Raw genomic sequence first — 72,089 nt, forward strand, 5'->3', positions numbered from 1 at the left:
AATCATGAGAATTTTTAGAATAGCTACCGTAACACGGTTAGGAATTTTAGAAGGTGAGAAAATCAGCAATACCCTCGCGTGGACTGGATCCCCGATTTTCTGATTGCAAGCCGAAGATGTTTTCCTCTTAACACCAGGAATGCTTGAGGTAAAGAGGAAGAAAGAACTTTGTCGCAAAAACACAGAAGATGCACTGTCGTGGGGACATGAATACACTATTGTACTAAATAGTGGTAGTACTGGGAAATGTATTCTGAATCTGAGAAGCAACACTCTGGATATTTTACACAGAATCAAAGCAGTTTTAACTCGAATAAAAGTATACAGTGCAATTGCGGTTTGAGTATCAGTATCAGCAGTTAGTTATTTTTTATGCAAAATACAATGTTGCTCTTTATCTTTGCGAAAAATACAAGGCTACTTATTGAAATGCCTTAAGCGATATAAATATTGGCATTTTACCGGAAAATAACAGCGATCACATTAAAAAACAGTTGTCTTTTTTAGAGATCAGTTTATTCGCTTGAAAAGTACTGTCTGGTTTGTGTTCGACTATGTATAAATGTTACTGATGACTCTAAATATAATTATTAGTCTCCATTAAAAGAAATCTGCATTGGAAAAAAAATTAACATTTCATAAAACTTTCTCTCATATATAAAACAAATCGGATGTGTACACCACATGACTTCCTTGTTCAGAATATTAAATTATACGCATTTTTTCTTGCATTTTATTTAAACTTATTAGATTCAATTAAACCTACTTCCACGACAGCGCATAAACCACAATAGAATAAATGCATTCTTTAAAATTCACTTTGTTTACCATAGCCACACTCTGGCGCTAGGTTTACTTAACAGTAATATATTTCGTTCATATTATAACTCAGAGTGCACAAAATGTATATCATTTAAAGAATTATCTAATCGTTGCCACATGTTCTATTCAAATACTATAATAAAGCTAGAACGATATATAAAAGAAATTAAGCAAACAAAACAAAAAAGAAACAGTTCTTCACAGACGATTGAGTATTTCTCATTTAATTAATTCAGTTATCACTTCGCGAGAAGGCAAAAATACATAAAAACTCAAAATATCTATATTAAAAATTACGAAGTAAATCTCAAACGCTTATTTCCTCGAAAAAATTCCAGAAAGCATTAAGCATGATTTAATAGGCAATAATAAATGAATGCATTATCTTTGTTGTTGCGAAGCTAAGCTTCTCTAGATTGGCAACAAATCCACTAGTCTCCTGTTTCAAATGTAAACATCAATGGCCGCCATTAAAAACAGGCTTAGCGGCAATTAAACAACTTTAAAATTACTGATAATTCTAAAAATATTGCACACAGATTTACTAAAGGCATAAAATCCTTAACCGGAAGATAAAAACAATATAATTGAATCATTTTTAAAGAAAAAAATGTACAATTTACAAACATATAAGAGTAAAGAAACTGAGATCACTGAGCCGGGTAATAGAGTGGATATATATATAAATATATTTATATACGTTTGGTGCGGCCGATTGCAACGAAAATACGAGGTGCACATCTACATGTTATAGGAGTCCTATATACAAAATTTCAACGTTCTGAGGCTACTCGTTTTTGAGTTATGCGAGATACGTACGTACGCACGTACGTACATACGTTCGTACAGACGCCACGAAAGATTCTCTTCAGAATTTATTTTAAAGCAGTTTTATAATTTTTTTGAAGGAAAAGAGTATTTTATTCTGTCCTTACGTACAGATATGACGCAAAAACATCGTTAAATTGCATTCGATAGCGGTCAAAATGGGTATTTTCGTTGAAATATGCTGCCTGAAACCTTTCACGATTACAATACTTCCTTTTTACTTCGTACAGGGAAGTAAAAAGAAAGGAAGAAAAGAATAAAGATGAATGATAAAAGAATTGAGAACACTGTAAAGCGCCAGCGGTGTAGAGGCGTCAAAAACTAAAATATCCAAAATACGATATACATTCTTCTTTAATTGCAATATAAATTTGTTTTATAAAATTTCATACAGAATAAAAGCATGCTACATGTTTATATAAAGCCACGTGAAAACACTGGTGACTTTTAGAATTACAAAATTTTTTTAAAAAATAAAATTCATAAAAATTCAAAATTAATTACTACTTTATATCCCAAGGTATGGTTGCTAATTGTACATTACGTATATCTTTCTAAAATGCAAGAAACAAGAATATGCATTATGAATTCCTGTTTAATTTCATCCGTGAACTTTTTAAAAACATTTAACGCAGAATAAAAGCGTTTTAAGTATGATACTATTTCAAGATTCATTAGGGATTTTTCAGTTACAAATCTTTTTTCTTCCTACAATAAAATATTAAAAGCTGAAAGTTAATTATGAATTTGTATCCGGAATTCTGCACCACACGGTTGCACACCATGTACTTCTTCTGCAACCGTGGGTAAAACGAGGATTTGAGAAAGTTAAGGAATTTAACTTTAAAATACGCAGTAATTTATGGTAATTGTTTCAAATGCACACTTTGATCACAGTAAGTCGTAAAAAAAGTGGTAAAATATTTAGAAAGCTGTAATGCCTTTAAAACACAAAGGAATGTAACAAAACGTATCTTCATGTTATCTTCCTCGTCATCTTTGGTGGTGTCATAATTGTAAGAATAATTTGAGACGCTGGTGGTTGTTCTAGTTTCTGCTCGACACAGAAGAGTACTAAAATGTTCATAAAGTTATAGTACACTGTAAAAAGTGTTTTTAAATATTTTCCTCGTCATTCTCTGGTATTGGTGTTGTTTCGTCCAATCCTTTGGAAGTAGTAGAAGTTTCAAAGACATTGCTAATAGTTGTTATTTCTGTTCTACTTAAGGTAGTAGGTGTTGAGTATGTATTGAAATCATTGGTTGTAGTATCTTCTTTGGCTGATGTCATAACGGTTGTTTGTTGGGTGTCCAATGACGTTTTGTCTTCAGAATCGTCATTCTTTTGAAACGTAATTTCCGTAGTTGTCGTCGAATTATTTTCATTTCCTTCATTAGTGTCCATGGGATCTTCCGTTGTTGAATCTATTCAGAAAACAGAGCCTATGTTAGTAACATTAGTAGATCAATTACAGGATTTAAAAAAATCTTAGTAACTGAGAGTGACTTGAATAAAATTTAAAGTTAACTAGGTGAAGTTTAACTGCAGCTAGTAACTTTATTTTCTTGCAATAAAGATGGTTCTTCTAAATTACATTTTTGATTATTGTTTCAATTTCCCGTTAAAATTAATTTATTAGACTAAAAAGAAAAATCAAGTTAAGCTACAGCTTGTTTTCGTTACTAAACATTTGAAATTCAGTGCACAAAACTTAGAAGATGAAAAGTAAATACTTAAATTTTCATGCGTTAGTAGTTTTAATTATTATGTTTTAGAACGTTATGTAAGTACGGTTACATATAAGCATCCGCTAATTGTTGTTGTACAGTTTCAAAATCCTTCCAAAATGTTTCATAATCCCGTTATCTTTCCTAGAAACAACAAAACTGGCAGCAGAATGCCTCGAAATGCTCCTCAAATGCTACACCTCAGCAAGTCGAGGTCCTCTAACTATCAATCTGTCCTTAACGTAAAACTCTTGGAATAAAATTTAAGCGAATTTACTTGTTACTGTAAAGAGTTTCTTAATAGTTCACTGGTAATCATTAACTAAGAAAAATCTCAAAATGGCACATAGTAAGGTATAAAATAGCATGAAAAGAAATTTCCAGACAGTTATGGTGTTATATAAATTAGAATATGTATAAAAAGAACAAATTGGATGTGTCAGTTTGGTACAGGAGAGCCGTCTTCAATATGGAGTAAGATCTTCCTTAGAAGAAATGCACACATACTGCGATGTACGATGCTGTCAATTATGCAGTCCATCAGTTCCGTGGGAAGTGAAAGCCATTGCTCTTGCAAAGAAGTTGCAAGCTGGCAACGGTCTGAAGAGGAGGATTGAGAGCAGTTATACATCTTCCTAAGGGATCCCAGACATGGTCGATAGTATTCAGATTCGATGATCGTGCTGGCCACTCCTTGCGCTGCATTCTTTGTTGCTGAAGATAATCATCCACGATGCACTCTGCAGTCTAGCACTGTCGTTCTGTAGCAGGAAATTACATATTGCCTCGACATATGGGCACACATGAGGATCGAAGATGTCATCTCTATAGTCCTGAACATTCATGGTTCCACGTAGAAAGGCATGGAGGTCTGTAACTCCACCCAAAGAATACTACCCCAACCGCAGACACTGCTTCCTACGTATGCATCTCTTTCACGGATGTTTGATGGACGATACGGGTTCCAGGTTCTTTCCAAATCAAATAACGTCTACTGTCGGTTTGGAGGCTAAACCTGGACTCATCCGTAGCCCTCCATTGACTAGCCGTTTAGTGGGAATGTTGACGTGTCCACCTCAAATGTTCCCTTCTAAGAGGTGGCGTGAATGGTATGCAAATGGCTGGTCGCCTCGCGTACAGACCGCCTTCTTGAAGCCTTCTAGGCACGATTGACGTTGACGCTAACTTCCCAGTGGATGAAGCAAAGGAGTTTCTGAGTTGATGTGCTATTCCTTCGTGCGCATAGAAACAAATATCGTCGTCGGCGCTCGCAGTAGTAGTTGGCGATCCTTGGCAGAATCGCCTGGATGCCAAATCTGTGGTTAGAAATTGTTTCCAAAGTTCACTAATTTAAGGGGACTCATACACCTTAAAACCCATAAGATGTTCGAATAGGTGACTGTTGCAAGAATTGGAATAACTTATTTATTTTAAAAGCAATTACTACCAACTTTTTAAAGCTGACTACATAATGTAGCTGCTTTCTGAAATAGTAATCAGAAAGTTTTTGTTGCCACAAATATTTTTATAATTTAATCCGCTTTGTGACAACATTTTTCGTCATGTTTCCAACTTGCGCGCACAGTTTAAAACATTCTGTTTCATAATTTAATTCCATATTCAATATATAGCTTTTATAACATTTGGAAACTACTGTGAACCTAAAATTCTAAAAATTTCATGTTCAATTTTTATTTTATTTTGAGTCGAGTTTATAAAATGTATTTTATTAACAAAATTTGTAATGTTTTCGTCCATAAAATTTTTCAGTATTAAAATATTTATCAGATTGTTGGTTCAGTTCGAAAATAGTGCCCATATAAAGAATTCCATCCAATTTCAAGTATGTACCATTAGCCATTTTTCAAATATCATGGGCGAAAGGTGGAAACATGACGAAATATTTTGTCACAAAGAGGATTAAATTACAAAAATATTTGTGGCAACATAAACTTTCTGGTTACTAGTTTCTAAAGCAGCTATATTATGTAGTCAGCTTTAGAAAAGTTGGAAGTAATTGCTTTAAAAAAATAAAATATCCCAATTCTTGCAACAGTCACATATTCGAAGATCATGAGGGGTTTAAGGTGTATGAGTCCCTTAAGAACTGCAGTTTTACTCAGCAGCTCTCATTTAACAACATATTCAAATTTTATACAGATTGGCTTATTTTTGATTGAGTTATCGCTGTTTTTGTGACCTTATCTTCATTTTTGGAAACCAGTGTATTAGGGTTTTTGAAACCTTGTAGGATTCTCTACATACCTTAAGTTACAGTTGAATGTGAAGAATCTTATGGACTAGTAAGTGAATAATGGCTTGAGTTCGTGAGACAGTAAATAAATTTGGAAAGGGTTAAAAGACCCTTTATTATTCAAATAAAATTTAACAGAACACCTTCTTGGGGTTTTACAATAAAGCCGACACTCAGGCTTGAAGTTGAGAGACTAAGAATTAAACTAGACCAGTCTTAACTAAAGAGATATAGCCGAAGCTATTAAGATTCTAACGGAGTTGTCTCCTTAACGCTAAATGACTGCGAAGCTATCAAGGGCCCAAAGTACGGCCTAGAGTAATAATAGCTTACGAGAGAGTAGCCTAAAAAGGCGGACGTGTGCTACCCAGAATACCTGGTATCTCTCTCACTAAGACCTAAGAACTTTCCGGTTAAATACCGCTCTTCCTCATTATGTATTCAGACGTGATTCTAAAACTACGTTCCGGGCGGAAGTGGTAAGTTGAAATTAAGAAGCGATAGGAAAGGAAGTTTAACTCAAAATTTAACTGTTAATAAAATTAACAAAATTCTTACAACGTTTTTTAGAAAATCTATTATGAATTTCTGTATATATTCACAAGATGGCTAACTTCGCAATTGAATGAATTCTGTAATAAAAAGTAGTACTAGTATTCCTCATTCCAGTATTCAACTTTTAATGCTCATTTATGTAACTTTAAGATTTTTTCTTTTTACTCGAGCATTGGTTGTTGAAAATAAATAGCATATCTAAATATCCTTTCACTGTGATTAGCCTTACATCTTTCTAATACATAAAATTTCAGATCACAACCCCTTTGAGACTTCCTGTTGTGTTATTTATTCGTCAACGAGTCTATTTATCATAGATATAATTTTGATATATGTATATTTTTAGTGAGTAATTTCAATTTACGGCACGTCTGCAACCATCTCACGAACAACTTCGTTTGGGATATTTAAAACATATGCAGTCTTATTAAGTAAATTAAATAAAAAAAAATAAATAAAATCCGAAAGGCCTTCAGATTTTACATTACGAACAAAGGCGCGTTTTTTAACGTTTTGTGTGCTACGTTTATTTATTAAATGTCATGTTCTTCGCACTTAAACCATAAAATTCAATTCAACAGCAATATCGCATGAGCGTAGAATTTCCGATATACAATCTCGCGCACTGAAGGTAATTTTTTTTTTTTTTTTTTTTTTTTTTTACAGTGTTGCCATTGCTCGCTTTGAAATCGTCGAGTTTCTTAATCAAAAATTCGTTAATGTTTTACAAAATATGAAAAGGATAATAAAACAAATTTCAAATTCCAAATTTGAGCTACTAGTTGCCCCTGTTCTGTGGAAGATTACGTTATTCAAAATTGTGTCGCTCTAGGTACCGCTGTTTTATCACAGTGCGAGAAACTTACCTACATTCATGCAGATTCTTCAATATTTAATTTTTTTAAATATAACACAGGGCTCTAATATTTGGTGGCAACAGTTTGAAAAGTGAACAGACATTTACAGTGAATCGACGCAAAATACCAAATCGAAATTAATAGTTCTTCTGGGCAAATTGCCCCTTTGGATTAATGAATTTATTTATTTGCACATTATTATTTCGCAAGTACAAATTATAATTTTTTTTTTTTTTTTTTTCAAAATCAAAATATCTGACTGGTCTTTTCCAAGGTATAAAACGAAGAGTTATTCTTACTTTGGAAGCATTCCTCCACGTGTACGCAGGAACGACTGTCACTCATAACATAATTTGGAGGACAGAAGCATCCGGGATAGCACTGTCCATCTTCCTGACAATCTGGATCTCCATAATTGCGACAAGTGGTATTGCACTTAGGAACACATTCTTGATAGATTTCTTCACCCACACACATAACTAAAAAACAGAGCAATAGGTATATATTTCTAATATAAGAAATTGTAGAAAGCTCGCCTAAAAGTTACCAGGAGCTGTGGCTCCAAGAAAAGTTCAACACATTTTAAAAAAACAATGTCATTGAAGGGTGAGAAATTATGCTACACGAGAAAATAAACACAGTAAAATACTAAGCGCTGGAAACTAGTAATGGCAAAAGATACAGTAAAGTACCTATCGATGTGACACTTGAAAAGTTAAAACATATGAAAATCAAACGATGGAACAAGTTAAAACATAAAACAAACAAAATCAGATAAAAAAAGATAAAAATATAAAGTGGAAAATGGTAAATTAGCTGAATTCGAAGTCCAATCTGGCTTTTCAAGGGAAATTTCTAATTGAACGTCGAATCAAGCTAACTCCATTACGGGTTTCGCCGAAACAGACAATTGAAACTTTTTGGCTACAAAATTTTTAATTAGACAAAGTGTCTTAGAAAATTTATTAGTCTCAATTCTCTGTTACAATTTCCCGACGCGTCCGCACAAAATGACACATTAAGGTGTTAAAATATGTAAAAACTATTCCGATTACATCAAAAATCAAGATAAAAATAAAAATAAAATTAAATAGCAGTCTGCTATTAGTCCTAAATATACAACAACTTACGGACTGGACCTGCATTTCTAATATAAGAAAGATAGTATTCAACCACAAATCAAACGACCGTGGCTAGTATAATTTAAGTACGCTTCAATTTAGAACATGAACTTTCTGTTACACTTTATTGAACAGGTTGTAGAGATATTAGGTATTTTTACTTCCTTGTACGAAGTAAAAAGGAAGTATTGTAATCGCGAAAAGGTACAGGCAGCATATTTCAACGAAAATATCCCTTTTGACAGCTATCGAATGCAATTTAACGATGTTTTTGCGTGATATCTGTACGTAAGGACAGAATAAAAGAATCTTTCCCTTCAAAAAAATTATGAAACTGCTTTAAAATGAATTCTGAAGAGAATATTTCGTGGCATCTGTACGAACGTATGTACGTACGTACGTATCTCGCATAACTCAAAAACGAGTAGCCTCAGAACGTTGAAATTTTGTATATAGGACTACTATAACATCTAGATGTGCATCTCGTATTTGGGTTGCAATCGGCCGCACCAAACGTATTTTATATATATATATCCACTTTGTTACTCGGCACAGTGATCTCAGTTTCTTTACTCTTATATGCTTGTAAATTGTACATTTTTTGCTTTAAAAATAATTGAATTATGTTGTTTTTATCTTCCGGTTAAAGTTTTTATGCCTTTCGTAATTCTGGAAGCAATATTTGTACAATTATCAACAATTTAAAAGCTGTTTAAGTGCGGTTAAATTTTAAATAACATGGCGGACATATTTGTTTACATTTGAAACAGCAGAATTGTAGATTTGCTGCCAATCTACAGAGACTAAGCTTCGCAACAACAAAAATAACGCCTTCATTTATTATTGCGAATTAAATCATACTTAATCCTTTCTGTAATTTTTTTCGAGGAAATAAGTGTTTAAGATTTACTTAATTTTTAATAATTAGTAATTTAATTTTTGATAATTAGTAATTTTTAATACAGATATTTTGAGCTTTTATGTATTTTTGTCTTGCCGCGAAGTGAAAACTGAATTAATTGAATGAGAAATACTCAATCGTCCGTGAAAAACTGTTTTTTTTTTTTTTTCGTGATTTCTTTTTTTACATCGTTCTAGCTTTATTATAGTATTTGAAAAGAACATGTGGCAACGATTAGATAATTCTTTAAATGATATACATTTTGTGCATTCTGAGTTATAATATGAACGAAATATAATACTGTTAAGTGAACCTAGCGCCAGAGTGTCGCTATGTTAAACAAATAGAGTGAATTTTAAAGAATGCCTTTATTCTATTGTGGTTAATGCGCTGTCGGCGAAGTAGATTTAATTTAATCCAATAAGTTTAAAATTTATGCAAGAAACAAATGCGTATAATTTAATATTCCGTACAAGGAAGTCATGTGGTGTACACATCAGATTTTTATAAAGCAGGAGACGTGAAAAATGAGCAACGCCCTCGCCGGGACTCGAACCACGGACCTCTCGAATTCCCGTCGAGCGTGCTGACCACTACACCACGAAAGCATGCTAAGAAGGGAGAAATATCTTATATACCTCACCTTTTAAAGGGCAACTGGGGTTTTAGGGAACTCAATCGCCAAATCCTAGTGGTGAAGAATCATCATTCACCACCTTTTATTCTGGCGCCACTGTAGAGATATTATGTATTCTTGATAGCAGGAAATATGAAAAATGAACGGCACCTTCGCCGGGATTCGGGCCTCTCGAATATGCACCTAGCTTACTGACCACTACACCACAAATTCATGCTAAGAAGGGAGAAGAAATACTTTAAGGTGTCTTAATTACTTTATAAGGTATAATCAATATTACTCTAAATTGTCTTCCTGATAATCCGGATCGCCATTATCGCTAATTATAAGAATTAATCCAATAATCTACGCCCACTAGGCCTTGAACATCGTGGATGCCACAGGAATTATCGTAACAGCATTCCCACTGGACACCCTTTGTCCTTAAAGTCCTTAAAGTCAAACTTGGAAAGCTGGTTTGTACTTCATTCCGATGCAAGTCTATTTTCTGGACGAATTAAAATGTTACGCTGTTTACTTTTGACAACTGTCTTCGGCCCACAAAATGGGGTATTGTCACTGTAGAGCGATTAAAAGTTTTAAGCAACCAAACTAAAATAATTTCCGTTTTTTTTGTTTTTTTTGTTTTTTTTTTTTGTTTTGTTTTGTTTTGTTGCTAAAAACAACAGAAATATTAAGACGAACATTGATGATGTCCTGGTGATTGGGAATGATATCTGGTTTATGTTTCTGTGACAGGTTTGGCCAACTTATGCAAAGATCGCTGCATGAAATTAAATTCTTTGGTCGTTAAAAGTGCCTTCGTACACGATATAAATATCATACCCGGGCCTTAAATAGGAGTGGATTGCGCGGGAATGGTACTACAGTCAAAAGTCGTTAATCCGGACTCATCGGGACTTCGGCGATTCCGGATTATAGATCATCAGTTTCAATCTCGTAAGATGACATGCAGAAATTCTAAAATTAAAAATATGAAACCGTAATTTATGAAATAAAGAACAATTATGATCTAAAGGGTATCAAAATTTACAAAAAAAAAAAAAAAAAAAGCTTAATATTTATTTGTTTACTTTATTAAACCTTTCAATGTAAGTTGTTTAAGTTGCTTCGTTTTATGTGATAATACTTTCTCTTTAATTCTATAAACAGACATAATTTCTTGTTTAGTTACGAAGTTCCGCTGTTCAAGTCCCGTAATTGCTCTGCCGAGAATACCGACTAACTTGTCAATCGAAATTTTTTCGTTTTCACTAACCTCTCTGTCACCTTCTTCATGTCTTTATCCATTTTTTGCAGCAATTCCACTTTTTGTTTGATGGACATCGAAACATACTTTCGTTTTGTAGATCATTTGGGAGCTCCAGCATCGAAAATTCTATTTGATATAATCGAAAGTTCAAGTTTACTTTTATAGTATTGCTCTTACAGTCTGCAAAAAATAATAAGCCGGATCCAATTCGAAAATTAAGGAACAACACAATCATCAACATTAACTGAAATAGATAATTAGATAATTTTAGCTTATTCCGTCCGTTATACATAAAACGCGCACGCGAAAACGTATTCTGCACTTGCGCACACGCATATGCGCAGACGTAAAAGGTCTTACGTGCACGCGTAATCGCCTATCCGCATGTGTCAACGCGGCGCATGCGCAGAAAGTTTTTAGCTTTGAAGTCCGGATTATAGATCATTCCGAATTATGGGCGTCCGAATTAACGACTTTTGACTGTATTTGCAATCACTATAGAGTGTTGCAATATCTCTGGAGGAGAAATTCAAAGCATTGAATACTATACCGTAAATAGTATTAACTGAGGGAAAAAAGAATTGCAGATCTAGCGAAATGAATAAAATTTCGCTTTTGACACGATCATTGAATGCTCGATATTCTTAACGGTGCGTAATTCACTTTTAACGTATAAACTTAATTTGTATATTTATTGTTAAAAATATAAAAACCATTAACTATTTTGCTATGAAAATGCCTGTTGAAAAGTGCTTCGATTAGTTATTTGAGGAAATAAAGTATCGGAGGACCTTTTACGACTGTCCTTAGTTTTAACCCTTTGACTACTAATTCTTAAAAAATTACCCCGTTTTCTAACCAAGTGAACAAATTTGCCATAAAAAAGTTTAATTTAGCCTTTGGGATTTTTTTGGCAAACAATTTTCAAGGCAAAGGCTAGAACACATATGTCCCAGCCGTAGTTAATGGTGGGATACGTATGTCCCACACGTAGCGATTGCCTTACATAAGCACACCTATTATTCTGGAAAAATTCCAGAATAATAGGTGTGTAAGTCCGATAAACGTTAGTAAAATTTATTCTTATCACAAGAAATATAACAAAACGCTGGATGTTTCCTCGAAGATATTCGTACAGTATCGCAATATCACGCAATATTATCAGTAGACAGTAATATTTTAATCTACTGAAACATTAAATAGAACACAATTCAAAGCGCAGAGAAAGCTAACCCGATTAAAATTTACAGCAGCTGAATAAACAACAACAGCTCACTAAAAACAACAACTCAGCTGAGATGTTCTGTCTCTGGCTTTTATAGCTTTTTAAATCGGCCGCACGAGAGAGTTCTAGCAATTTCTCGAAAGCGAAAAGCGTAGAATTAAGGTTGCAGTTAACACTGTAGTCAATTACATTTATTCAAATTAAATATCCATTACGGAGATAAACTTTTATTAAATGTTAAATGCACGTGCTCTTGTATTTTTGCTTTTCTGGCGTAGTTTTCTTTTAAAATTCATCACGCGCTGCATTTAACGAGCAAATAAAACAATTTTAATTACAATTCTACTAATAATAGTTAACTACACTCATGTCCATAACTTAAGGATAATTCGGAGTCACGCGGAAATCGATCTATAAAATAAATATATGACCTGTAAAATCACTACACACATCTTCAAGAATCATATGCAAATTTCAGGAAGTAACCAGATGACACCGATGGTACGTCACAATGACGAGAGTGTAAGACAATGATATATAAGGAATACAGGCAAAGAGTGTATTGCGTTAAGGCATATCTTTATTCCTTCGATCATGTTATATAATTGGTTTATGTACGCACTTACTCTTCAACTTCGGCCTGCAGAGCAGGTGGTGTTCCCTTCGGACTCATTAGACTTTACTAACCTGCGAACTGTCACTGCTAAATTTTTTGACACTATTAGAACTTTTCATGTGTTCGAAAATCGGAAAATTACCACCCCGGGCTAGCGATCACACGCGGGAACCCTATTGCGAACGTTTCGAGTTTGCCTGAGCCGTGGTTAAACCTCCGCCTTCGCACATTGGAAAGAAGAACGCATCGCTTAAAGTGACACTGGCCGACAATTTGCTATCTGCCAGTCGCTGGTGCTGCCCGTCGCAGTGGGACATTACCCAGCGAGTCCGAGACGCTACCCCCCCCGGACTACTAGAGTCACACCGCTCTAGGATGGTACAGGGTAAAGCATTCTTTGCGTATCCCAACATTTGGCAACTCATATTTCTTTGTTTCTCTCTGTTCATTTGTGTTTAACCAATGGCAAGCCATCAGCTGACTTCGTCTTGAAGTCGAAAGTGACGGTCACCTTATTATGAAGACACGTAACAGGTAGGCCACCTTTGCCTTCTATCAATGGACGGACAGTTACAACGATGCCTTCTGCGAGATTCGAACTCGGGCCATTTGCTGTCGCAGTCGGCTGTCCTAACGACTATACCGTCTGGGTGGCTATTTTCTAAATATTGGAAGATGATCACCAACATTCGGGAGATTCTAAGTACTTTTTAACGCAGCAGTAATTTTTAGTGAGTAACAGCAGTAATTTTTAGTGAGTAACAGCAGTAATTGTTAGTGAGTAACAGCAGAATTTTTAGTGAGTAACAGCAGTAAATTTAGTGGCACATACACTGGTGTGCAAAAATTAAGGACGAAGTCGAAATATTAGCATATCAGCTGAACGAAGAGGCAGAGCGGACAGAAAGACCAATCAGGAGGTTAAGTAAGGTGATGTACGGTAGCACATGCGCAGATATGCAGGTAGACGTAATGGGGGAGTGTCTGAGTAGTATAAAGCATGTTGTCGGTGTAAGATCAGTATTTCTGGCAAAGAGATCGCACGCCGTATAGCAGTTAAAATCACACCGAGTTGCTGCCTCAGCGAGAAATGGCGAATAATCAATCTGTTAGACGACATCTGGATGCTTTTACACGAGGTCGAATCATTGGGAAGTTGGAGGAAGGCCGCAGTGTGACAAGTGTGACTGCAGAGTTCGGAATTGCTCACAGCATCGTTTCATGACTTTCGAGACAATTTCAAACTACAGGAACAGCTATCCGGGGGTTTAGTAGTGGTCGTTCACGAGGAACCACACCCGCAGATGACCGGTACATTGCCTTACAGGCCAGAAGAAACAGGCGGCAGACAGCGGGAGAAATCGCTAGACACACGACACAGGCGACTGGACGACCGATATCGCGTTTTACCGTGGCCAGACGACTGCACGGTGGTGGTCTGGTCTGTTTGCACGACGCCCTGTACGGTGTGTACCTCTAACGCCTGCCCATCGGAGAAGGCGTTCTCTGTGGTGCCGGGAACACCGGAATTGGAGAGACAATGAATGGGGACGAGTACTCTTTACAGACGAGAGCAGATTCAGTCTGAGTAGCGATTCTCATCGCATACTCACCTGGAGAGAGCGGGGAAGCCGCAATCATCCCTCGAACATCATTGAAAGAGACAGGTATGGAGGTGGCGGTGTTCTCGTTAGGGGAGGCATCATGCTTGGTAGTCGTACAGACCTTCACATCTTCGACGCAGGTTCAGTCAACGGGACCCGTTATTGTAACGAGATTCTTCTTCCATATGTGCGTCTTTTTAGAGGCGTTATGGGTCCGCAGTTCCTTTTCATGGACGACAATGCACCATGTCATCGCACAGTAGCTGCCAAACAGCTCTTAGAGAGTGAGCATATTGAACGTATGGATTGGCCGGCACGATCTCCGGATCTCAATCCCACCGAGCATGTATGGGATTTTCTAGGCAGACGCTTGGCAGCTCGTACCTTACCACCAGTAACGATTCCGGAGCTTCGATTGGCGCTGCAAGACGAATGGGCAGCAATGCCTCAACAACTCATTGACATCCTCATTCTCAGCATGGGCAGACGCTGTGAAACCTGCCTAGCAGTCAGGGGAGATCATATCCCCTATTAAAGACCGGATGTTTCTTGCTGGACACCCATCACAGGGATGTTTCGGCCTTCAGTCGCATTGCGCTCCATGCTACTTTTTCAACAAAGCTTCTTTTTATCCTTTTGATTTCTCTTTTAGTAAGTGTTGCTTACATTACTCATGTCCATATGTATTGGGGATCTTACGGTATTAAATATGTTGATTTGGAAAGCTTTTGTACAAAGTTATATTGAAAAAACCGTCTCGTCCTTAATTTTTGCACACCAGTGTATATGTTCCGCTGCATATATTTAATTATGTATCGTCTGAATTATTATTTTTTTCTCTCTTTTTTTTTTTTTTTTTTCCAAGCCAATAAAATTAATATAAGGATTAGAAAGAAATTTGTCTACTCTTCTGGGAGCAATTAATTTATAAAATTTCATACTTTAGTGTACATTTAAATCATATGAACTAGAGATACGTTTAATGCAATTAACATAAATTTGAGCTATTGACCCATCTAATGCAATTCACACAAGTTTTGAGAATTAAAAACTAAATGTAAATAGGAAACAGTTTACGCAGATCTGTTGTCATTAAATAACAATCGGAGTTCAATGCGGTGAAGAAAACATATAGATTGTTAATATTATTATTACTGCTCTCATTTATATTGCGAAAATGAAAAAAAAAAAAAAAAAAAAAAAAAACTTACTAATTGCACAAAATCGTTCATGAACGCAATGCCCCATTGTGTTCCTTTTGTAACCCTCCTTGCAATAGCATTGTTCCACTTCTTGAGTTTCATTGGAGTCGGTCGCTGATTCAGCTCTCATACAAAATTCGTCTACCGGTCCGCTCTCCGCCCATTCTTCCACACGAGAACAGTGTGTTCCTGGGGGGGGGGAGAAAAAAGAGGTGTTTAATCGCCCTAGTTTATTTATAAAAAACTTGTGGTATGCATCCTCAAAATTAGAATGAGCTTAAGATTCACTTAAATTAGATCATTGCAATAATTAAATAATTACAGAAATACAATAAAGTTCGTTATTCCTGGAAAATTAAATGGAGTATAGAAAGAGCAATAATACTTAGATACAATGAACTTTACGGAACTTTATTCGTTCCTGTTCTTTTCTCACCGTATGCCTTCATGGTGTAATTGGAAGCACGTCCAGTTAGCAGTCGAAAGATCTAGAGCAGCGATTCTTCATCAAAATTCAATTAAAAAATCTCGTGAAGAAAGGTGTTCGGAGTATTTAATTATGGCAAAGCACACTAGGGCTATCTGCCTAAGGGAAGGAATGCCTTCGTGGAGGACTTTCTAAGGGAACTGGCTCCTATACACGTTACACATGGGAAAAACCACGAAAACACCCATGCAGCCAGCCCGTTCGCGGGATTCGAACCGAACCTCGGACCGAACTACCAGTGTTCAGCGACTTTACCGATCGGCCGCTGGTGGGCCGTGAAGAAAGAGAACAGTTAATAGAAATTTCCTGTGATCGAACTGTAACTGAAGATTCCAAAAATAACAGACATGTTAACATTTCGCTAAACCTAAAAAAAAAAAAAAAAAAAAAAACTTAAAGGCACTTCAAATAAAAGTGTTCAATTTTTATTGCTTTTAGCAAAAACTATTTGTGTGAACAAGGACTTTCTTCCACGTTATGTTTGAAAAGTAAATACGGAACAAAATTATGATTGGATCCTAATTTGCGGTTAAAACTAAGTGAAATAAGACCAGACGATCTCTTTTTAACCGGCCAAAATTTCACTCTAAATTTTGGAATTAAATATTATAACTTAAATTTTGGTAATTAAAATGGTAACCAATTTTGAATCGAATATTCTTTACGTGTGCATATTTAATACAAAAAGCCAACAGGTTGTGCAAATGGCAATTTTTTTTTTTTTTTTTTTTTTTTTTAAATATTTGAGAAATTGAAGAATAATCATTGTAAAATGTAATCGTGGTACTGAAGTTTTTTAATTTTTACATCTTTGTATGAAGTAAAAAGGAAGTATTGTAATCGCGAAAAGTTTCAGGCAGCATATTTCAACGAAATATCCATTTTGACTGCTATCGAATGCAATTTAACGGTGTTTTTGCATGATATCTGTACGTAAGGACAGAATAAAAAGACTCGTTTCTTCCAAAAAAATTATAAAACTGCTTTAAAATGAATTCTGAAGAAAATTTTTCGTGGCGTCTGTACGAATGTATATACGTACGTACGTACGTATCTCGCATAACTCAAAAACGAATAGCTTCAGAACGTTGAAATTTTGTATATAGGACTGCTATAACATGTAGATGTGCACCTCGTATCTTGGTTGCAATCGGCCGCACCAAACGTATATAAATATATTTATATATATATCCACTCTGTTACCCGGCTCAGTGATCTCAGTTTCTTTACTCTTATATATTTGGAAATTGTACATTTTTTGCTTTAAAAATGATTGAATTATGTTGTTTTTATCTTCCGGTTAAGGTATTTTTTATGCCTTTAATAAATATGTATGCAATATTTTTAGAATTATCATCAATTTTAAAGTTGCTTAAGTGCCGCTGAGCCTTTTTTTTTATGGCGGCCATTGATTGTTTACATTTGAAACAGCAGACTAGAGGTAGAAGTAGTGTTGCCAATCTAGAGAAACTTAGCTTCGCAACAACAAAGGTAACGCCTGCATTTATTATTGCAATTAAATCATGCTTAATCCTTTCTGGAATTTTTTCGAGGAAATAAGCGTTTAAGATTTACTTCGTAATTTTTAATATAGATATTTTGAGTTTTTATGTATTTTTGCCTTCTCGCGAAGTGAGAACTGAATTAATTGAATGAGAAATACTCAATCGTCTGTGAAAAACTGTTCCTTTTTTGTTTTGTTTGCTTAATTTCTTTTATACACCATTCTAGCTTTATTATAGTATTTGAATAGAACATGTGGGAACGATTAGATAATTCTATTCTTTAAATGATATAAATTTTGTGCATTCTGAGTTATAATAGGAACGAAATATAATACTGTTAAGTGAATGTAGCCCCAGAGTGTCGCTATGGTAAACAAATACTAGAGTGAATTTTAAAGAATGAATTTATTCTATTGTGGTTTATGCGCTGTCGGCGAAGTAAATTTAATTTAATCCAATAAGAAATGAAATATAAAATGTAATAACAATGCTATAAGACTGAGGGTTTGTTCATGGAATAGTACTTTTGTAACCTATTACAGTATTAAAAAATCATTGTTTCTTTGCAAACTTAAAAAAAAAAAAAAAAAAAAAAAAAAAAAAAAAATACTGTTCATAGCATTCTCATTTTTATATTGTAAAAAAGATATTGATTATTATTAGTTTTCTATTTAAAATGTGTCGAAACGCTGGTTTGACAAGGACTTCAACTGCAGGAGACTTTAATACTTGCATTGTGAAAATATTACTATCTTTTAATTATTTTCAGAGAATAAAATCTTTTGAGAAGGAAGAATATTTAAACTGAGCAGCTCTTATATATATAAAAAAATTAAAATAACAGCAATGTAATATTTAAAAAAAAAGGTATTAGTAATTGTGTGACAAAAATTGCAAAATGAATTAATCACACATACAGGATAGATTAGTTTAATTTTGGTTATGTATTTTATATTGAAAAAATATTTTCTTTCGTGTAGAATAAATTATTTAAAATAAAGCATTTTGATGGTGTGTGATAGTTGAATGTAGCCATAGCGAATGAATTTTATTTCTTTTCCTGAAAGAAATAATTTTCATAGAAAAAGAAAATATAAAAAAGGGAAGAAATATAAAGAAAGAAATATTTTCTTTGTAATTTCTTGTTTAAAGAAATATTTTTCCAATAGTAACTGTAAATTACGGAAAAACAGTTTTAATGTAAGCATGGAAAAGAAAAAGAAAAAAAAAAAAAAAAAAAAACTTAGTTTGCTATTAGATTGTATTGCAAATTAATCATATTATAAATTTAAATGATTAAAATTGTTTATTTCTAAAAGGATCTGAAGTAAGCTTAATTCATTTACTCTTATCTATTTACCATTGCTTTCGTGGTATCCCATATCACTCTTTATTTCTTAGCTCTAAATTCCTGCGTTAACTTTCCCCTTAAAAAACGGGATTTTCCTTCACATAACACAGCAGCATATTCTGCTGCGTGTTGACCACAGAATGGCTTTCTCCGATACGTTGTGATGGCTGTCCATACCGGTTTTTTGAGTCAATATTGTTCGCTCAAGTTGTAGACAGATCCAGTGATCATAGAATACGCGTGAATACGTACGATCATAGAATGTCTCATTCTATTTTTTGACTTTCATACACAACTCTGACCACATTCGACAGGGAAAACTTATTTTTCAACTTACCTACGTATCTCCAGCGCGTAAGACTGTGCATCGGAAATTCTAAAGTTATGCTCAATTTAAAATTATTTTGCGATATTGCTCTTGAACTGAATTTTATAGTTTAAGTGCGAAGAACATGATATCTAATAAATAAAGGTAACACACAAAACGTTAAAAACAGACGCCCCTTTGGATGTTATTTAAAATCTAAAACCTTACAGATTTTTTTTTTTTTTTTCTTAAATTTCTTTTACACATTTTCTTCATCTGGAATGTATTGCTGCTTCTTGTCCATGAATCCAAGAAGATTTATTTTCCCAAAGAAAGACAAAAGATTTTTAAAGTAGGTATGAATTTAAAGAGCAAAAGTCGTAAGTTGTAATAATATTTTGTAAGTTGTTGAAAATAATAATGTTGTAAATAATAAAGTAGAATAATGTAGAAAATAATATTGTTGTAAATAATAAAATAATAAAGTTGTTGTAACATTTTGTAAGTGTGGTAAGTTGAAATAATATTCATCTGCTAGGTTACTGAGTGACTATGCAAAGGCAGACATTTATCTGTTAATTTCTTATTAGATTTAAGATAAAACTAAAGAAAAAATCATTTTAATAAAATGACCGCTTTTGCACGTTTTACGATAAAGTTATGTGTTCAGGCAAAGTAGTTTCAGGAGACAGTTAAAAAGGAAAATCGTTTCAAAATTTTTACAGAGTTACCTTTTTAGAACTTCAAATATTCTAATAGTTCCAACTTTCAAGTTTATTTAGTTTAACTTCAGTAACTGATTCGTAAAATTTATTAACACAACATTGATAAATTCCACGCATTTTAAAATTCGTTCTAAATTGCGTACAATTTTTCGTAGAAGCTACTGCGGTACTTTTATTGAAATAAAACTTTCTTTTACTATTTAGATACTGAATTTTTAACTGTTTAATTATTTAAATAAATAATATTATAGATTATAATTCCGTCTGTACATAAGACGAAACTAAAAACAACCAAAATTATTCCTAGGTCCTTCGATGGGTTAAATTCGATACTGATGCACAGGGGTGGGGGTTTAATACTATACAACATTTTCGCGTAGTCAGGATCCTTTTTTACATTTACGATGACACATTTTTGTTAGTTTATTTACAAAAATTTATTTTTATGTTTAATATGTATTTAAACGGAAATTCCCTTGATACAGCTTACGGCCGAGTGTACCAAAATTTTCGAATCAGGAAATAAGGAAAAGTCAATGAAATCCTCACCGGTACTCGAATTCTAGACCAGCGGTTCTCAACCTTTTGACACATTAAAGTACCATCTAAACAAAAATCTGATGTGTACACCACATGACTTCCTTGTACGGAATATTAAATTATACGCATTTTACTTACAATGCTATAAGACTTCCCTTTTTTACTTACAATGCTATATTTCTTCCCTTTTTTATATTTTCTTTTTCTATGAAAATTATTTCTTTCAGGAAAAGAAATAAAATTCATTCGCTATGGCTACATTCAACTATCACACACCATCAAAATGCTTTATTTTAAATAATTTATTCTACACGAAAGAAAATATTTTTTCAATATAAAATACATAACCAAAATTAAACTAATCTATCCTGTATGTGTGATTAATTCATTTTGCAATTTTTGTCACACAATTACTAATACCTTTTTTTTTAAATATTACATTGCTGTTATTTTAATTTTTTTATATATATAACAGCTGCTCAGTTTAAATATTCTTCCTTCTCAAAAGATTTTATTCTCTGAAAATAATTAAAAGATAGTAATATTTTCACAATGCAAGTACTAAAGTCTCCTGCAGTTGAGGTCCTTGTCAAACCAGCGTTTCGACACATTTTAAATAGAAAACTAATAATAATCAATATCTTTTTTACAATATAAAAATGAAAATGCTATGAACAGTATTTTTTTTTTTTTTTTAAGTTTGCAAAGAAACAATGATTTTTTAATACTGTAATAGGTTACAAAAGTACTATTCCATGAACAAACCCTCAGTCTTATAGCATTGTTACTTTATAGCATAATACAATAATAATGCAGTATAATTCTGCTAACAAGCCTACCAGTCGCCGAGCGGTAGAGTCGCTGAACGCAGGTAGTTTGGTCCGAGGTTCGAATCCCGCGAACGAGCTGGTCGGCGTTTTCGTGGGTTTCCCCATGTGTAATGTATATACGAGCCAGTTTCCCTTAGAAAGACCTCACTTAGAAACTAGTTTTAAAACATAATAAAATTACACACACACACAAAAAGAAAAAAAAAAAAAAAAAGAAGTCTGAAAGCCTTTAGATTTTTTATATTACTTCCAAAGGGCCATTTTTTTAACGTTTTGCGCGTTACCTTTATTTATTAAATATCATGTTTTTCACACTTAAACCATAAAATTCAATTCAACAGCAATATCATATAATTTATAAGAAGCATATCTTTAGAATTTCCGATACATAGTCTCGTGCGCTAGAGATGAAAATGTTTTTTTTTCCGTACAATGTTGCCATTGCTCGCTTTGAAATCGTCGGGTTTCTTAATTAAAAACTCATAAATGCTTTACAAAATATGAAATAGATAATAAAACAAATTCCCAGTTTCAAATTTGGGCCTCCAGATGCCTGTATTAGGATGGAGGATTACGTTATTCAGAATTTCATGGCTCTAGGTACCGTTGTTTTATCACAGTGCGAGAAACATTCATACATTCTGCAGATTCCTCATTATTTAATTTCTTTAAATATAATAGAGTGCGATAATACTTGGTGGCCACAATTTGAAAAGTGAAACGCCATTTATCGTGAAACGCCACAAAATGGCAAAACGAAATTAATAGGCCCTCTGGGCTAAAACTTACTTTTAAAAGTATCACACTAGTAGTAGTACAGCTACTGAGAAAAATATTATAAAGCTATTTTATAGTTTTTTTTTTTTTTTTTTTAATTTTAATTTTACAATAGTGTGAATTTCGCGTAATAATGAACGACATTCCTTTGTGTGTTCACGGTATTACTCGTAAGGTATTCAACTGCTAGATTTTAAAGTAAACGTAATTCTTGCTGCATATAAATCGTATAGAAGCTTATCGGATGTCTATATTTGTACTAAATGAAGAAGGTTTATGTGCTTGATAAACTTATTATCTTCTATATTTTTAAAGCATACAATTACAATTTATATCTATAATTTCAGGAATAGTATAACCTTTCTTTCAGTAGAAACTGCGTTCTTGCTTTCTGAATGTGGCTCCGAATACTCTCTCAGTTCGTCGCAAATTAAAATAACTATAAATTTTGGCTATCTGAAATACGCAATGAAAACATTTTTTGGCAGAGCAAAAGTATAAACATATTTTCTATAAATTCGCCACCGATTCAGAGATCTACGACAGTATTCTTCGTTTAAATATGAAAAAATCAGCGGCGAAAACACATACAAAGCCATTGTCTACTTAGTACGTCAACTGCACAACCCTGATTGACGACGCGGCAACACTTTTTCACGCACTTTCGACAACTTCCGTTTCGACAACGTAATATAGGATGTCGGGCAGACCTGTTTTTTACTAGCAGCGACATCTGGCGGCCGTCAACTTGCTATCGACTCTCGTAGCGTAGAATAACTTGAGAAGGAGGAAGAGCTATTACTGTTAGGGCTACTTCTTTTAACTTTTTAGGATAGACTTTTATAAGTTCTTCTTGCGAGAGCAGTCATATGTCTCTATTTTTCCAAAGGCCGTGTAGAAATCTTGCTTTCATTTTTTTATCTAAAGGCTTTTGGTTCTTTATTTTCATTTGCTTTGCTTTAACCTTATATTATCCAAAAATATGTCTCAAAATCTAATTCATCACTGGAAGAGGATGACAGAGACCCAGTTGCAATGTCTGCAGTTTGACTGTCCTGATTTCAATACTGCAATTGTTCTCAAAATAATTTCATTCTTCTTGAAAGTTCATAGAGTGCTTTCATCGCCTTCTTAATTTGTTCATCATCAAACAAAATTCAGTGCTTCGGATCTATGTATATTGAACCCAGCAAAATGTCATTGTCTAGCAAACTAGTTTCTCTTTTCTTCATTGAAGAAATCATTCTCCTCATTTCAGAAAGAACCAAACATCAGATTCTTCCATTCTCGCCTCTTCTCTGAATTCTTCAGATTGTAGCTTTTTTGTCGTTATATACGGCGTAGAAAGAAGAGTTTCCAATTCTGAAAGATCATTCCACAGTCTTTCTGTTAGTGAAACATTAGGATTATCTATCAGGTTCAATGTTCCGTCTTACTTTCTTTGGGAACATGCAAGAACCTGACTCGGAACAGAGAGTTTACTAAAGCTATGTTCAATAACTGTGGGAAGTAGACAGGATACACAAGAAGGGTATACAAAACCCTTTATTTTTCTCTCTTTACAATAATTTCCGTACTTCGGAATACAAAGACCCACTACTTGTGGTCTAAACGTAAGAATATGAAAATATAACTAAACTCTTAACTTTGAAATAATAAACGTGGAAGATTGGCCTTATATTAACAGGAAGCCGTATGTAGTACAGAGAACTGTTAGCACTACAATACGTTTAAAAAAATTATCAAGAGGATTAAACCTCTGGCCTGGAAGGCAACCAGCAACTGAGTAAAACTTCTAAGGTAAGCGGCCTGCTTCGATTAACTCCTTCCTCTCTCTCGCTTGCCAAAAAGCCACAACTTAAGTACTTGGCGTTCGCCAGACAAATTTTGCATAAATAAGTTAACGCTTTTAATTCTGGCCGGAAGTAGAAAATAAGAAGTGATAGTAAAGATTTAAAATAAAATAAACGTTAGTAAAACTTAAGATCCTTACATATCTACATCTTCTAAAAACGTTCTTAACTCTAACAACCTCTATATCATCAGATATGTACTTCTCCATCGCGTTGCTTGATCAATAATTGTTCCTTTTCCTGCTCGCTTCCTAAGAATGGCATCAATTTTGGGAGTTCTTGCTTCTATTACTGCTTACCTAAATTTACCAGTGACATTTGTAGCTAAATGGTGTAACTAAAGGAATCAGTTTAGTGACTAATGGAAAATATCACATTCATCCTCCTCCCTTATATTTATTTATCAATATGTCAATAAAATAGAAAATAACTATTTATTAATGTGTAAGGATTATGTTAATTTTATTAACAGTTAAATTTTAAGTTAAAGTTCCTTTCCTGTCAAATTCTTAACTTCAACTTACTACTTCCGGCCAGAACGTAGTTTTGGAAACTTGCTGAATATTTAATGAGGAAGAGCGGTATTTAAACCACAAAGTTACTGGAAGAGAGAATCAGAGTTTCTGATTTACGCGCGTCTGCCTTTTTGGCCACTCTCTCTCTCAAAGCTGTTATTACGCTCGGCCGTACTCAGGCACTTGTTGAGCTTCGTAGTCAAATAAGTTAAGGGGTCAACTCGATTTGAACCTTGATAGCTTCGGCTATACTTCTTTAGTTAATCTTAGTTTTAGTTTAATTCTTAGTCTTTTAAGTTCAAGTGCGGGCTTTGCTTGTACACTCCCAGACGGAGTTTTGTTAAATCTTATTGGAATAGTAAAGGGTTAGTTACCCTTCTATCTTGTTGTTTATTGTCACCGAACTCAAGCGATTATTCGCTATCAGTTCTTAGATTCTTCACTTCCAACATTAAGTTAGAATTCCAAAGTGAGGAACTCTACAAATGTATATAGTCCATAAATAAAAATAACTCAGTTTTTCATGAATGTTTTTTCAATTCACTTTAATTTCATTTCAAATTCAAACTGTCCAACAAAAACTAGAGTCGGAGTGGACCCGTTTTTAGCTTCTCCAGCTCCGATTCCTTTTACCCCAAAATCTGCCCGACTCCGATTCCGACTGCATGACTCCGACTCCGCAGCCCTGCAACTGATAACAGTAGGGCACAATGCTTTACAATCACACCGACAATTTGCGGTGGAACTTAAACTTTATTACAGAAATCAATTCAAATCTAAATAAAATAGTGCTGTATTAGCACATTAAGTTAGGACTAATTTAGGATGACTCAAGAAACCTAACAGGCGTGACAATGATTCGAAATGGCCGAGGGGCGTATTAGCGTAACAGCAAGATACGACCGTGCGCTGGCTAGAGAAAATAGGCTCTGAATAAACTCCAAGATTCATCCGTTTAAATGCACACTTCACTTAACTTTAAATTTACATCCTGGCGAGGAAATGCGAGGGGAAGTTGAGGAGTTCAGGAAGGATAACAACAATTTGAATAAAAGGTTACTTAACTAAAAGAAACCCTACAAGGTAAAGAATATTTTAAGAGGAAAGTAGACTACTTACTCTTTGGACAGTCCTCCTCTGGCACACACTTTCCGTCTTTGTCTCGAAGATAACCCTGCTTACAGTAACACTTGTAATCACACTGAATGACACGGCATCTGTAAGTACCGCAGGTCTCGCACAGGGGACCACATTCTCGAAATACCTCGTTTTCCCCGCACTCGGCTGTAAAGGCAAGATAGATATGAATTAACATCTTTCTCCCCACATTTACACTCATGTCCATTAATTAAGGATAATGCAAAATCAGGCAAAGGAAGAGTTAGAAGCAAAACAAATTTGACTTATTTGTAAAGCTTATTTATTAAACAAAAGGTAAAGAGCAAAAAAAGATGCTATATGTTTGATATTATTAAAAAAATTAGCGATTTTTTCTCCCTGGAGCAAATTACAAAAAAAAAACCTATTTACAAAAAACCAATATTACATGGTTGGTATGATTGTTAATACATTGTATGTCTCCCAGACGATGCAATGCAGTCCGTACAACGCCTAGGCATGCTGAACATCAAATTATCGATCTGATCTTGGGGTATATTACACCACTCAAAAAGCAATGCTCTCCGAAGTTCCGGTAGACATGTAGGAGGAGGTTGACGGGTTGCAACTCGTCGGCGAAGCATGTCCCACACGTGCTCTACTGGATTCAAGTCCGGTGAGAATGCTGGCCAGTCCATACGGGTGGTATCCTCCGATTGAAGGCATTCGCTTACGATGTGAGGACGGCCGTTGTCATCCATAAACACAAATTGTGCGCCCATGGTGCCCCGAAACAAACGTATATGTTGTTCCAGAATGACGTCCCGATAGATTTGGCTTGTCATGGTTCCAATTTGAACATGCAGGTCAGTTCTGGAACCCAGAATAATTCCACCCCAAACGAGCACTCCTGCACCACCGTAACGGTGTCGTTCAATGATGTTTTCTTGGTGGTAACGGGTACGTGGAGCTCTCCATATGAAAGTCCGGGGAGAATCAGACTGCAAGCTAATCCGGGACTCGTCGGAAAATATCACACAAGCCTACTGTTGTGGTGTCCACAATGCATACTCTCTACTCCCGGCTAACCGCAGGCGACAGTGAGTTGCAGTAATTGGAACGCATCTGACAGATCTACGAGCATATAGAGCAATCTGCCCTAAGCGTCTGTACACGGTCTGCCTTGAAATTGTCGTACCAGTGGCTGAAGAGAGCTGACGAGACCGGTCTGAGGCTCATCTGGTTACTTCCTGAAATTTGCATATGATTCTTGAAGATGTGTGATTTTACAGGTGATATATTTATTTTAGAGTTCGATTTCAGCGTGACTCCGAATTGTCCTTAATTTGTGGACATGAGTGTAGAAGGAATTACCTTTAAAAATGTGCGAAAATTCTAAGCCTGTTTTATCCTCTCCTGATTAAAATTGTTGTCAGAAATATGGCAATTTGGTTATTCTGTTTGTGATATTTAGGAAGACTTTAACTTTTTACTGCCTTGTACGAAGTATAGGAAGTATTGTAATCACGAAAAATTCCGGTTATCATATTTAAAAAAAAAAATAACCATTTCGACCATTGCTTTGGCATAATTGACTAAACAAACTAAATTAATTATTTCTACTGTTTTCTACCATTTAATCGCTCTAAAATATTTTGAGAAGATATTCAGAGGTATTTTTACTTACGTTTCGGGCAAAGGGAGACGGGCTGACAGGGTCCTCCTGGGGTGAGTCGAAAATAACGAGGTATGCAGTCGCAACCACCATCCGAACAGCTCTGAATGGCGCACCGCCCTCTCTCTTCGCAAGTAGAGCAGTTGGTGAGACAATGTCTATACATCTCATTCTCTGGGCAAGGAGGAGGAGATTCGAAATTCTTCAAAAAGGGCAGAAACAAAACTGTAAAATGGAGATAACACTTAATATGTGAATTTCTTACATCAAAGTTTTAGCTCTTTTAAAATGACATATCTGGATTTTAGGAACGAAAGTAACACTTTGGCCCCATTCATTTCTTTTTCTACTTAAGTCTTTACATTGCAATTTCAGAGACAGTAACTTCTAACAAATCGTTTGCTATTTTACCATTTGAAAGTCCGTGATGTAGTCTGAAAGAATTTATTCCAATTCTCGTATAATATCACTAAATGGCATGAAGTGTGATATAATACTGGGAAACATTAGTCATGATCTTTCGTTGATTGATACAATATAGTTTCGGTAATTTTTTGCATGTTTAGATATAGATGATTATTAAGTTGTAGGGCTAATTTGTGCTTAAGGATTGATAAGAATTTTCAAAAAGCATTGTCCAGAAGCTAAACTCAAAGTCACATAAATAATACGGGTCAAATGACAGATACCTAGTATTTCGGATGGACAAATACATGTTAAAGCATAAGAACATTAATAAAATAAACCATATATATATAAATTCACGGTGATAATAGGAAAGTTTGGCCTTGAAATACACTGGTGTGCAAAAATTAAGGACGAGACGGTTTTTTCAATATAACTTTGTACAAAAGCTTTCCAAATCAACGCATTTAATACCGTAAGATCCCCAATACGTAGTGACATGAGTAATGTAAGCAACACTTACTAAAAGAGAAATCAGAGGGATAAAAGGAAGCTTTATTGAAAAAGTAGCATGGAGCGCAATGCGACTGAAAGCCGAAACATTCCTGTGATGGAACACAATCCAGCAAGAAACATCCGGTCTTTAATAGGGGATATGATCTCCCCTGACTGCTAGGCAGGTTTCACAGCGTCTGCCCATGCTGAGAATGAGGGTGACAATGAGTTGTTGAGGCATTGCTTCCCATTCGTCTTGCAGCGCCAATCGAAGCTCCGGAATCGTTACTGGTGGTAAGGTACGAGCTGCCAAGCGTCTGCCTAGAAAATCCCATACATGCTCGATGGGATTGAGATCCGGAGATCGTGCCGGCCAATCCATACGTTCAATATCCTCACTCTCTAAGAGCATTGTCGTCCATGAAAAGAAACTGCGGACCCATAGCGCCTCTAAAAAGACGCACATATGGAAGAAGAATCTCGTTACAATAACGGGTCCCGTTGACTGAACCTGCGTCGAAGATGTGAAGGTCTGTACGACTACCAAGCATGATGCCTCCCCAAACGAGAACATCGCCACCTCCATACCTGTCCCTTTCAATGATGTTCGAGGGATGATTGCGGCTTCCCCGCTCTCTCCAGATGAGTATGCGATGAGAATGGCTACTCAGACTGAATCTGCTCTCATCTGTAAAGAGTACTCGTCCCCATTCATTGTCTCTCCAATTCCGGTGTTCCCGGCACCACAGAGAACGCCTTCTCCGATGGGCAGGCGTTAGAGGTACACACCGTACAGGGCGTCGTGGAAACAGACCACCACCGTGCAGTCTTCTGGCCACGGTAAAACGCGATATCGGTCGTCCAGTCGCCTGTGTCGTGTGTCTAGCGATTTCTCCCGCTGTCTGCCGCCTGTTTCTTCTGGTCTGTAAGGCAATATACCGATCATATGTGGGTGTCGTTCCTCGTGGATGACCACTACTAAACCCCCGGATAGCTGTTCCTGTAGTTTGAAATTGTCTCCAAAGTCGTGAAACGATGCTGTGAGCAATTCCGAACTCTGCAGCCACACTTGTCACACTGCGGCCTTCCTCCAACTTCCCAATGTTCGACCTCGGGTAAAAGCATCCAGATGTCGTCTAACAGATTGATTATTCGCCATTTCTCGCTGAGGCAGCAACTCGGTGTGATTTTAACTGCTATACGGCGTGCGATCTCTTTGCCAGAAATACTGATCTTACACCGACAACATGCTTTATACTACTCAGACACTCCCCCATTACGTCTACCTGCATATCTGCGCATGTGCTACCATACATCACCTTACTTAACCTCCTGATTGGTCTTTCTGTCCGCTCTGCCTCTTCGTTCAGCTGATATGCTAATTTTTCGACTTCGACCTTAATTTTTGCACACCAGTGTATTTAAGCGGCATTTTCTTTTTCGTTTTGAGATTTTGAATTATTATATATATCTATATATACATACATTTGATGGAGGACATACACACACACTAACAATGGATCATAAAGGTCTATATAGTGAGTAAAAAAGTAAGTATGATTGGATGCCGAGTGAAAGGAAATAAGACCCAGAATACTAGGACATAAAAATAAATATAATTTATTGTGCTTTGAAATCCAGAAGGATTTTAAAATGTTCAAGGAACCAAATGCTCATTTTGTGCTGAATACGTAAAAATGAAAAGAATGCAATTACCGTCTGTAAGCATTCTGGCGTAAGATGTTAGTATGGGATCGACCACCATCGAAAGCGATGCAGGATTCCATATGTCGTGACTTGCTTTGCACAACATTATCCAGCAGCTTTTGGGGTAATTTATCCGATTCCTCTGTCAGTGCACAGAATATGGCGTCTTTGTTTATTGGTGGGCATTGTCGATCAGCAAAACTCCTCCCCAAAGCATCCCAAACATTTTCATTGCTATTCCGATCTGGAGAACGTACGAGGGCATACCAAATGTTGAATATCCTCGCTGTCTAGACACTTCTAGCCGGAGACTGCTCGATGATATGTTGCGTTGTCGTCCATGAGAACAAATTTATCACCCACAGCACCACGGGACATACAAACATGATGCAGCAGAACACCACTAATATATCGTTGACCAGTCATAGTCCCAGCTGGAAGCACATAGAGCGACATACTGCCGTTGATTATGATGCCAGCCCATACCATGACACTACATGTAGGATATCGGTCTCTTTCCTGTATGTTTGCTGAGCTATATCCACATCCGGACTATTTCCGGATGTGGCGGTAGAGTATTACTCTCCTGCCACATCATTTGTCGTCCACAAGAAGATGACAAACTGAACCTACTTTCATATGAGAATAGTGAACAAACCCAGTTGTTTTCTCTCTAAGCGATACTAGCGACATCTTTGCAAACGGGCGAAACAGTGACGTCTAGGCAATGGAATGCACATAGCAGAACGGCTGTATTAGTCCTCCATGATGCAAATGTTTGCCTACAGGTTTTCGGAAGATTAGTTAATCTTCCAGTAGTAGCAGGTAACTGACTTACTAAACCAGCAGCTCGCACTTCAATCTTCACAAATAGTATGAGCTTTCTGAATGCGCTGAATTCCTTTCCTCCAAAACATCCGCACACGGCAGCACTTAGAGAGATCCTCTTGACGTTAGGCTTCTCCATCCCTTTAAAGATCAACTGGATAAAAGGACACTCCGGGCAGAAAGGCAACGAACGAGCTGATGAACTAGCTAAGACCGCAGCTCTCAAACCAGAAATTGACAAGGAAGTTCCGCTTTCCGAAGAAGTTGCAAAAAGGCTCCTCAAGACAGCATTCCAAGAGACATGGTCATCCCGATGGCAGGAAGAAGAGACAGGAAGATTTACTTACAACATCTTCCCAATACCTACACTCAAGAGGCTCAAATGCAAGCGACTCTTCCTCCAGGCCTGTACCAACCACGGGAAATTACCAGAGTATTACAGAGGATTCCTCAGACGGGACGTCTACTGTTCTTGCAGTTTTTGTGGGGAAGACGCAGACGCACTTCATTACCTGCTCTCCTACCTTCTGACAGAGTACCTTCGACAGCTGTTCTTTCCTTCCGACTCCATCACATATCCTGTGAATAGACTGTTCACGGACTATTACTGCAACAAAGGCATCTTAGAGGTAATGAAGCAAGTGAATGAAAAGAATTATATCCAAGAAACTGAAGGTTAATGTAAAATGTAGAAAGGCGGCCTAATCGTCAGATTGCTAGCAACGACTAGGATGACTTCCTAACCCTGTAATGCCATTAACTTAGTTTGGCGGAACAGGTTAAGGAAAGTGACCATACTTTATATGTACTCTATTGCCCGTAAAGAATAATATTATAATTATGAATTCCCATCTTTACTTATGTACTCAGAAATAAATGGTTCCTTTTAGAGGTTGTCATCTTAAGAACCTGGTCACGTAAAGGGTTTCGCTGTATGTACGCACGCACACACACAGATATAGTGTATATAGTCTGTAAAATAAACAAAAAAATAACTTTAAACCCCATAATCTTATTCTTAATAATGAAGTTTTCTAATTGATTTACATTAAATTTTATCACATATCATGCCCTATTTTATTTCAAGAAAAATTCAACCCACAACTTTGAATTGGTGACCGATTTAGTGGAAAATGCTTATGAAACCATTTCCAAACGCCGCATAAATACGCCTGACATGTGATCTTGAAAATTCTTAGCAGTAGAAGAGCAAGTGCCAAACTTTATGAAGTCACATATAGGGTGTCAATAATAGCCAATGATGTAATTCGCTAATAGCATACTATAATGAGAAAATGGGGAACCCCGTATTTGTTGGCAAATTTTCCAACTGCGGTCATTCTTCTTTTAACGGTTTCCTTTGCTTTATGAATGCGTAGTGTGTAATTTTCTGTTCCATCGCTATTTGAAAAGCCAGAACATGTGAGATAACAGGCATACGTTCCAAAAATATTGCACGCTATAATTCTATTAAACTATGCCGAGTATGCGACGATCGGATTTTCATTTTTATGACAAAATTGTGCAATGCCTAAACTCAAAATATACACGGCTGCTGTTATGAGAAAAAATGCAAATACACCTGTTTTCCTCTTTTATCTACGTCGCATCATCTCATCAAAATTGCTATTACATGTATATGAACACGTAAGATAATTCTTTAGTTTGTAATACTTTAGTTTTGCCTTCAAAATGTTTTTTAAATATATCCTATTTAGTTTGGTTATTTCTTATCTTTATTCTACAACAAATTCCTCGGAGAAAAAAAGTATTATACTCTTCAGAAGCATTTTGTATAAATATTTATTTCGACTCTCTGAAGGACGGTATTTCAAAATTAATTTACGTGCATAATTTCTGGATAAAGCAAATGATGTTTGTAATTATGGAATGCCTGATGGGTCTCTCGCGAGTTTAGATCTACATATTTGTAAGATGGTTTCTCCCTTTTTACCGCGTACCCTTCTGGTGTAATTGGAAGCACATCCGGCTGAGAGTCGATTGGTTCGCAGGCCGAAGCAGATACGAATCTAGGTGTTTTGTCGCTTGAGACAGAAAGATTTATCAGAGCCGCCCAACCAGGTTAGTGGCTAGCAACGCTGACTGCCGTATCGGAAAGCGGGTGTTCGAATCCTGAGAAGGTATGGATATTTGTAAATGTACAGTATCCGTTCGGCATGGGGCACTGTAAATATGCGGCGAGCTGGAACTCCTCTCGAGAGGTTGGTGGTAAGTCCCCAATTTATAGAGCACTTAGAGTCCCTTATAGACTAAGTTGCTCAATGCTCTTGCCAACGACAGGTGCAGTCTTGCACTTCTTGCAACGATGAATTTCTTGAGCTCGGCTCATAAACGATGAATTTTTTGTGTTACTATTAGACAAGTGAGATAAGTCACAACAACAGATTTATCAGAGCCCCAGTACAACGCAAGGAAAATAAGTACTCTCTAGTAATTTATCATGGAAATGATACATAACATCCTATCTCCTCCACCGAAAATAGAAACTTTTATAATTAAATCAGACATGTTAGATAACCAATACACTACGCATTACATCGGATATACGTACAATTTTATTAAAAGATTAAATTTATTAATCTTTTCATAAAATTAAGATTTATTAAATTAAAGATTTATTAAATAAAATTAAGATAAATTTAATAAGATTAATTTTATTAAAAGGTAAAAAAAAAAAATCTGTAAGCTTTCAGATTTTATATTACGTCCTAAGAGGCGTTTTTTTAACGTTTCGTGCCTTAATTAAATATCATGTTCTTCGTACATAAACCATAAAATTCAATTCAACAGCAGTATCGCATAAAAGAGCATATTTTTAGAATTTCTAGTACACAGTCTGGCACCCTGGAAATAATTTTTTTTTTTTTTTCATACAGTGTTGCCACTGCTTGCTTCGAAATCGTGTAGATTCTTAGTGAAAAATTCATAAATGCTCTACAAAATATGAAATAGATAATAAAACAAATTCAAATTTGGCCTTCCGGAAGTCCATATTCGGGTGGAGACGTTCGTTACGTAAAATTGCAGGCTCTAGCTACTTTTGTTTTATCACAATGTGAGAAACATACGCATATTTATGCAGATTCTTCAGTATTTAATTTTTAAATATAATACGGGGCTATAATATTTGGTGGCAGCACTTTAAAAAGTGATTCGCCGTTTATAGCGAATCAACACAAAATGCCAAAACGAAATGAATAGCCCTTCTGGGCTATTAATTTCCCTTCTGGGCTAATAAGCTTTTGTTTAAATTATTCATTGTGTTTATAGCTATAGGAAAACGTAACTAAAATTTCGCATATTTACTGTTTGTAAATGGCAATACAGTGTAGTGAAGCGATTTTTTTCAAAAAATTTAATTTAGAAATTTTTTCTCTAGTGTATTTGTTACGGTGAAACACCGAAATCTGGAGAATGTCGACTTTCACCGGTGAATGTCAACATTCACATAGTCGCTTGGTGCATGTCCGAAATATTTTTTAAATACTCTTATTTCTGACTTACACCGGTGAATGTCGACATTCACCATGTGCTAATGGTGAATGTTGAACATATAAGAATATTATATTTTCTTCTCCGTAATTCAGTCTCGAAAAAACGCACTCGAGACTTAAAATGAGAACTTAAGAATATAAGAACTTAAAACACACAGTACATTCAAAATGAGAAAGGAAATTAATAGAATTTAAAAACTTACTAAATTATGTAATTCAAATCTTATTTACTGCAACAACTTAAACTATTAGGACACTTTGAATTGCACAAGAGGTCCTTGCTTTTACAACTGGATTTACTTCTGGAACACGTCCTTTTGCAATGACAGCGTGTAAATATACTCCTCTCTTTTCGACCTACACCAGAGCATATCTGTGATTGTCGACATACACCGGTGAGGGTCCGAATGTACAAGAATGTATGTAATGCAATATTCGATCTTACACCAGAGCATATCTGTGATTGTCGACATACACCGGTGAGGGTCCGAATGTACAAGAATGTATGTAATGCAATATTCGATCTTTCACCAAAGCATTTGGTGAATGTTAACATTCTCAGGTGAAAGTCGACATTCTCCAATTTAGGTCTTTCCCGGTAACATATTTACTTTATTTTCTGTATTTCTTTACCGTATTTAGGTTAGTTTCAGACGCTGGGTAATTAAAGAGGATCGGGGGGATTTTTCTCTGTCTTAGGTAAGTTATATTTAATTAGAGTTTAATCATTGTTAGTTTTAATTAGGATGACAGCTCAAAGTTGAGCCACTCTAAATTTGAAATTTAGCATTGCCATTCTGTATATGCTTATCAAATATATAAATTTTAAACTATAAAACTGGATTAGCATCCTGGCTGTAGTAGTTCTATTTTTTGTTTCTTAATTTATGAGCCGTCAAGTAGATCCAAATTGTTTTTGTTTAATCTGCGTGATTTGTGATAGATTGGATTGAAAAAATAATATTCTGTAAGATAGCAGCAAGTAGTCTGGGTAAGATGTAGGGATAAGTTGTCTTTGCAGAGAGTGAAAGTTTAAACTGTGAGTCTGGTATACAGTTAACATCAAATTTTAAGTGCAACGGAGAGGACATTCGGATGATTGTAAATTTTTGCTTTAGAATTATATTTAGAACGCAATTTTATTTAGAACTTCTATACATTGTTTTTACTTCCTTGTACGAAGTAAAGGTTTGGTTTGGTTTGGTTTATTTAATTACGGCAAAGCACACTAGGGCTATCTGCTTAAGGGGAGGGATGCCTTCGTGGAGGACTTTCTAAGGGAAACTGGCTCCTATACGTTACACATGGGGAAAACCACGAAAACGCCTATGCAGCCAGCCCGTTTGCGGGATTCGAACCTCGGACCGAACTACTAGTGTTCAGTGACTTTACCGCTCGACCGCTGGTGGGCTACGAAGTAAAGAAAGTACTGTAATCGAAAAAATTATCGGTTATCATATTTCAATGAAAATATCCATTTCGACCACTATCGAATGCAATTTAACGACATTTTTGCGTGACATCTGTACGTAAGGACTGAATAAAGGATTCTTTTTCCCCAAACGCATTATAAAACTGATTTAAAATGGATTCAGAAGAGATTTTTTTTTTTTTGTGACTTACGTACGTACGTAAGTATGTATGCATTTATCTCCCATAACTCAAAAACGAGCAGCCTCAGAAAGTTGAAACTTTGTGTATAAGACTGCTATAACATATAGTTGTGCACCTCCCGTTTTGGTGGCAATGGGCGGCACCAAAAGTGTTTTATGTGTATATATATACACACTCTGTTATTTGACTCTATGAGCTCAGTTTTTTTATTCTTATATGTTAATAAATTGTACATTTTTCAGTTTAAATCTGATTGAATTATGTTGCTCTTATCTTCCGTGTAAGGTGTTTATGCTTTTACTTAATCTGCATCCAATAGTAAAATTATTAACAATTTAAAAATTGTTTTAAGTACGGCTGAGCCTGTTTTTTAAATAAAATGCAACAAAAATGCGTATAATTTAATATTCCGTACAAAGAAGTCATGTGGTGTACACATCAGATTTTTTAATTTTTAGAGCAAACAATTTGTCGAAACACGTTAGAAACAAATTATACCTTTTTTTTTTTTTTTTTTTTTTTTTTTTTACATCTGAATTTGTATAATAGATTTATCCTTTAGGCCGAAAGAAGTTTGTTTTCAAAGATTTCACGGCTGTTTGTCTAAATTCGATCTTTTAAAAAACTGCACAACAGTTTGTAAGGGAAGGGTTGCTTGTTTTTGTCGTAGATGTTAGTGAAGATTTTATCAATTTCGAGGTTAAATAGGTTTTTGCTCCTGATGAAGAGAGACCTGTACCTAATTGCCCTCGAAATCAGTAGTCTTAACTAAAATCTATTCCAAATACAAGATTGTTTCTTTGCTAATTTTATGTTTTATTTTGGCATGTTTTTTTTCCTGTATTGTGATATCTTTTTTCACGAAATCCATGTTTAATTGTTGGGAACCTATATAGTTTCTTTTTTATTCTTTTTCTTTTAGCTTTTTAGTCCAAAGGAGCTTTGTCCCTGAATGACTATTGTTTTCGTTTTGCAATTTTGCGTCGGAATCCTATAAACAGCGTATCACTTTTCAAATCGTTGCCATCAAATACTATCGCCCTGTATTGTATTTGAAGAAATTAAATAATGAAGAATCTGCATTAATGTATTTATGTTTCTCGCATTGTGATAAAACAACGGTACCTAAAGCCACCCAATTTTGAATAACGTAATCCTATTGTGAATATGGGTATCTGAAAGCCCAAATTTGAAATTTGTTTTATAATCAATTTCATATTTTATACGTAAAATTTTAACGAATTTTTGATTAACAAACTCTACGATTTAAAAGCGAGCAATGGCAACACTTTACGGGGGGGGGAACTTTTTCATTTCCCAGCGCGAAATAAATCTTACACACTTATTTCCTCGAAAAAATTCCAGAAACGATTAAGCATGATATAATTCGCAATAATAAATGAAGGCATTATCTTTGTTGTTGCGAAGCTACGTTTCTCTAGATTGGCAACAAACCCACTACTCTGCTGTTTCAAATGTAAACAATCAATGGCCGCCGTAAAAAAAAAATAAACTCTTAGCGGCACTTAAACAACTTAAAAATTGTTAATAATTCTAAAAATATTGCATACAGATTTACTAAAGGTATAAAAACCTTAACCGGAAGATAAGAACAACATAATTCATTCATTTTTAAAGCAAAAAAGTACAATTTACAAACATATAAGAGTAAAGAAACTGAGATCGCTGAGCCGGGTAACAGACTGGATATATATATAAATATATTTATATACGTTTGGTACGGCGGATTGCAACCAAAATACGAGGTGCACATCTACATGTTATACCAGTCCTATATACAAAATTTCAACGTTCTGAGGCTACTCGTTTTTGAGTTATGCGAGATACGTACGTACATACGTTCGTACAGACGCCACGAAAAATTCTCTTCAGAATTAATTTTAAAGCAGTTTTATAATTTTTTTGAAGGAAAAGAGTATTTTATTCGGTTCTTACGTACAGATATCACGCAAAAACATCGTTAAATTGCATTCGAAAGCGGTCAAAATGGATATTTTCGTTGAAATATGCTATCTGAAACTTTTCGCGATTACAATACTTTCTTTTTACTTCGTACAAGGAAGTAAAAAAGAATCCAGAGTGTAAGTTTACTTTTTGAGATGTTATACCCTAATAACTTTTGTCTCGAAATAGTTGCATTTCGCCTGTCGAGAAGTAGGATATCTCCTTAAATGAGTTAAATGCACGTGCTTCTGTATTTTTAATTTTCCAACGTAGCTTTCTCTTACAATTTGTCTCGTGCTGCATTTGCACAGGAAAATAAAACAAGTTTAGTTATAATGCTACTACAAACATCTAACTAAATACGAAATTCGTAACATTGTACTCAGACTAGTCTTTTACTCAAAGAAATTTTATCTGGCGTACCAAGAAGTAAAATCCAATATTAGCGCTTATTATTGGTTTTGAAGTACTGTTACTCGATATCAGCTTGATTTTAAAATCAAAGAAAAAATTAAATGTTAACGGCTTGTTTCGACTTGTTATTGTATAAGAAGTATAGGACTAAGTTTCGACTTGGTATTGTATAGGAAAGAAATATTTATAAAAACATGAAATATAATATAATAAAAATTAATGTCCCAATCTTAGATAAATATTAGATTGTCCTTTCATTAAGTAATCCCACTCGAAGAAGCTGTGTGACATTTCTTTAATTTAAATAACCAGTTATTTTATGCACTGAATCTGTACTATCGCTTCTCTCTCCCGTTTTCCCGTCAGAATGCAAATTAGTTCGCGGATATGTCAGTGAAGTTTGGAGATTGTTAAAACTGTTCTGCCTCTTGAGGCCGCGTTCCTGGGTTTGCTACCTTAGATAAGGGTTCTTGTCCTCGGCCGTGCATTGCAGTTGTCGACAGTTAAAATTCACCCTGGTGGAATATACATTGACTACCAATAAGTATTTGGACACCTGTGATAGAAAAGAAAAACTAACTTTATTCAAAATCAGTAGTTGGTAGAACCTCCACGAGAGGTAATTACAGCGTGGACCCTCCGGGGCATACTTTCCACAAGTCTTTGTATGACAGCTAGTGGTATTTTCTTCCACTCATCTTGGAGAAGACATAGAAGTTCCTTCACCGATTTTGCACGGGTAGTGCACCCCTGAATTCGGCGATGCAACTCGTCCCAGAGGTTCTCGATAGGGTTCAGGTCTGGACTCTGGGCAGGCCAGTCCATTCGATGAACTCCATTGGTACCATACCAAGCCTTGGTTAACGTCGAAACATAACAACTGGCATTGTCGTCCTGAAAGTAACAGGGGTCCAACCCGTAAAACTGCCACAACGTAGGAAGCACATTGTCATCCAACATAGTGCAGTAGGCATCGGAGTTGAGCTTACCATGAATGGGGACCAAGGGTCCCAGCCTATACCAGGAGAAACACCTCCAGACCATAATTCCACCTCCGCCGAGCTTGACTGTTGGCACAATGCATTCTGGCAGGAGACGTTCTCCAGGTAGACGCCAGACCCAGACCCTGCCATCCGAAAGGTAAAGGGTGAACCTTGATTCGTCACTCCAAAGAACCCGTTTCCAGTGATTTACGGTCCAATTTCGATGTGCTTTGCACCACATTAACCGAGCAGCGCGGTTGGACTTTGTGATCAAAGGTTTATGGGCAGCAGCACGACCATGAAAACCAAGCAGATGTGCTTCCTTACGGATGGTATTCATTGAAACAATACTCCCAGATGCCTGTTAAAACTCCTCGCGGATGAGGGCTATCGGTTGGGTGCGGTTCTTCCGAATTTTCTGAACAGCATTCGTCTGTCTCTATCCCCCAGTTTCTTTGGTCTGCCGACTCGGGGCACATTCCGACAATCACCGCTCACCTTCCACTTCTTAATCACATAGGCCACTGTCGATATTGGGTACTTCAGATCGCTAGATATGTCCCTTAAGGATCGGCTACATTTGTGATACCCGGTAATTATACCTTTCTCGAAATCAGAGAGCTCCGAACTGCGAGGCATCTTGCATGCGACTAAAGCCGATGCTGTTTCCTACACGATATATACCGGCGGAGTCCGTGGCGTACCTTAGGACCGCAGATATCGTCATTTGCATAGGTGTCCAAATACTTATTCGTAGTCAGTGTATTGCAGATCTTTCTACAGTTACAGAGGTTGAGCTGATTATCGATTTAACATTAAAGAGGAATTTGCTTAACAAATATATAAGTCAACAGATATCGTAAGTCTATCTGTTTTAGTAGTATTTCTGTGTACAATAACACCACTGAGGAGGAATTTTCTGCTTTGTGAATACCTCCAACAACGAGCAACGATAGAAGATATATTCAACTGCATTAACAATTATATTTAAGAAAGTAAACTTGATTGGAAAAAGTGCATCGGTGTTTCCTGTTCAGTTCAAAGTGCATGAGTGCAATCCTGTTTTGAGACTCATATTACATTCAGGCTAACGCCCATTTGGGCTAATAATCCTTTTCGTTAGGCAAGGATTACTAATTCAAAAAGATGAAATAAGGACAATTCAAGCTAATCATAAATTGTTAGCTGCATACAATGTCACATATAATATTTTTGAGTGATGAAAATTCTAAATTGAGACTATTACTGTTCACAGAAATGATATGACGATTGATCAAGAGAAGCTAGAAATATTTTGAACGATTGCCTCAGCTAAAAATATTTTTCTTGACAGAGTATATGTTAAGGATTTCTTCAGGCTCAAGGTTGCAACAGCTGGCAAAATAAATAATAAGTTCTCGCGCAATTCATGCCTCCTAGATGATTACTGCAGCTGTTTTCCATGTACAAATAGGTACAAATAGGGCGCAACCCCATCCACCTAATCGACAAGATTTTATGACAAACAAGGTCTGCGCCAAGCAAAAACCATAAAATACATATAAAAATACATAATTATACATGAAATTACATATTACATGAAATACATATAAAAATACATAATTATACATGAAATTACATATTACATGAAATACATATAAAATACATAATTATATAAAAGCATAAAATACACCACATAACGCACTGAATAAAATTATTTTAAAATTCCATATAAACACCAATATCTCTATATAAAATTATTGTAACACAAAATTTAAAAACAAACTTTTATCAAATAAAAATACCAACATCAGAGCGATTATTATTTAGAAAACACATAAGTTCCCTTGCAAATTTAAATTCTTTTTCAGCACCTGTAAAAATCTTAATAAAATTATATTTTTTTCGTATGTCATAAGTAAGTGCACATTCTTCCACATAGTGCCTTTCCGATCCGACAACTCCACAATTATGACAATATTCATTCTCTTGTATGCCAAATCTTTTAAGATACACCGGGAAGCGCCCATGTCCAGTAACAATTTGATTGAAATCCAAACGACAAGAAATACTTTTATTAAAGATAGGTTTTAAATAATAGGCAGATTCTTTTCTTCAATTCGAATGATTCCAATTATCATACCACAAATCAATATAATACTGTTTGATTCTAGTAATAACCATTTTTCTTGAAGGCTGGACAACAGAACACTCTCCGGAAACATCCAAAATCGCCTCTTTGGCCAACACGTCGGCCCTGTCGTTACCTTCAATACCCACATGGGACTTAACCCATCTAAATTTAATATCATCCAAACCTTCAATTTCTTTATATAAACACTTAATATTCATAACTGAAGAGTTATTACAATCGTAGCTTTTCAAAGCCTGTAATCCAGATAAATAATCACTATAAACTACAATACTATAACTCTTAAATAGGTTTTTCTTAATCCGTTTCATAACAAAATAAATAGCAGCAAGTTCAGCCTGAAACACAGAATTAAATTTTTCTAACTTTATCTTTGAATAATCAATTTCTATATCATAATAGTAAACAACAAAAGATAGGCCAACACTTTCCCCAAACCTAGAACCATCAGTGAAAATATCAAGTTCACCAAAACAATCAAAATTCATTTCATAATTAATGCTCATTCTCTTGGCTGGTTGTATGCAGTAAGGATTAACATTATAAAATGCAGTACAACAAGCTAAATAATCACCATAATACATAAAATCTATCTTACCTATAGATAACAAAAATTTATCATAAAAGAACTTATAAAAATTCGAGAGGGGCAGCGTGCCGGCCAATACACAGGCAGTTTCAGTTGGAGTTGTCCCAAAACATCTAGCCAGTGACAGCAGCCAGGGCCGCTGAATCGTCAATAACTTATTCCTGATTAATTAAAATACAATAACACGCCGAATAAAAACTAATTCAGAAGACAAACAACAAAACAATTACTATAATCTACATGTAAGATAGATTTTATGTATTATGGTGATTATTTAGCTTGTTTAGTTCTGGTTTCACCAACAGATGGCGCCACGTGCTTATTCTTGTCCAGGCTTTCTTATCTTATCTAATAATTTTTTCCTATCTTGTTCATTTGCGGTTTTGCAGCTGAGGATGGTTGTTCGGTAAAACCATCGAAACTAGTCCTGTGAAAATTTTGTAAATATAACGCTGGTTTTTGTTGTTTGTCTTCTGAATTATTCCTGATTCTCAACAACTCCGCCGCTCTGGAGCCCCAACAACCAATTCCGTATAACACAATAGGAACAACAACTACTCTATAAATAGTTCTAATAATATCTCTCTTAAGGTCGATGACACCCGCTGGAAAATTTCATGTGTTCAATGATACAAATGCCATGGGATTCTGGCAATTTAAAACAGATTTTACAATCATGTTAATCTGCTACACACGATCTGCTACGCGGTCTATGATATTTTACAAAACCAGATTATTTTAACGCTGATTCAGGTTCTTCGGTGATAATCTACCCGGGTAAATTTTGATAAACTGAGTGAAAATGCTTTGCGTTTTGGAATAAAAATCGGTATTTTTCTCTTCGAATCAACTTTAGAGGCAACTTGAAGACTACCTTCGGAAACATCTCAATGTTCTCTGATGTTCTTTATCTCATTAAATTTAAAAATATATCTTAAAAAAAGTTTAAAATTTTTTTAAGATTAAAAAAAAAAGGTTTAAAATTAATCCTTTTTTTTTCTGCATGTCTTCGTCGTGTGATGATTAGCACACTCGGCGCGTTTTCAAGAGGTCCAGCTTCGATTTCCAGTGAGGACATTGCTCATTTTTTATATTTCCTGCTTCGAAAATAACCTAATGACTCTACGAGATAAAGATTCTTTGATCACGATATTCTTTATCCCTTAAGAAATCTCTTAAATACTTTATAAATACTTATTTTTTTTTTTTTTCAAAGGCTAATCCGAAGATCAATTACCGGCTGTTCCGCAGCAGATAATGCCACAAACAGACAGACGCGCACAGATTTTTTTCAGTGACAGGTAGGCTTAATCCTTCCTCTAATCTTTTAGTTCTTGAATGTTGTTTAGATAAATTACCAACCCATAAGAGAATATTCCACTACCAAAAAATATTTTCTTCTTACTGCGGTGAAAGCTTTTTATAGGTTTTGTCTTGGAGTTCACATTCAGTTTACAGAAAATATTACTTGTCTTGTGTGCTGCTGTAAGGACAATGAAATTTCATTAAATCGCATTGATATTAAGCTACGGTTTTTAATTTGGAGTGCATTTCAAAAAAGAGTTCTTAAAGGATATTTGGATTATACATTCTTTACACATAGGAAAATCATAACAAATCATCCTTATATAACTATAATCTGGGAAAAATATCAAATTTTCAATAGTTCTATTAATTAGTATGATGGACATAAAACTAGGACGATGCGGGTGATATTTTTAACCACATGGCAAGTAGAAGCTAATTCTGTCAAGTTAAAAATCCTGTGCAGCAGTTCTTAATGCAATCTGCCTATACTTATATTTGGGAAAGACTTATACTCGGTGTGAAAATATAAAATTTTTGCATTTTTAGAAATAAAAGAATTTGATTCTGTACGACAAAAACTGAAAAGATCCGAAGATTCGAGTTTTAGAATCTTTTTCCAGAATTGATGGATTCGAAAATTAGCATGTCCAATCCCTTGGTAATAAATAACGTCTTCACTTAAATCATAAGAAAACTTGAGTACAAAATTGTTTTACTTACATACGTCGTCAGGGAATTCGGAAGCTTCTAAATAGAATGTCGAAAGACCCCACAGCACGAAAATTCGAATTAACAATTTCATGATTGTAACTGAATCGTAAATAACTATGACTATGCCTGAGAACAGTTTTTATGAGTATAAATGCAGTGTAAGAAGCATGCGTAGCGCCTAACTTGGCACCTGCAGCCTGAATACACAAAAAGCAAAATATGCATAATCGCAGGAAACACATCAGAGGTTAGAAATGTTACTTGACACGCCAAAAAGACAACACGTGCATTTCCCTGAATGTATTTGCTTTGATGTTAATCTAATACATACATAGCACGCTATAGCTGATCACGCGCTTTTACATTCGATACGAGGGGCAATACTTCTCAGTACAATACATGACTAATCTGTATACAGTTTTATCAGATTTTCAAGAAAGTTACGTTTTTCTGTGTAATATTCTTAGGAAGTTTCATAATATAATAATGGAAAAATCTGACGCATACACCACATAACTCCCTTGCAAGGAATGTTAAATTATGTACAATTTTTTCCTGCATTTTATTTAAACGTATTTCCTCGAATTTCATTACAGATATAGTTCTCATTCAATTAATTCAGTTCTCACTTCGCGACAAGGCAAAAATACATAAGTACTCAGAAGATATTCATTAAAAATTGAAACCTATAGAAAAGCATAAAACACCAAATACAGTTAAAACAATTAAAAAAAATTTTACAATTAAAATTATAGTTTCTAAGCAAAAACAAGCAATTCGGCCAGCGGGCGAGAAGACAGATTTTTCGTGCACAAAACTAAAAGTTTACTTTTGGTCTCACTCAGCAAAAAGACACTGAATTTTGAATTTCGAATTTGTTTTATTACCTATTTCAAATTTTTTAAAACGAGTTTTTGGTTAGCAAACTTAATTATTAATTCAGAAGTCAAACAACAAAAATCAGCGTTATATTTTCAAAATTTTCGCAGTTCTAGTTTCGATGGTTTTTACCGAACCACCATCCTCAGCTGCAAAACCGCAAATGAGCAAGATAGGAAGTAATGACTAGATAAGATAAGAAAGCCTGGACAGAAATAAGCAAGTGGCGCCATCTGTTGATTTTTTTCAAAAAAATCTTTCTGTTCTAGTTAACGATCCTAATTCCAATCCGTCTTTGCCTTCGGCCTTTAAATAAATTATGTTTTAGTCCTGGTTTCATCAACAGATGGCGCCACTTGCTTATTCCTGTCCAGGCTTTTTTATCTTATCCAGTCATTACTTCCTATCTTGCTCATTTGCGGTTTTGCAGCTGAGGATGGTGGTTCGGTAAAAACCATCGAAACTAGTCCTGCGAAAATTTTGTAAATATAACGCTGATTTTTGTTGTTTGACTTCTGAATTAGTATTTATTCGGCGTGTTATTGTGTCTTAAACTTAAGTATTTCAAAGCGAGCAATAGCCAGCGTGTACGGAAAAAAACATTTTATCTTCAATGCACGGAATTGTGTATCGGAAGTTCTAAAGATATGCTCTTTATAAATATTTTGTGATATTACTGTTCAGTTTAATTTTGTGTGATTTAAATGCGAAGAACGTGATATTCAATAAACAGCGGTGACACACAAGACGCTAAAAAAACGCCCTCCTGGGCGAAATATAAAATCTGAAAGTTGTATCTTTTTAGTCCAAAGGAGCTTTGTCATTGAAGGACTATTGTTTTCGTTTTGCAATTTTGTGTTAATTCACTATAAATGTCAATTTCACTTTTCAAACTGTTGCCATCAAATGTTAGAGTCCTGCATTATATTTGAAGAAATTAAATAATGAAAAATCTGCATAAATGTATGTATATTTCTCGCATTGTAATAAAACAACGGTGCCTAGAGCCATCGAATTTTGAATGACGTAATCCTACTGCGAATATGAGCATGTGGAAGCCCAAATTTGAAATTTGTTTTACTTCGTGTTTGATTTCGTATTTTGTAAAATTTTAAAGAAATTTTTTATTAACAAACTCAAGGATTTCAAAGCCAGCAATGGCAAGGTTGTACAGAAAAAAACATTTTTTATCTCCAGCGCGCGAGACTGTGTATCGAAAATTCTAAAGATAAGCTCAATTTAAAACTATTTCGCGATATTGCTCTTGAACTGAATTTTATGGTTTAAGTGCGAAGAACTTGATATTTAATAAATAAAGGTAACAGAGAAAATTTAAAAAAAAAAAAAAAAAAAAAAAAAAAAAAAAAAAAATCTGAAATGTTTCAGATTTTAAATTACGTCCAAAGGGGCGTTTTTTAACATTTTGTGTGTTACCTTTCTTTATTAAATATCATGTTCCTCGCACTTAAACCATAAGATCCAGTGCAACAGCAATATCGCAAAATAGTTTTAAAACGAGCATATCTTTAGAATTTCCGATACAGAGAGTCACGCCCTGGAGATAAAAATGTTTTTTCTGCACAACGTTGCCATTGCTCGCTTTGAAATCCTTGAGTTTGTTAATCAAAAATTCGTCAAAGTTTTAAAAAATAGGAAATCGATCATAAAACAAATTTCAAATTTCAAATTGGGTCTTTCACATGCTCATATTCGTTGGAGGATTACGTTATTCAAAATTCGATGACTCTATGTACCGTTGTTTTATCACAATACGAGAAATATACATACATTTATGCAGATTTTTCATTATTTAATTTCTTCAAATATAATGCAGGACTCTAAAATTTGGTGGCAACAGTTTGAAAAGTAAAACGGACATTTATAGCGGTTCAACGCAAAATCGCAAAACTAAAACAATAGTCCTTCAGGGACAAAGCCCTTTTGGACTAATAAATAATAATTGCGACCAAAGGGACGTTTGTTTAACGTATTGTGTGTAACCTTTATTTATTAAATAACATTTTCTTCGCACTTAAACCCTAAAATTCAGTTCAACAGCAATATCGCAAAATAATTTTAAAATGAGCATATCTTTAGAACTTCCGATACACAGTCTCGCGCGCTGGAGATAAAAAAAAAAAAAAATGTTTCAGATTTTAAATTACGTCCAAAGCCGCGTTTTTTTAACATTTTGTGTGTTACCTTTCTTTATTAAATAGCATGTTCCTCGCACTTAAACCATAAGATCCAGTGCAACAGCAATATCGCAAAATAGTTTTAAAACGAGCATATCTTTAGAATTTCCGATACAGAGACTCACGCGCTGGAGATAAAAATGTTTTTTCTGCACAACGTTGCCATTGCTCGCTTTGAAATCCTTGAGTTTGTTAATCAAAAATTCGTCAAAGTTTTAAAAAATAGGAAATCGATCATAAAACAAATTTCAAATTTCAAATTTGCTCTTCCACATGCTCATATTCGTTGGAGGATTACGTTATTCAAAATTCGATGACTCTATGTACCGTTGTTTTATCACAATACGAGAAATATACATATATTTATGCAGATTTTTCATTATTTAATTTCTTCAAATATAATGCAGGACTCTAACATTTTGTGGCAACAGTTTGAAAAGTGAACCGACATTTATGAGTCCGACGCAAAATGCCAAAACGAAACTAATAGTCCTTCGGGATTCAAATCCCTTTGGACTAAAAAAAAACCCGCTTTGTACGTAATTTAAAATCTCAGAGCTTTCAGAATTTCTTTTTTGGGGGCGGAGACCTAACCCTGATTTTTGCACTTTGGTTCGTTTAACATGAATTCACATAATATAAAATTGTCTTTGGAAACTGACGACTGTATGATAGGGGTACTTATCTGCATATATAGATTTTATTATTTTGATCAGTTGCTTTTATTTAGAAATATTGGAGACTGGGATTGTTATCAGTTAAACATGAATTCATGCGATTCATTTTTTTAAAAAAAATCTAATCCTTTCATTGCAAAATAATTACACAAACGGATGTCGGAATCTTGGGGGATACAGCTATAAATGGAAGTGATGTAAAGCAGTATAAGATCCTGTATTTATTTTATGTTCATGACTTCCCTAGGGCTCACATTGGTAGAAATCACTTTCTTGGGTGCTATGCGGACGATACGGCATTAGCTGTAAAGTCCGCAAACGCACACCATGCAATCAAGAAATTACAGGAGCTTCTACCAGTGGTAGAAAAGTGGTGTACGACTTGGAGGATTGCTATTAATGCCAGTAAGTCGCAATTATTAATGATAAGGAGAAAAAATACACAGTTGACTATTAATAGCAAGCTCTTCTTATTCTCTGAAGAGATTCCTAGAGTTAGTAAGGCGAAATATTTAGGAGTAATGCTAAATGAAAGATTAAAATGGGGAGATCATATAACAGAGGTCCGAAGAAAAATTTTCACTGTTGTAAATAGTCTCATCCCTATATTGGGTAATTATTCCAGCCTAGACCACAGGAAAAAGAGGCTAGTATATATCACGGCAATTAGGCCATTGATGACTTATGCGTCGCCGGCCTGATGCACCTCTATAAAATATAAATATAAAAAGGATATAAAAAGACTTCAAATCATGCAAAACAAAGTCTTAAGGCTTATCACCCATGCTCACTTTTTTGTGAGCAATGCTACACTGCACTGTGACTTAAAACTGGACACTCTAGAAGAGCACCTGAATAAGATCAACAGGAAATTCTTCACGAAAGCTTGAACTGTGACCATATGAGAAATTTTGATATCTTTACCTACGAAATATTGAATGAGGACGCCAAACTGCGCCCCACCTTATCAGGGACCCGAACCAAAGAATCTCTAAGATTACAGATTCTTTGCCCGAACTTTCCCACCTAGTGCCCACCTGTAAATAATGTACCTAATGTGTTTATTAGCATTCTTAATTTTGTACCTTACTCATTTATTGTACTGTGTATTTCTTAAATTCTCTAGTTTTATTCACATTCTAACTCATTTTATGACTCCCACTTATTCACGCCTTTACCGGGCCGGTTACTTGCTAGTGAGCTTTTGCGTTGCTGGTCTTCCTATTCTTTATCCGTCTTTGCTCCTCCTTACGGCGAACATTATGTGAAGATAGTTCTATGTTATTGTGCCCGTCTGGCATAAATTTGATTGAGCCAGATAAACTACTGATCTCAGTGGTATTCTGGCTATAAGTTATCAGTCAGTCAGTCAGTATTAGATCATATTCATGCCCATAGATGGCGCCATATGCATCCATTTAAATATTTTTAGAATTTATGTGATCAACAGATGGCAGCCATACGAAGAAATTTCGTAAAGAAAAAAGGAAAGGATTGCATATTAGTGAAAAATATTCGGATTATAGCCGAAACGAATCTGTGTACATTATAAAATTCCTAAAAAATCTATGGAAAAATTTAAAAAAAAAAAAAAATAGCGAATAAAATTCTGGAGTTCTGGAGGGAAAATAATATCGAAGTATAAAAAGGTCAAGATTTCCTAAAAATTAAAAATAATAATAATAATAATAATAATAAATAAATAAAAATGCATAAAAATTTCCTAAAAATCAATAAAAATTTTAACAAAATATTGAATAAAATTCTGGAAGAAAATGAAAATCGAGGTAAAAAATTCCTAAAAATTTATGAAAAAATTAAAGAAAAATATAGAATAAAATTCTGAAAGGAAAAGAAGATCGAGGTATAAAAAAATACACGAAAGCATAAAAGTTCCTTTTTTTTTTTTGTTTTTTTTTTTGTTTTTTGTTTTAGTCCAAAGGGCGTTAGCACAGAAAGGCTATTAATTTCGTTTTGGCATTTTGCTTCGAAAACTTTAAATGTCCGTTTCACTTTTCAAATTGTTCCCACCAAATATTATCGCCCTGTGTTAAATTTAAAGAAATTAAATAACGAAGAAACTGAATAATGTATATATGTTTCTCACCTTGTCATAAAACAACGGTACCTAGAGCCATCCAGTTTTGAATAAGGTAATCCTCCACCGAATATGGGCATTTGGAATCCCGAATTTGAGTTTATTATCGACTTCATATTTTGTAACACTTTAACGAATTTTTGATTGAGAAATTGAACCATTTCAAAGCGAGCGATGGCAACAATGTGCGGAATTTTTTTTTAGTCCAAAGGGATTTGAATCCCGAAGGACTATTAGTTTCGTTTTGGCATTTTGCGTCGGACTCATAAATGTCGGTTCACTTTTCAAACTGTTGCCACAAAATGTTAGAGTCCTGCATTATATTTGAAGAAATTAAATAATGAAAAATCTGCATAAATATATGTATATTTCTCGTATTGTGATAAAACAACGGTACATAGAGTCATCGAATTTTGAATAACGTAATCCTCCAACGAATATGAGCATGTGGAAGACCAAATTTGAAATTTGAAATTTGTTTTATGATCGATTTCCTATTTTTTAAAACTTTGACGAATTTTTGATTAACAAACTCAAGGATTTCAAAGCGAGCAATGGCAACGTTGTGCAGAAAAAACATTTTTATCTCCAGCGCGTGAGTCTCTGTATCGGAAATTCTAAAGATATGCTCGTTTTAAAACTATTTTGCGATATTGCTGTTGCACTGGATCTTATGGTTTAAGTGCGAGGAACATGCTATTTAATAAAGAAAGGTAACACACAAAATGTTAAAAAAACGCGCCTTTGGACGTAATTTAAAATCTGAAACATTTTTTTTTTTTTTTTTATCTCCAGCGCGCGAGACTGTGTATCGGAAGTTCTAAAGATATGCTCATTTTAAAATTATTTTGCGATATTGCTGTTGAACTGAATTTTAGGGTTTAAGTGCGAAGAAAATGTTATTTAATAAATAAAGGTTACACACAATACGTTAAACAAACGTCCCTTTGGTCGCAATTATTATTTATTAGTCCAAAAGGGCTTTGTCCCTGAAGGACTATTGTTTTAGTTTTGCGACTTTGCGTTGAACCGCTATAAATGTCCGTTTTACTTTTCAAACTGTTGCCACCAAATTTTAGAGTCCTGCATTATATTTGAAAAAATTAAATAATGAAGAATCTGCATAAATGTATGTATTTTTCTCGCATTGTGATAAAACAACGGTATCTAGAGCCATCCAATTTTGAATGACGTGATCCTACTGCAATGTGGGCATGTGGAAGCCCAAATTTGAAATTTGCAATTTGTAAAACTTTAACCAATTTTTGAGTAACAAACTCAACGATTTAAAAGCGAGCAATGGCAACACTCTACGAGGGGAGGGGTGGAAAAAAATTTCTTATCTTCAGCACGCGGAACTATGTCCCGGAAATTCTAAAGATAGGCTCATTTTAAAATTATTTTGCCACATTGCTGTTGAACTGAGTTTTATGGCTTAAGTGCAAAGAACATGATATTTAATAAATAAAGGTAACACGCAAAACGTTAAAAAAATGCCCCTTTGGACGTAATTTAAAATCTGAAACCTTTCAGATTTTTTTTATTATTATTTAAAATTTCTTTCGTAATTATTTATATACATGTATATAACACGTTTGATGACTCCGATTGCAAAGATCACACAGCTACACATTATAGCAAACCCATGTACAAAATTTCAACCTTCTAAGTCTTGAGTTATGCGAGATACATACGTAGAAACGTCACGAAAAAAAATCTCTTTTGAAACCATTTTAAAACCTTTTACAATGCGTTTTGAAAAAGGAGTCCTTTATTTTGTTCCACAAATTCTGTCAGACAAATGTCACGCAAAATATCATCAAATGGATTTGAGAACGTACAAAATGGTTATGGAAGATGTGATATCCGAATTTTTTCGCAATTACAATGCTTCTTTTATTATTTACAAGGAAGTAAAAACACAGATTGTAAACAGTAAAAAGATTTTACACAAACCGCGTATAATGGCAGAATAAGGATAGCGATGAATGCTTGTAACTGAAGTCAAGGAAGGATGATCTGTCAATAGTAGTATTGTAATACAATTGTCTGGATAGTATTGTGGTATTCTATTTTCTGTGCTTTATAGTGTACTGAAAGCGTATAATGGCAGAATAAGTGCAGTAATGAATGCTTTACGACCGAAATCAAAGAAGGATGAACTATCAAAATAAAATTTACTTAACATGTAAGGTATTTCTCCCTCCTTCTTTGCATGCCTTCGTGGTGTAATGGTCAGCACACTCAGCGCGTATTCGAGAGGTCCGAGGTTCGAGCCGCGGCAGCTCATTTTTCACGTCTTCTGCTTTAAGGGGACTCATACACCTTAAACCCCTCATGATCTTCGAATATGTGACTGTTGCAAGAATTGGAATATTTTATTTTTTTTAAAAGCAATTACTTCCAACTTTTTACAGCTGACTACATAATATAGCTGCTTTCGAAACTAGTAACCAGAAAGTTTATGTTGCCACAAATATTTTTTTAATTTAATCCTCTTTGTGACAAAATATTTCGCCATGTTTCCACCTTGCGCCCATGATATTTTAAAAATGGCTAATGGTACATACTTGAAATTAGATGGAATTCTTTATATGGGCACTATTTTCGAACTGAACCAACAATCTGATAAATATTTTAATATTGAAAAATTTTATGGACGAAAACATTACAAATTTTGTTAATAAAATACATTTTATAAACTCAACTCAAAATAAAATAAAAATTGAACATGAAATTTTTAGAATTTTAGGTTCACAGTAGTTTCCAAATGTTATAAAAGCTATATATTGAATATGGAATTAAATTATGAAACAGAATGTTTTAAAATGTGCGCTCAAGTTGGAAACATGACGAAAAATGTTGTCGCAAAGCGGATTGAATTATAAAAATATTATTGGCAACACAAACTTTCTGATGACTATTTCAGAGAGCAGCTATATTATGTAGTCAGCTTTAAAAAGTTGGTAGTAATTGCTTTTAAAATAAATAAGTTATTGCAGTTCTTGCAACAGTCACCTATTCGAACATCTTATGGGTTTTAAGGTGTATGAGTCCCCTTAAAATAACCTAATGTTTGTACAGTGGTGCCCGAACTAGAAGGATGGTGGATGATAATTCTCCACCACCAGGATTTGGCGGTTGCGTCTCCTAATCCCCAGTTGCCCTTTAAAAGGGGAAGTATATAAAGTATGGCTCCTGCTTCTTTAGCATGCCTTCGTAGTGTAACTAGTGATGAGTCGGTACTACCGAACCGGGTATTTTGTAACGGGTACTTAGTTGTAACGGGTACTGAAAATCGGTACATCCAAGTACCCGTTACTTCAGTACCGAAATCGGTACTTTTCGGTATTCGTTACTTCTGTACCGAAACGGGCACTTTTCGGTATTCGTTACTTCTGTACCGAAACGGGTGCTTTTCGGTATTCGGTACTTTGTAACGAAAATATGCGCCTCTTCTCGGTATTTCGGTATTCGTTACTGGAGGATCAATGAGGGTTCAGCTCACTTCGGTTTTGGTACGAGGACAGTAGTATCTGGTTGTATTTGCGAAATGGTGATATGCGCTCCTTGTGTCCATGAATGGTCTGCTCCTCAGACACTTCCGTAGTTGACATGTTTTCTGATATTTAAAATCTTACTCTGTACAGATAAAATCAAACACGTGGTGACTTGGTCACGAGTTCCTTCAGTGCGCAAAATCGTTAGCTGCGTATTTCGGTACTTCAAATCGTTACTAGGGCACTATTTTGAGAATGCAAACAAGAGTTGACGTAATAAGATGCAAATTTTAATAAATTAAAAAACAGTCGTTCCGTATTCATGCACAATTATCCAGCACAGTTTTTCTTATGCATTCATTAATAGCTGCAATTTTTTAGCTTGTTGGCAACAGCAGACACATATAGATATTTATGATTATTGTGCACTTTAATCGTCTGAGTAGATAGAATTCTGCAGCCTTTAAATTAAAATTAACCCGAAGATTGCATTTTTGTTTTTGATAACAATGTATTATAATGGTTATTTTAAATTGAGCGTATTAAGTCTTTTTAAAAACAACAATAAAAAAAATTAATTAATTAAATTAATTTATATCACTCCGAAAGAGGCATTTTTTTAACGTTTTGTGTTTTACCTTTATTTATTAAATATCATGTTTTAGGTGCTCAAACTGTAAAATTCAGTACAACAGCAATATGGCAAAATAATTTTAAAAAAGTATATTTTTAAAATTTCCGAAACACACTCTCGCGCGCTGGAGATTTTTTTTCTTTTCCCGTACAGTGCTGCCATTGCTCTCTTTGAAATTGTTGGGTTTCTTAATCAAAAACTCATTATTACTTTACGAAATATGAGATAGGTAGTAAAGCAAATTCCAAATTTGGGCTTCCAGATGCCTACATTCGGGTGAAGCCGTACGTTATTCAAAATTGGATGGCTCTAGGTACCGTTGTTTTATCATAGTGCGAGAAACGTACATATATTTATGCAGATTCTTCATTATTTAATTTCTTTAAATATAATACAGAATGATAATATTTGGTGGCAACAATTTGAAAAGTGATTCAGACTTTTAAAGTGTTCGACGAAAGATGCCAAAACGAAATTAATAGCCCTTCTGTTCTAACGCGGTTTCTTCTTAATAATAATAATAATAATAATAAATTATTATTTCTTTAATATTAAAAATATTTTGTTTTATTTAACAATACTGAGTATGAGTACGCAAAAAGAAATTGAAACAGTTGGAATTCTTTGTCTTCTTAAGTCGTCGAGCAACAATAGGTAAAGGATTTAACTTTCGGTGGCATTTTGATCAAAAGTTGAGTAGCCTATAGAACTAACTCTAATTTAAATTGATTCCTTTCTCATTAAATCTATTTGAAAATTAAAAAGAAATCTCTATTTTTGATTGCAATGAGAGGGCAATAGCCGGTAGAGGAAAGCCGGCGCATGGTGGGTAGAAACTGTTAGTGCTATCCCAAGCTGTTGATTTTCTTCTCAGGAAAACTGTTGGCGACAGTCACGTTTGAGAAACTCTTAAAATAATTTACACATAAGCAGAGTTCCATCTCATTCTATTAGTACCTCATACATAAAAAAGAACGGAAAAGATACTTTTTTGGCTCTTTTCGAATGAGTGTTTATTTTTTTTTTTTTTTCTTCTAGAGGAAGTCTTATATATACCGGGTTTTCAATGTAAAAAAGAAACGATTTGAAACATTGTAAGAATACCTGAATCAGACGGCGCACAGCTTCCTCTCGATTACACGTTTTTCTATAACCGTAACTGTGCTTTCGAATATGATGACAGGAGCATTGGTAAGTTATGTGTTTGATCAAATCCTTCAATTTAATTGAATTTTGGCCGAAAAATTCGACTTGGAGTTTAAAAAATTAGTTGGCTTATATTTCAATTAAAGATAAATGTGTGCATTAATTAAAAGCACATAAAAAATGATATAAATACGTTTCCCGATTTAAAATAATTTTCGTCCTTAACAAGAAGGTGCTATTAGTTTTGTTTTGGCATTTTGCGTCGATTCACTATAAACGGTTAATCACTTTTAAAATTGTTGCCACCAAATATTATGACCCTGTATTATATTTAATGAAATTAAATAATGAAGAATCTGCATAAATGCATGTATGTTTCTCGCATTGTGATAAAACTACGCAATCTAGAGCCATCCAATTTTGAATAATGCACGTCTCCACCCGAATACGGGCATCTGGAGGCTCAAATTTGAAATTCGGTATTTGTTTTATTATCTATTTCATATTTTGTAAAACTTTAACGAATTTTTGATTTGCAAACTCAATGATTTCAAAGCGCTCAATGGCAACGTTGTACAGAAAAAACATTTTTATCTGATAATTTTTTTTTCTTCCGGTGTTGCCATTGCTCGCTTTGAAATCGTCAAGTTTGTTAATCAAAAATTCGTTGAAGTGTTACAAAATATGAAATCGATAATAAAACAAATTCGAAATTTCAAATTTTGGCTTTCAGATGCTCATATTCACAGTAGGATTACGTCATTCAAAATTGGATGGCTCATTCAAAATAGGTACCGTTGTTTTATCACAATGCGAGAAACATAGATTCTTAATCATTAGTCAACAGTCGTTAGCCGAGAAAGGCTATTAATTTCGTTTTGGCATTTTTCGTTGGTTCACTATAAATGTCGGTTTACTTTTCAAATTGTTCCCGCCAAAAATTAGAGCCCTGTACTATACTTAAAGGAATTAAATAATGAAGAACCTGCATAAGCGTATATACTATGTTTCTCGTATTGTGATAAAACAACGGTACCTAGAGCTATTAAATTTTGAATAACGTAATTTTCCACCCGAATATGGGCATCTGGAAGTCCAAATTTGGAATTTGTTTTATTACCTATTTCATATTATGTAACACTTTAACGAATTTTTGATGAACAAACTCGACGATTTCAAAGCGAGCAGTGGCAACACTGTACCGTGCTGCTGAATTGAATTTTATGAATTAAGTGCGAATAACCTGATGTTTAATAAATAAATGTGACACACAAAGCGGTAAAAAAAGCCCCTTTGGGCGTAATGTAAAATTTGAAAACTTTCAGACTTTTATTTATTTATTTTTTTTAAATATAGTACGGGGCTGTAAATTTTGGTGCCAATAGTTTGAAAAGTGAACCGAAATTTAAACATAAAATGCCAAACCGAAATTAATAGCCCTTCTGGGCTAACGCCCTTTGGGCTAAAATGGCATGTTAAAATTTATAAACAGGTAATAGATTCAAAAAATAAGTGTAGATAAGAAAGAATTGGAAGTGAGACTACTAGGGGAAAAAAAAAAAAAAAAAAAAAAAAGAATATGAAAGCACCGCTAATGAAAGCAGAGCAAACATTCATAATAGAGCTTGTGGGTGAAATTTGAAGTGAATTTAACGGTATCGTTGAGATTTTAAACTTGCATTTTGAAATAACGTATTAACATATTGTCTCAACTGGCGATCTACCGATAATCATTATATAGTTAAGCAGTTTTATGCTAGATGGCGCCACCTGTTTTTCGAATTTTTTTGGTAAAAGCCATGCTTATGTGTTTCGTTTCTTTCACAAGCAATTTTTCTGTTGAATTTGCAAAGAGCTTTTAAAAATGCTGTCTTCGAATCTTTGTTATCATTTTTTGCACGTTACTATTACAAAGAGCTGAAATAAGAAGCAAATGAAATAACTGTTGTCTTACGCGGCAACCGTGTTTAATTTATATCTTATTTTAATACTCTTCTTACAACCAATTATTTTTAAAGAGGTTTTGAAACAACTAAATATAGCACTACAAAATCGGGTGTATTTTGTCTTACTTCTTTCTTATCTATTTCATTCACTCCATGCACGTAATTCTTGATATAATCTATATCCATAATAGTTAGAGGCTCACTTTTATTTATATCCAGTAATTAATTCATTGAAATATTTAAACCAGCTAATCTAATTTTTAAAAAAATATTTCACGCTTTTATTTACACATTAAAAGTTTTCTTATACGCAACATAAAACACAGAAAATTTATAAATATTTTTAAAAACGTACAAAATTAATAATGTTAAATAATAATAAATCCGATCATGCAAATTTAAGTAAAATGACGGAAGTAAAAAATTTTCAACAACAGTTTAGTGGCGCCATCTATCGACCTGTAGAGTAACTACACAGTTAAGAAGGATAGTTTGCCTATTGGGAGAATACCGCATTAACAAATAAACTTCCAATACGTATATAAAGTTATATTATTCTTACTAAAGTTATTTTAGTTTGTTAATCTTTCCTAACACTTCTTGCCGCCGAAGTTTAGTACCACGCCGATGTAGGTTTCTGAGTCAGCCTGCTACGTTAAATTAATTTGTGTAGTTTTGAACTACTAGCTTATCTTTAAATTTAGTTTGCTACTATTATCTCAATTAATTATCTGTTAACTGTGCCATCTGCAAATATCTGAGTTCAAATAAAAAGGTCTTTTACATCCTTTCCCTGATATATTTATCTTCTAGGCTTAGCGATAATATGCTACACAGATTAAACCACAGATTAAAACCATAATTTTTACATCCTTTTTTACTTCCTTGTACGAAGTAAAAAGGAAGTATTGTAATCGCGAAAAGTTTCAGGCAGCATATTTCAACGAAATTATCCATTTTGACCACTATCGAATGCAATTTAACGATGTTTTTGCATGACATCTCTACGTAAGGACAGAATAAAAGACTCTTTTCCTCCAAAAAAATTATAAAACTGCTTTAAAATGAATTCTGAAGAGAATTTTTCGGGGTGTCTGTACGTGCCTACGCCTGTATCTCGCAAAACTCAAAAGCGAGCAGCCTCAGAACGTTGGCATTTTGTATATATATATGTTTTTTCAAAGGGTAGAAAAGGATTCAATTACAAATGTAACTCAGTCCATTAATCTATAATTAATAACCATGCCTTCTCCGGGATTCGAACCAAGGCCCTTCGGCATCGCAGTCAGCTTCCCTAACCACTATACCGACTGGGCAGGGACATTTTGTACATAGGACTGTTATAACATGTAGTTGTGCACCTCGTATTTTGGTTGCAATCGGCCGCACCAAACGTATATAAATATATTTGTATATATATATATACCCACTCTGTTACCCGCCTTAGTGATTTCAATTTCTTTACTCTTATATGTTTGTAAATCGTGCATTTTTTTGCTTTAAAAGTGATTGAATTATGTTGTACATATCTTCCGGTTAAAGTTTTTATGCCTTTAGTTAATCTGCTTGCAATAGCTGTAGAATTATCAGCAATTTAAAAGTTGTTTAACTGCCACTAAGCCTAACGAAACCGCCATTAGTTTACATTTGAAAATTCTTTGTAGAATAGTGAGTTAAGTCAGTTTCTGCACTTTCTGTGTCTTTTTGCCGAGTGGGACCAGAAGTAAACTTTCAATTTTGTGCATCGAGAAATCTCTATTCCTGCCCGCTGGTTGAGTTGCTTGTTTCAGAGTAGAAGCTCTAATTTTAATGGTAAAAATCATTTTTTTAAACTCTATTCGGTGTTTTATGTTTTTCTGTATTTTACAATTTTTAATGAAGTTGTTTTGAGTTTTATGTAAGTTTGTTTTGCAACGAAGTGAGAATTCAATTGATTGAGTGAGAAATTTATCTCTAATGAAATTCGAGCAAATAACTTTAAATGAAATGCAGCAAAAATGTGTAGAATTTAATAGACCGTTCAATGAAGTCAATATGGTGTACACAACAAATATTTTTTTCATATTTTCAAATTTAAAAATTTTTTTCACGATAAACTCCTCTTCAAATTGTTAAATTGTAATCTGAAGCTTTTAGGCTGCAATTTTTGTTCTTATTTATTTGATTTTGAAGTGTTTTTCACATTTAGAGAGCGATTGATCTTTTCGTTAAAATAATTTAGAACGTATGACACGACTAGAATGCACCTCGGAATTTTGCAGAATATATTTATCTTCTGTTATTAAATGGTTCAAATATAAAACAGTACTACAGGGAAGCTTATGAAAGAAAGCGCTCTGATTCAATTTGAAAGAAATCAACCATGACATAAGATCATAATTTCTGCATTATCATATTTTAAATATCAGCTTGGCGAGAAAGTAATTTTGGTTTTTTAGTGCGAAATAAAACTCAGTTTCTTGTATAGGGAAAAAAAAAATCTGATGTGTATACCACCTTGTGTTCCTTGTGCGGAATATTAAATAATAGGTATTTTTTGCCGCATTTCATTTAAACTTATTTCCTCGAATTTCATTAGAGATACATTTCTCATTCCATTAATACAGTTCTCATTTCGCGGCAAGGAAAAAATACATAAAAACTCAAAATATCTTCATTGAAAATGGAAAAATATAGAAAAACATAAAACACCAAATACAGTTAAAAAAAAAATTTTTTTTAAATCTTTTTACAATTAAAATTAGAGCTTCCACGGAAAAACAAGCAATTCGGCCAGAGGGCAGGAAGGCAAATTTTTCGGTGCACAAAACTAAATGTTTCGTTTTGATCTCATTCGGCAAAAAGACAATGAAAGTGCAGAAAGATTTGAATCACTATTCTGCTAAGTTTCAAATGTAAACAAATATGACTGCAAAGGTAAAAAAAAATGAAGCTTAGCCGCACTTAAATAAATTTTAAATTATTGATAATTCTACAGCTATTGCATGCAGATGAACTAAAGGCATAAAATCTTTAACCGGAAGATAAGAACAACATAATTCAATCATTTTTAAAGCAAAAAATGCACAATTTACCGATATATATGAATGAAAAGAAACTGAGCTCACGGAGCTGAGTAACAGAGTGGGTTATATATATTTAAAAAAAAATTTTTTTTTCATCAAACAAGAGCTTCAATGGTCTGTTTCGGCGATACGCGTAATGGTATTTAGCTTAGTTCGACATTCAATTATTTTTCCCTTGAAAAGCCTGGTTGAGGGTCCGATTGGGCTAATTTAACATTTTCCGCTTTGTAATTTTGCAATTTATGTTTTAATTATAATTTTTGCAATTTATGTTTCAATTATAATTTTTGCAATTTATGTTTTAATCATTTTTATTTTGTTTTAACTTGTTCCGTTGGTCTATTTTTATATGTATTAACTTTTCACATGTCACAACGATCAGATTAATTTTTCGTGCATTCACAAGTTTTCCAACATTGATTTTAAACAGTTTTATTTCGCGTGTAAGCAGTTTTTTCTTTTTTCCCATGTTAAAAATTTTTTCAAATAATTTTTTCAAAAAATTTCTTCTATGTTAATATTTTAGTAATATTGCGTTGAAATATTTCGTGGAGCTACAGCTCCTGGTAACTTATTAGCAAACTCGCTACAATGTTTCTTCCTATTATATATATATATATGTGATGTACCAGCTTTAGTCAGGAATAAATAGATTGTTGAAGAATCATCAATGTAATCGTAGCTTAAATTATCAGACGATAGTTTTAAAAACATGATCCATTTATTATATTTCAGGAGAAAATAGCAATTACAAAAATCTGATCTCCGGAGGAAATAAATAAGAATTACTAATAACATTCTGTATGAAGTTTACTGCATCGTGACTTTAAAGAAAAATCCCCCGATATTCTTTTGCGAGTCCTTTTATAGCCTCTGGAAAGGCGGAGCTTCAAAGAAATGACGACAGCCTCGTGAGCCAATCCAGTTCGCTTTAAATATTTCCAGAACATTCTATAACTGTACGTGTAGAAAAGGCGGGAAAAACAACTTGACTACGGGGCTGTGGATTTAATTCCACGTATTTTCAAATAAGAGAACGTCGCCATTAAAGATGAAAAGAACATACAGTTAGAATTTTAAGTATATTCTTGACTATGGAATTTTATTATTACAAATATATATATATATATATATATATATATATATATTGGACACATACCCCTTCTGAGTAAGACACAGAAGAGAACACTTTACCGACATCCCACTAGAAAGAACGTAAGTTAATTAATGTATTTTATGGCATTTTATATCTTCATGTATATTTCACATTTTTTCTTATTATATATATATTAATTTTTCAATTTTTATTATTTGATTTGTTTTTGCAAAGATAGCATTCTGTTTCTTTATTTCAATTTGAGTTCTAAAGCTTTTTAGCTTTTTCATCTGCTTTCAAGAGCCCTCTACCTGTGTCATATGACGCAGAAGGCGCCTAGAAATTTAAAAGAACATAGATTCTATTATATATATATAGTATTAAAATGAAAGTATTAAAAGTATTATAGTATAATGAAAGTATTATAGTATTAAAAATGAAAAGAACATACAGTTAGAATTTTAATTGTATTCTTGACTATGGAATTTTATTATTATTATATATATATATATATACTTTTGGTGCGACCGATTGCAACCGAAAAGGGAGGTGCACAAATACCTGTTATGGCAGTCCTATATACAAAAATTTTTGACTATTGAGGCTATTCGTTTTTGAGTTACGCGAGATACATATATAAATGCATACGTACATACAAAAAAGTCACCAAAAACTCTGCTCTAAATTCATTTAAAATTCTTTTTACAACCCGGTTTTAGGAGAAAGTGTCCTTTATCCTGTCTTTACTAACATATAGCATTCAAAAGCATCGTTAAATTTCATTCGATACCGGTGAAATAGATATTTTCGTTGAAATATGACCCCCGAAAATTTTAGCGATTACTATTCTTCTTTTATTTCGTACAAGGAATAAAAAAGGTCCATTACATTACATTTGAAATGCATATCGAATTTGTTGCATTAACTGAATTTCTTTCAATTCGTGCGAAACCCAAATATCATACTTCTTAACGAATCCAAGAAATGCTATTTGATTTTCAGTTGTTGTGTGCGATGCATCTAAACCGTTTGGAATCTTTCGCACAGTTATATGAGATTCTATTCTATTATGGCTTTAATTTGGTCATCATCGACTTCAGAACGTTGGCCATCCTCAAGCGAAAACATTTCGCAGTGAAATTTTTTACACCACGAACTTTCCACATCTCTTTTTCAGCCTCAAACACTTTCTTGCCTTTACGAAAAGAAAAATGTAAAATAAGTCGCAAATGTTTATTTTTGCACCCGTGTTAAAATTGACCGTAAACCAACAATTGTAAACGAAAGCATTTTTGACTTGAACGAATTTGTTTCTATAGCAACCTAAAAGTGTCAGCTGCTAAATCTCGAAAGAACAAAATTGTACGATTGACAAAAAGAACAAAATTGTACGATTGACAGAGTAATGACAAACGAACATAACGCTATCTATTTGCGCAAGCCGAAATTTCTTTTCTGCCAGCCCATACTTCTAGACTGACATAAACCATCTTGGCATGTCTCGTAATCCACTGGCAGAATATTGGTTTTATTCTTTGTCAAAATGAGCTCAAATTTAATTCATTCTCGTAGGTTTGGTTGTGAGAAAGCTTAAACGTGCATGCAGCTAAGTTATTTAAATATTTATAAAAATAGTCTGACAGTTTGTAGGGACGTAGTGTTAGATCAAGATTTCTATCTATTACTAAACTAATTTACATAAACTTATAAGCATTATGTTAATTTTATTAACAATTTAATTTTGAGTTAAAGTTCCTTTCCTGTCGATTCTTAACTTCAACTTGCCACTTCCGGCCAGAACGTAGTTTTAGAATCACGTCTGAATACATAATGAGGAAGCGCGGTATTTAACCGCGAAGTTCTTCGATCTTATGGAGGGAGATACCAGGTATTCTGGCTGCACGCGTCCGCCTTTTTTAGGCTACTCTTTCGTAAGCTATTATTACGCTAGGCCGTACTTTATGCATTTGATTGCTTCGGCTATACCTCTTTAGTTTAGATTAGTTTAGGTTCATTCTTAGTATCTTAAGTTCAAGCCCAAGTGTCGGCTTTATTCTACACTCCAAGACGGAGTTTTGTTAAATCTTGATTGGAATAATAAAGGGTTATTTTACCCTTCTATCTTGTTGTTTCCTGTCACACGAACTCAAGCGATTATTCGCTTATCAGTTCTTAAGATTCTTCACTTTCATCTGTAACATAGAATTACAAACTCTACAAACTTACCTTTAGTATATTCTATAACTTTATAATAACAGAGATAATAAGATTCTTCACGTTCAACAGTAACTTAGAATTACAAACTCACCTTTAGTATATTCTATAACTCTATAATAACAGAGATAATAAGATTCTTCACGTTCAACAGTAACATATTATTACAAACTCACCTTTAGTATATTCTATAACTGTATAATAACAGAGATAATAAGATTCTTCACGTTCAACAGTAACTTAGAATTACAAACTCACCTTTAGTATATTCTATAACTCTATAATAACAGAGATAATAAGATTCTTCACGTTCAACAGTAACTTATTATTACAAACTCACCTTTAGTATATTCTATAACTGTATAATAACAGAGATAATAAGATTCTTCACGTTCAACAGTAACTTAGAATTACAAACTTACCTTTAGTATATTCTATAACTCTATAATAACAGAGATAATAAGATTCTTCACGTTCAACAGTAACTTATTATTACAAACTCACCTTTAGTATATTCTATAACTGTATAATAACAGAGATAATAAGATTCTTCACGTTCAACAGTAACTTATTATTACAAACTCACCTTTAGTATATTCTATAACTCTATAATAACAGAGATATTAAGATTCTTCACGTTCAACAATAACTTAGAATTACAAACTCACCTTTAGTATATTCTATAACTCTATAATACCAGAGATAATAAGATTCTTCACGTTCAACAGTAACTTAGAATTACAAACTCACCTTTAGTATAATCTATAACTCTATAATAACAGAGATAATAAGATTCTTCACGTTCAACAGTAACTTATTATTACAAACTCACCTTTAGTATATTCTGTAAATCTATAATAACAGAGAAAATAAGATTCTTCACGTTCAACAGTAACTTATTATTACAAACTCACCTTTAGTATATTCTATAACTCTATAATAACAGAGATAATAAGCTTCTTCACGTTCAACAGTAACTTAGATTTACAAACTCACCTTTAGTATATTCTATAACTCTATAATAACAGAGATAATAAGATTCTTCACGTTCAACAGTAACTTATTATTACAAACTCACCTTTAGTATATTCTATAACTGTATAATAACAGAGATAATAAGATTCTTCACGTTCAACAGTAACTTATTATTACAAACTCAACTTTAGTATATTCTATAACTCTATAATAACAGAGATATTAAGATTCTTCACGTTCAACAGTAACTTAGAATTACAAACTCACCTTTAGTATATTCTATAACTCTATAATAACAGAGATAATAAGATTCTTCACGTTCAACAGTAACTTAGAATTACAAACTCACCTTTAGTATATTCTATAATTCTATAATAACAGAGATAATAAGATTCTTCACGTTCAACAGTAACTTATTATTACAAACTCACCTTTAGTATATTCTATAACTGTATAATAACAGAGATAATAAGATTCTTCACGTTCAACAGTAACTTATTATTACAAACTCAACTTTAGTATATTCTATAACTCTATAATAACAGAGATATTAAGATTCTTCACGTTCAACAGTAACTTAGAATTACAAACTCACCTTTAGTATATTCTATAACTGTATAATAACAGAGATAATAAGATTCTTCACGTTCAACAGTAACTTATTATTACAAACTCACCTTTAGTATATTCTATAGCTCTATAATAATAGAGATAATAAGATTCTTCACGTTCAACAGTAACTTATTATTACAAACTAACCTTTAGTATATTCTGTAAATCTATAATAACAGAGATAATAAGATTCTTCACGTTCAACAGTAACTTATTATTACAAACTCACCTTTAGTATATTCTATAACTCTATAATAACAGAGATATTAAGATTCTTCACGTTCAACAGTAACTTAGAATTACAAACTCACCTTTAGTATATTCTATAACTCTATAATAACAGAGATAATAAGATTCTTCACGTTCAACAGTAACTTAGAATTACAAACTCACCTTTAGTATATTCTATAATTCTATAATAACAGAGATAATAAGATTCTTCACGTTCAACAGTAACTTATTATTAGAAACTCACCTTTAGTATATTCTATAACTCTATAATAACAGAGATAATAAGATTCTTCACGTTCAACAGTAACTTATTATTACAAACTCACCTTTAGTATATTCTATAACTCTATAATAACAGAGATAATAAGATTCTTCACGTTCAACAGTAACTTAGATTTACAAACTCACTTTTAGTATATCCTATAACTCTATAATAACAGAGATAATAAGATTCTTCACGTTCAACAGTAACTTATTATTACAAACTCACCTTTAGTATATTCTATAACTGTATAATAACAGAGATAATAAGATTCTTCACGTTCAACAGTAACTTAGAATTACAAACTCAACTTTAGTATATTCTATAACTCTATAATAACAGAGATAATAAGATTCTTCACGTTCAACAGTAACTTATTTTTACAAACTCACCTTTAGTATATTCTATAACTGTATAATAACAGAGATAATAAGATTCTTCACGTTCAACAGTAACTTAGAATTACAAACTCACCTTTAGTATATTCTATAACTCTATAATAACAGAGATAATAAGCTTCTTCACGTTCAACAGTAACTTAGATTTACAAACTCACCTTTAGTATATTCTATAACTCTATAATAACAGAGATAATAAGATTCTTCACGTTCAACAGTAACTTATTATTACAAACTCACCTTTAGTATATTCTATAACTGTATAATAACAGAGATAATAAGATTCTTCACGTTCAACAGTAACTTATTATTACAAACTCAACTTTAGTATATTCTATAACTCTATAATAACAGAGATATTAAGATTCTTCACGTTCAACAGTAACTTAGAATTACAAACTCACCTTTAGTATATTCTATAACTCTATAATAACAGAGATAATAAGATTCTTCACGTTCAACAGTAACTTAGAATTACAAACTCACCTTTAGTATATTCTATAATTCTATAATAACAGAGATAATAAGATTCTTCACGTTCAACAGTAACTTATTATTACAAACTCACCTTTAGTATATTCTATAACTGTATAATAACAGAGATAATAAGATTCTTCACGTTCAACAGTAACTTAGAATTACAAACTCACCTTTAGTATATTGTATAACTCTATAATAACAGAGATAATAAGATTCTTCACGTTCAACAGTAACTTATTATTACAAACTCACCTTTAGTATATTCTATAACTGTATAATAACAGAGATAATAAGATTCTTCACGTTCAACAGTAACTTATTATTACAATATCACCTTTAGTATATTCTATAACTCTATAATAACAGAGATATTAAGATTCTTCACGTTCAACAATAACTTAGAATTACAAACTCACCTTTAGTATATTCTATAACTCTAGAATAACAGAGATAATAAGATTCTTCACGTTCAACAGTAACTTAGAATTACAAACTCACCTTTAGTATATTCTATAACTCTATTATAACAGAGATAATAAGATTCTTCACGTTCAACAGTAACTTATTTTTACAAACTCACCTTTAGTATATTCTATAACTGTATAATAACAGAGATAATAAGATTCTTCACGTTCAACAGTAACTTAGAATTACAAACTCACCTTTAGTATATTCTATAACTCTATAATAACAGAGATAATAAGATTCTTCACGTTCAACAGTAACTTATTATTATAAACTCACCTTTAGTATATTCTATAACTCTATAATAACAGAGATATTAAGATTCTTCACGTTCAACAGTAACTTAGAATTACAAACTCACCTTTAGTATATTCTATAACTCTATAATAACAGAGATAATAAGATTCTTCACGTTCAACAGTAACTTAGAATTACAAACTCACCTTTAGTATATTCTATAATTCTATAATAACAGAGATAATAAGATTCTTCACGTTCAACAGTAACTTATTATTAGAAACTCACCTTTAGTATATTCTATAACTGTATAATACCAGAGATAATAAGATTCTTCACGTTCAACAGTAACTTATTATTACAAACTCACCTTTAGTATATTCTATAACTCTATAATAACAGAGATAATAAGATTCTTCACGTTGAACAGTAACTTATTATTACAAACTCACCTTTAGTATATTCTATAACTCAATAATAACAGAGATAATAAGATTCTTCACGTTCAGCAGTAACTTAGAATTACAGACTCTACAAACTCACCTTTAGTATATTTTGTAACTCTATAATAACAGAGATAATAAGATTCTTCACGTTCAACAGTAACTTAGAATTACAATCTCTACAAACTCACCTTTAGTCTATTCTATAACTCTATAATATAAGAGATAATATTATAAGGTATTTCTCCCACCTTCTTAGCATGCCTTCGTAGTGTAGTTGTCTGCACGCTAGGTGCGTATTCCAGAGGTCCGTGGTTCGATTCCCTGCGAGGGCGTTGCTTATTTTCATCTTTTCTGCTTTAAAAAAATCCTAATGTCTCTACAATACAAATCTGTAATAACATAAATTACAAATATGACTTTATGATATGACAATATGAAAATATTAAATATAAATATTGTCCTATTAAATATGACAATATGACTGATAATACAAATTTTTTTTTTTTTTTCCAAAATAGAAAATGAAATAGATTTTAAAACGTTTGGAAAATATTGCTCGTGAACAAATTTATAAATTTCAGGCCTGTTACTTTAAATTATATGAGCGATGAAAAATATGTAACAATGCATAGTTGTAAGAAAGAACATACAGGGGTTGGACAAAAATATGGAAACACCTTTAAAAAAACATGTTTCTTTGCTTAATACGGTGTAGGAAACCCGTTGGCATCCAAAACAGCTTGCAGTCTTCTCGGAATGGATAAATACAGTTCCTGTATGTTTGCCAAGGGAATAGGCGTTCTCCAGACGTAAACTCGGCCAGAAGTGGGAAACAATGTGAAAGAAGACTCGTCAGACCATATTACTCGCTTTCACTGCTCTATAGTTCAGGCTTTATGACTTAAACACCACCTTTTCCTGTTGCGGGCATTAGCATCACTGATGAGTGGCTTCTCAATTGAAGCACGGCCAGCAATTCCCTGTTTATGAAGCTCCCTTCTAATTGTTTTGGTACTCACAGGGCTCGGTAACACAACATTCATTTCAGCAGTAACTTTTGCAGCTGTGGTCTTCTTATTTTTCGTCACAATTACCCTTAATGATCGTCTGTCACGATCACTCGGGACACACTTTCGTCCGCGCTGTGATTTAGCAGATGATGTTTTTCCGCTTTTCAAATATGCGGAATAAATCTTCGATACAGTACCTCTTGAAACACTAAACACCTCGGCTACCTTGCTTACGGAAGCACCTACCATACGTGCTCCAACAATTTGCCCACGTTCGAAGTCTTTTAACTCTGACATAATGCAATGACAACCTCACATAACAGTACTCCGACAACAACTGAACTGTTTAGCACATTTACGAAGTTGTATAGGTGGCGTCAGTAGTCAAAAACGCCAGCGCCACCTACATATTTCATTAAAATCAATCTTTCTTTTCAAACATGCATTTCACAAGGTGTTTCCATATTTTTGTCCATCCACTGTATTTTATGAAATTATTTTGAAGTAAAATTAAAACATTAGCTATTCTATTTCATTTTTCTTTTCTGTATGTTGTACTCAACTTTACCCCTCTTTTGTTTCAGAAACATTTCTTTCTGCTTTTGACCATGTTTATGACTACGACAGCAAGTTACGAAGAAAAATTATCCTCTACAAATACTCGCTTTCTGGAGCCTGCTGGCGTCAGGCACGAAGACTCTCGTGTACAAAGTCAAAGCCCACATTTCAGAAATACGCAACATCGCAATGATAACAACAAACAAATTTTAACTTCTTTCAGGGGACATTCCGATCAAGAGTCGCTTGATAGACCCCCTGGGCTTAAACATTTCGCTTCTGCTGAAGAAGACAGAAAAATTCATCCCAGATTTCACCAAGGATCTCAAACAAGAACGTTCCAGCAACAGCAGCCTAGACACGAGTTGCCAGAAACGCTAAATTATGAACGGTCAGTTGATGCAGACGATAATAACGGAAGGAATTACCAAAATGTAAATCCGAGTTTTAATACCCAGAGCCGCACCAAATATCAACATAGCTCTTTAGATGATGTGCCAAGAAAATACGAAAGAGTTGCTAATCATCAACACGATGGCAGAATCCCGATACATAAAGAGGAAGTGCCTTATTTTGTAGAAGAAAAAGGTACAAATAAGCCAATAAAGTATGCTTCAGATGGAACGCTAGAAAATAGCAAAAGACATGAGGAAAACAAAAATATTCAGGGTCGGATACCAGCAGCCGAATTGCAATATAAATCCCCTGTGAATGATCCATACCCATCCAGAAATTACAGGCAGTTTCATTCAGAAAGTGAGTCAAGTCTTCAGCCTGAAGATTCTGGAGAGTTCTCCCAACATTCAAGACATCCTTCGTTCATGATTAGGCAGCCTATAAGAGGCGAAATTTCTGATGCTCGTGTAGCAAAGTCTGATTCTATTCGAGAGGATGCAATTGGAGGATTTCCGGGAAAACAATACATCACTGACGTAATTCATCGCCAATCAAATCTTTCAGCGCGGAACTCGGCTTTGGATGAAAATGTCCGAAGGCCTTTTTCTGAAAATAGTTACAGAAGCGAAGTTAAAACCCGTGAAACAACAGCTGAAACTGAAATTGATATGCAACCCGCACCGTCTGAAAATGATGCAGAATTCAGTCAAGAAGAACATGATGGTTTCCTGGACATGGGAGCATATACAGACAAAAGAGGTTCATTCGGTTGGTATGCTGATTTTCCCGTGGGGAAAGGCCACGATAAACTAACCTATTCCTTTTCATAATGTGGGCATGAATTTTTATAAACAGGCAAAGAGCTAAATTTTACCATGTATTAATTCGTTCTTAAACCGTTATGGAAATTTCACATTTTATTGTATTGAAATGCCAATTTTGTGTTGACATTGCAATAAGCCTGTTTCCAGAAATTAAAAGAATATCACGAATTAATAATAAATAAATAAAAAAAAAAAGCTGCATCAAAATATTGATGAAATTTGGTGGTATCTTTAAATGAATTAGTTTAAGAGCTGCTTAAAATGGTTTACCAAGGAAAACCTTTTCGCCAAAAAATTATCTTATAGAATAACGCCTTCCAAAAAGGAAGTATCAGAATGCAGGAGACGAAGTACCTTGACATACACTGGAACCCTCATTTAGGAAGTTTATGTCTTTACAGAGATACTCCATGCTCCTTAATACAGTCACTCATCTCAATAAAGTTAACAACTACAGCTTAAAGAAAATGCAAACTTTGCTGCAGTTCATAGAACTATACAGAGACAATAACTTGGCATCTAGTATTCCATTCATATTAAATCAGATTTTACAGAGGATGTTTAGAACACATTATTGTAACGATTTTGATTTTCTCCGTGAATTTAAATATTAATTTTAAAATACAAACGTGTCTGGTCTGGAAAATAAAGTTTTATTATCGTCTGCAGCATTAAAAATATTCTTTTCTTCAAAATTTCGCCGAAAAATAAACAATAGATCGAAGGCTAAATTTTTGCGCTGCCCGAAGAGAAATACTAACTCGATTATTAAAAAAGGACTGGAAAAGTATGGTTTTAATATTTCTACACGTAAAAATAAGCGACATAACTAATATGAAAGGAAAGAAACGTCAGAGTTTACATCTGATTGAGAAAAAGTCAAAAAATGCATACCCAACAAAGGTACGTATTATTAAATCTAAAGTCGCATCTCATGTTTTAAAGGAAAATCCAGCTATCAAAGAGCTTTGCAAAATCTTTAAATATCTCTGTAAAAACAAAATTATAAAATCTGATTTAAAGCTAATCGAAACGAAAAAACATGATGTTTATCGCCTAACTTCGAAATATGTTTCTCGGCATAAGACTATGTGCAGATTGCTGCACGAAAATTATTTGGCAGTTGAAAAATGGAAATAGTTAGTTATACTTGATGAAGCTTCGATATATTTATCTGACTGAAATAGAAAAAGATCCATTTACTACCGAAAAAGATTTAATATGTTGGTTTGAGAAACAGGAAAGATTTTCTAACGGTTTCATGGTTATTAGTGTATTCTCTTACAACGGAAAACTTAAAATAAGAAAGGTAGAAAAAATATCAAAATTAATTTCGGTTACTATCAGAAATATGTTTTAACGCCTATTTTTAAAAAAGAAATTCCATCTCTTTTATCCAAACATTCTTCGCTGTGTTAAGTTCCGTCAGGATAACGTCCTGATCCATACCTCTAAATCTACTGCTCTATCTTATGGAAAAAAAAAAAAAAAAAAAAGAAATATAACCGGAATTATAGCTATTCCCTTTAAATGCATCCCACCCTAGTCTCTTGATGTGTCTCCTATAGATTACTGTGCATTTGAACTTTTAAAACAAGCTCTTTATAAGCAGCATCCCAAAACATTGGATGGACTTTGGAAGATTATTAAGGAGGGATGAAATAAAACCAACCTTGATGTATTAAGAAAAGGATGGAAACCAAGATGTAATATGATAGTTCAACAAAAAGAGCTATCAGACTGAACACAGAGAATACAATACTAAGGTTTGTTTATATATAAACCTTTTCAAAATTGTTACAAAAATGTACGATCA

The 72,089-nt window shown here is 34.0% G+C and overlaps 2 protein-coding genes and 1 non-coding gene across 3 annotated transcripts; 1 reads left to right on the forward strand and 2 right to left on the reverse strand.

The window, feature by feature from the left end:
• Positions 1–1,986: 1,986 nt before the first annotated feature.
• LOC118181269 (uncharacterized) lies at positions 1,987–44,095 on the reverse strand. The gene is made up of 6 exons (XM_035350356.2): positions 43,939–44,095; positions 27,277–27,489; positions 25,611–25,775; positions 15,611–15,790; positions 7,343–7,522; positions 1,987–3,074 (listed from the first exon to the last, which is right to left on the reverse strand). Exons 1-6 carry the CDS (start codon positions 44,018–44,020, stop codon positions 2,767–2,769), a joined length of 1,128 nt encoding a protein of 375 aa, XP_035206247.1. The 5' UTR covers positions 44,021–44,095; the 3' UTR covers positions 1,987–2,766.
• On the reverse strand, positions 9,601–9,673 carry TRNAS-GGA (transfer RNA serine (anticodon GGA)). The gene has a single exon. It is a non-coding gene; the product is annotated as a tRNA-Ser (tRNA).
• Positions 44,096–54,959: 10,864 nt separating the features above from the next.
• On the forward strand, positions 54,960–71,778 carry LOC118181268 (uncharacterized). Its single transcript, XM_085827470.1, has 2 exons — positions 54,960–55,103; positions 69,080–71,778. The coding sequence occupies exons 1-2, from the start codon at positions 55,086–55,088 to the stop codon at positions 70,277–70,279; spliced, it is 1,218 nt and encodes a 405-aa protein (XP_085683596.1). The 5' UTR covers positions 54,960–55,085; the 3' UTR covers positions 70,280–71,778.
• Positions 71,779–72,089: the final 311 nt, after the last annotated feature.

The sequence above is a fragment of the Stegodyphus dumicola genome, chromosome 12 (genome assembly GCF_044657685.1).
Source record: "Stegodyphus dumicola isolate Sdum_Otavi_A_Nest chromosome 12, ASM4465768v1".
Classification (NCBI taxonomy): domain Eukaryota; kingdom Metazoa; phylum Arthropoda; class Arachnida; order Araneae; family Eresidae; genus Stegodyphus; species Stegodyphus dumicola.

Excerpts from the sequence above, each read along its gene's own strand:
- LOC118181269 (XM_035350356.2), bottom strand. The coding sequence starts at position 44,020 with ATGAAATTGTTAATTCGAATTTTCGTGCTGTGGGGTCTTTCGACATTC. Across the intron at positions 27,490-43,938 it reads CGAATTCCCTGACGACGTAT|TTTTGTTTCTGCCCTTTTTG; the intron begins GTAAGTAAAACA and ends TCCATTTTACAG. Across the intron at positions 15,791-25,610 it reads AGAGGAGGACTGTCCAAAGA|GAACACACTGTTCTCGTGTG; the intron begins GTAAGTAGTCTA and ends CCCCCCCCCCAG.